This window comes from Oenanthe melanoleuca, chromosome Z, assembly GCF_029582105.1.
Source record: "Oenanthe melanoleuca isolate GR-GAL-2019-014 chromosome Z, OMel1.0, whole genome shotgun sequence".
NCBI classification, from domain to species: Eukaryota; Metazoa; Chordata; class Aves; order Passeriformes; family Muscicapidae; genus Oenanthe; species Oenanthe melanoleuca.
The window spans coordinates 10,995,809-11,056,756 of NC_079362.1; the positions used below are offsets into that span (position 1 = coordinate 10,995,809).

Genomic DNA, 60,948 nt, shown 5'->3' on the forward strand with positions numbered 1-60,948 from the left:
TGGCATTATGCACAGATCAGACTTCAAGGTTGCATGGCTGCACATTAAATAGTAGTAGATATTTAACTTTGCCTTTTAAGTACAGATTGTTTGAAATCTCTGGCAATGTCTTCAAAAAGCCTGTGTTGCAGGAGTCTTGGTTTTTATTGACTTCTATGTATCTCATTATCTTAGTTTCTTATTTACTTTGCTCTGCCACAGAACTCATCTAAGGTTTCTGATTCTCTACAGTGTTACACCATTTTTTTTAGTGAACCAACCATTATACTCAGTAAAATGGGTAACATAATGTTGCCATTCATTTATAATGAATTTTTAATTTTAAATTATTAAATAATAATATTATAAAGGCATTTAACACAAATAATCACACTTTAAAGCTTTATACTGAGTTTGAGTCTGGAAATGTAACACCTTGTGAGCTGAATTTAATACAAAACATTATGGCTGCTATCTGTATAACATAAAGCAGATATAGAACATGGTCCAGAAAGGCAACTAAATCATTAACAGTCTGTAAACAGGAAATTGCTTTATGAGAGGAATAAGAAACTTCTAGACATTGATGAAATAAAACACTAGTACAATTTTGCTCTTAGCAGATAGTGAACAAAGTTCACTCTTATTTGTATTTCACCTGAGCTTAAATTGCAGTTAAATCCATCACACAACCACTACATTAGTATCACTTCACTGATCTACTATTTATGTAAAGGTCTGTCTGAGAGCATGATTCCCAGATATCACTGCTAAATACAGGCAGTGTTTAAGATACACACAGAAGTAGCTTTGTAGTTTGTGACATGGTTGTATAGGCTTGAATAGGACTCTAGATATTTCTCATACAGATCTGATAAAGACAAGCCCTGTAAGCAGCTGTGAATAAACAAAGAAAACTCTTCAGATAACATCTCAAGGCAAAACTGACAGTAAAACTGTTTTATAGAAGAAATAGAAAGTGTTTTCAGAAGCTTCCACCTAGTTAATTTCCACTTTGAACTTCTAGGGAAGAGTGTTCCAACAGCTCAGAAGTACATTAATGTTACTAAAAGGGTTGAACAAATTGAAGCTTATGAAAATTCCACAGTCAAGCTTCTTTTTCTGGAGCATGCTTGATCTGGTGCCCATGAATTCAGAATCTAGACTGAACTTTTTCTTGGTTCTCTTTTCATTGCTTCTTTCATGGTTTCTCCTGCAATGGCTCTTTGCAAAGGTACAGATCTCATAATAATGAAAGCCTAGCAGTTTTAAACAGAATTAAAATAATTTCTCAGAAGAAAAACTGTTGCTACTATGGAGCAATAAAATAAATAATGGCTATTTTGGATCAAAAAGTCACTTCAGATACCTTCTGAAAAATGCTATTGATAACTATTAAACAGAAAACTGAACTGGAAGATGTTTCTCAGATAACAGTAGAAAACTCCCAAATAACTGATTATTAACTCTTGAGAGTCTGACTGTAACAGTTTTGATAAAACATAATAACATAACATTGTTGTAACATAAAAGATACAACCACAACTGCTTTCCTTACTACAAAGCCTAACAACTTCATATTGATTATACACACTATAAATTTAAATTATTTCACTGTTGGTCAGGACTTGCTAAGTAGGGATGTAAATTAAATGAGCTCTAAATTGCTATATTTTCCATTATTCCAAAAGAGATTGTATGCAAACAATGCCTTAACAAATCCTAACCATCCATATGCACAGCATTTAAAATGCTGTAAGTACATTATGAACTTATGAAATGGCAGCACAAGACTATTTGCCACTGCAGCATTTTAAACAATTTGAGTTTCCTCAGGTTTAAGTGATTTCAGCTGTGAAAGTCAGGTTTTGAAGTCAACAAATTCTTGTCAATGGAAATAGTGAACAGGTTAAGAAGGAAAGGTCTTGTACTTTTACTAAACATTTAGTAATAATCTGAAGATAATTTTTATAATATTAATTGTATTAATTTATCAGGTTGTCAGGAATAAAAGTATTTCTATAAAATATAGACTGCAAGGCAACACACTTTAACAATTCTTTACTCTATATTGCAGTTTATTACTGCCACTTGAAAGAAAACGTGCTGCAAGTGATGAAGATTAAGCATGTATACGCCAAAATTCTTCTGTTGATACATTAACAAATTAATATAATGGAATCTCTATAGTATTTTTGGGAGTATTTAATTCTGAAGAAAAACACGTTAAAATTCTAATCATAAAGCACTCATATCAGCTGACTGCATAGCGTTAAATATCTTTGGGATTCAGCCAATATTAAATCAGTACACCAGTACACCATTCAAAACTTCTTTGAATACAAAAGTTCCATTAACATAGAAAAATATCTGACTTAGGTAGATACACTCAGGTAACATTTAACTGAGAAAGCAGCTGTCTTCGAAAAAATGCAACATCCAAGAAAACATGAGCTCATAAAGGTAATAAAACTGCACCTAAAAGAATGACTAAAGAATCAACTAAATTAAATCCTTTTGATCAGTAAAATCTCTTCTTCAAATTTATTGCAGGTGGTCATCCACAGAAGGAAAGAGCAACCCAAGAGATTCTATTGTTCAGACACACTGCTGACTTCAAAGAAAAATAAAAATTAAAAGGAAGCCCTAGGGAAAAAAAAAAAAAGAAAAAAAAAAAAAGAAAAAAAAAAAAAGAGGGGGGTTAGTTTGTATGAAGAAATGGCACATAAAGCTTCATGCAACAGGCTCTTCACACATCTTGGTCAGCTCGGCTCAACTAAACTTACCATGACAAGGTGCAAATCGACCTCTTCACATGTAGACATTCATGCCTTACAGTAACAATAGGAGAAACAACAAACTCCAAGATTAGATGGTTACTTTAAAACTGTAATTAACACAAACACTTCCAGGCTGAACGACACACAGATTGCTCTCCTGAGAGATTCTGATTGTCCCATTCTGGAAATCCTAGTGCATCACTTGTGGCAGAGCCAACCTGTTGGGTTTCACACTACCACTCTGAAAAGTGCTGGGCTCTGGGGACTTAGTCCTCTCTTCCCTCAATACATGGCACTTCATAAAGCTCCAGCATTTTTCTGACAATTCTGGTCCTGTCCTTTATGAGTACAAGGCCACATATTTTAAAAAGTAACACAATGACTGAATCATTTCCCATAAAATTGCTTGCTGTAATAGTTCTCCAACAGCATCAAAGAGTCATCCATTGCATTTATTTTGGGGGAAAGGCCTCTAACTGAATTTTTTATAGAAACATGACCATGAGTTTTGGAGCTAGAGGTTTGTTACTTGGCAACAAATTTAGCAGTGTTGTGTCCTAGACATCTGCTCCTCAGAGCCAGATATTCAATGTTCCTATAGTAAATTGAACATGTAAGAATTTTTGTCTTACTGTGAAAATCTGAATTGCAGTTAATGTGGAGCATGTGCTAAATATCTGTACTATTTCTCAGTATGCTAAATACAGTCTTTAAGGTAGCAGACATTTGCTGCTTACCTTAATTTCCAAGAGATATCAAGTTAAACGAAACTGTAATTTGTATGCTGCATGAATGTGACACACTTTGGTGTATCAAACTTGTAGTTGACTTCAAGAGGCTGTTTTGTCCTGAAAAAATTCAGTAAAAATAATACTGTAAAATACTGTACTACACAATTTCTGCATTTCCTCCAAACTAACATATGTTGTTTGTCTCTGGTGAACATACCAGTGCCTGAAATTAACCCATGATAAGTCATGCAGTTGAAGATTCAGTCTTGCCAGACATTATTTAGGGGATGGACTTGTCTGAATTCCCTAAGCTCCTGCTAGCTTGACTTGGCGACTGTTAGTACATTCTACAGCAGAACAAAGATAAAATCTGATGGACAAGAGCCAAAACCCCCTTATCCTCCCCTGATGTGCAAGTGATTGAATGAAAAAAATGATGAGTAATATGGCAATTTCTCCATATGTTAACATATGGGCTCCCCTCCGAAGAGCGCATTGCTATCCATAATAGGATATTCAGCTTTTGTGAGGACAATGCTACACCAAATTTAAATTTATGTTTCTCAGGAAACTATACTTGAACTAATAGAGAGACAGTAGGTGTTGTAATATTTGACAAGTGTAGAAACACACTCAAATAGTAAAAAAATGCAACTGAATTGAAAGTAACCTCTGGTTATATGGATCTGACAGTTTCACTGCTGGAGTAGTTTAACAGAAGTGTAACTAAACTCAGTGAGGTGTGCTGATGTAAATTATGTGTGACACTAGCTTCAGGCATAAGTCTGCATTGAGTGCTGATAATTATTTTAGAGCTTTCAGTTCTCCACAGCTAGAAAAAGAAAGATGCAGAAAGAGTTTACATGAAATGAACAGATTTAAAACTCAGGTATGAGCTAACAAGTGCTGCATCACTCAGGTAATTGCTGCATGTAGGATAGTCACAGTCCAGTCAGGTCCTGACATGATTTAACCAAGATGTACAAAATTGCTGAGAGTGCATGCTAAGACTACTGACTGTTCTCTGTGTTCATATCTGTCTGAGCACTAACATCTGTGCTTGACAACCTCACGTCACAAATGAATTGTTAGGTTGCTTAAAGAGTTGTCATCAAAGCTCTTGGTAAAAGAGCAGATTTTTATATAAATTTGAGAAAGTGCAATTTTTACAGAACTCAGTGGCAAGGTTCACTCTATCACTTACAGACGAATCATACATAAGGAAGTCAGACTAGAATCAATGTAGAAACTGTAAGAGGGTAAAAGTACAAACGGTGTGGACACAAGAAATTAAAGGTTCAAAAGGGTATAGTAGCACTTAATCATTGACTAATTTAACATCTATACACTTATTCAAAAAGATATGCTACAATTATAACAGTGACTTAATTTTGAGCTCAGGATAAGAGCATTCATGCCATATCCAACTCTCACAAAGGCACACAGGCAAAGAGTTTTATGCATCTACATCTCTATGTTTAAAGGAACCCATCAAAAACTCCACTTGAGTCCAGTCAAATGCTCACATTAAGTCCCCTAGCATCTCTCAGTGGGCCCTGTTGCACCTCAAGGAGTTATGTGTGTGTTGGGGCAGTACCAGCTGAGGCCTCATAATCAGTGACAGCCTTTCAAGTATTGCTCACTGGAGAGCTGGCAGGTTCCAAGAGCCATCCCACTGGGATGGAGGTGCAGGCATGGGTGTGTGCCTCAGCAGAGCTCAGAGGGCTGCTCCCGAAGGACAGCTTGGACTGCTGGTCATGGGGTTGAGAAATTTGCTTTAGTTATCTGTCATTTTTCATGCTGGCCAAAACACAAAAGCTGGCAGCTACTGGACATTTTCCCCACAAATTCCAGTAATGATGGTATCATTCCACCTGGGCTACAATACCTATTTTCAAAAGATCTCATAGCATCGGTAGCATTTCACTTTGGTTACAATTAATGGAGTAGGAGTATGGGGAAACTAACTTTGTTAAGGCAACTGCTTTAGGAAAGTCCTGCTAGCACAGCATGGTAGAGCACAAAATAGCAGCAGAATAGAAATAGAATGCCTCGTGATCCAATAATTATTACAAAATTGAAGGTTTCATGCCATATTTATTTTAAAAAGAAAGCTTAGATTTTTTTGCATTTGTAAAACACCACATGGGAGAGGGTATACTTCAGATACTGATTCTTTTTCACACTCTCTATAGTCTCAGAGAGGTGCATACTCATGCAGATTCACTGAGCTCCAGCCTGCAGAATTTGCAGAACACTTTTTCTAGTAAAATGTAAAATTCAATGTGCATGTGATTGCTGATGAATTAACATGTCAATGGGATAGTAAGGAACATGTTAAAGGCACTTTCCCATTATGATGGGGAGGTTTATAATAGATTTCCAGATAAACTTTTAATATAGTTAGAGTATTTATTGTCTTTGGAAAGCAAAATGTATCTCTGAAGTTATTCGCCCAAGAAGTCTATGATAATTATCATGCAGAAAACATTATTGGCTTGACTTTGCACATGTCTTCTCAAAAAAATGTTGATATAATTACAAATATAATGTTGATATTATTGAAGAAATTAAAAAATAATACTTTGATATGAATGAGAGGAATGAAAAAATCCATATTATTCAGTGGAACTCAGTCTTTAATGAAGGACTTCTACAGGTGTTTAGTACAGGTATGTTGTAGATTAAAGTGTTAATCTGTTGTAACTTCATTGATTCCAACACATATCAGTAACCCAAACGTAGCTTTTCATTATAAGAATTTCCCTTTTTTTTTTACATTAAGATTATAGCATTTTAACTTTTTTTTTTTTTTTTTTTTTTTCATCCTCTTTGGGTGTTACTTTGTGTAAGCTGATATTTGGGGATTGCATCTACATATATTTTGGAAACCCTTTAGTTCTCCAGGTAGTTGATTTTAATTTTTCTTCTTTCATTCCTATTAGTGTGTCAGCAGGAAAAGGAAAGACTAATCTAATACTCCTTTAGCAAGCAGACTCCTTTTGCAAAATATGCAAGTGGGGGCTGTATCCTTTTCTTAAATCCACAATCCATTTTCCTAAGAGCAAGAGAAGTCAAATACCTGATGCCCAATCTTATGGCAATCTAGTTTCCAAAGTCTCATGGCAGTTGCAAAGCTTCATTTTTGGTAGCATTTTGTGCAAGGTTTTCCATGGTTAAAAGACAAAGAATTATACACTGGTGTGGTCTAGTGAGACAGGACTGTCTGCATTAGCTTTGTGTAAATATGTTGTGTAATTCGTGTATGTAACAGGTTTAATATCAGTTCTCTAGTAAGCTTTGCCTATTTGTTCTGGGACCTCAGCCGAATTGTCATCACTTTTTTTCCTCCTGTTTTTTCATGAATGCAATTTTTCAGCTGGCATAAAACATTCATCTGGATTTATGAATGAGTGCAAAAATCTCTTTGATTAAGGGAAAAAAAGTGATTGTATGTTGCATGTAAGTAAAACCTCACAAAGGAAAGGCCTTGTAAAATCATTGCTCCTTCAGCTACTTCAGCTGAGGAGAAAAGGACTGGGGGAAAATGACTCAGCTGAATTAGAGGTAGAAAAACAAGTTATATAACCATTACCTGTTCACATCGTGGTGTATGGTGGTTGGTTGAATTATGTTTGCTATGATTGCTACTGATAAAGGCCTGACTGCTTCCAAAGGCCTGGTTTTTACAGTCAAGCAGCTGTCCTTGCACCTGCCTGGGGACTCTGCGTTGCTACGGACCCTCCCCTCACAACAGTACACTGTACAAAACCCATTTCAGAAAGATAAGTTCATTTACAGCTTTATAAATTTGATCTTTCTCATTTACTTATATCTGCATGCAGGTGCAATACAGAAGGATCTGCCAGTTAAAACTGGCAAAAATACAGCCCAACTGTTTTGTTATTTGATATTCAGAACCAGAGATTTCTAACCTGTGTGTTTTAGAGTAAAAAGAGACAGGATGGTGTCATGTGTGCAGAAATGTTACGTTCAAAACAATCATGTCTAAAAATGATAAAACAGTTGCATTTTTGGCATCCTGCACCCAACTGTCTTTGTGCTTTGTGCTGACTACAATCAGCACTGCATGTAAACTGTAATACAAATTCAGTAAAATAACACTCCCACGTGTGAGATGATTAAATGCAGCAGCCTAAACCTACCCACTGTCACAATTTATTCTCGTACTTTAGAAATGTCATTGCGAGATGAAAGTCACAGGAGCATAGAAGGGATTCCACTGAGTAGGAAGGGACCCACAAGGACCATGGAGTCCAGCTCGTGGCCCTACAAGGACACCCCAAGAGCAGCACCATGTGCCTGAAAGCATGCTCCAAATAACTCTGGAACTCTATCAGGCTCGGTACTGTGATCACTTCCCTGGGGAACCTGTCCCAGTGCCCAGCCACCCTCTGGATGAAGAACCTTTATTTTAATAGCCAACCTAAACCTCCCCAACATAACTTCTTGCCATTCCCTCAGGTCCTGTCACGGGTCACCAAACAGGGACATTCAGCTTCCTGCTGACCAGTACCTCCAGGTCCCTTTCTGCAGCACTGCTCTACAATATCTCATTCCCCAGTTTAATGAATATAACCCATTGTGTTGCCCCATCCCAGGTGCAGAATTTGGCACTTTCTCTTGTTGAACTTCACATGGTTGGTGATGGTCCAGCTCTCTAATTGTTAAGGTCTCTCTGCAGGACCTCCTTGCCTTTGAAGGAATCAACAGCTCATCCCAGTGTTGTATCATCTGTGAATTGGCTTAGTATCCCTTCCAACCCTGAGTTCAAGTCATTTATGAAGATGCTGAAGAGCACAGGGCCAAAAATGGAGCCCTGTGAAGGCCCACAGGTGACAGGTCACCTGTCTGATGTCACCTCATTCATTATCACCCCTTGTGTCTGACCCATGAGCCGTTGCTCACCCATCCTATGATGTGTTTACTCAGCTGTGTGCTGCACATTTTGTCAAGAAGGGATACTGGGACAGAGACAGTACTGAAAGCTTTACTGAAGTCCAAAAGCAGTGTGTACACTGGCTTTCTTTGATCAGCTGGGTGGGTATCTTGTCATAAAACTAAATCAAGTTTGATTCCCTCTCGTGAAGTTGTGCTGGCTATGACCAATGGTTGTGCTGTTTTTTAGGTGTCTCTCAACATCTTACAGCATAATCTTCTCTATAACTTTATTGGGCACTGTTAGTGAGACTTACAGACCTGTAGTTTCCAGGGTGATTGTTTTTGCCATTTTTGAAAGTTAGGACAAAGTTAGCCAGCTTCCAGTCCTCTAGGACCTCTCCTCCCTCTTAGGGTCAAATCTACCTTATTCAGAGCAAAGGTACAATCTCTCAGCTTTGCAATACTAAGAGAAACAAACTGTAGTATATATGATTTTTCTTTTCTCTTCAGTAATCATTCATAGAATATTCTGAGTTAGAAGGGAACCACAAGGATCATCTTAGCATTATTAGCACCGTGCTCTGAGTTCATCTGTTCTCTCATTATTTCCCTTTTTTATTTGGAAGTTATGATAGCAGACAATGCAAAACACAATTGTGCTATACCTACACATGCATTGCTCCACATCTCTGCTGGCTAGCTTTTAAGCCTACTAGAAGTAGGTCTGTAGTTCCCATGGTAGGAACTTTTCTAACAGAATTTTTCTTCCATTTCTTAAGATTTTAAAACTACAATTCACACTCTCTTTTTTTTCTTTGCTTTGTTAAACAACTAGTGTTAGATGCAGGTTAAAATAGAACATCTCTCAGTGTACTACAACAGCTTCTCCTGAAAGATTTGAAGTGAGATATATTTGTAGGTAAGTAAATTCTCTGGCCCATGTGGACCTGGAAGCATATACATATCTGTAAAAATAATATCCCCACAGCTGCACTATCCACGACTTGTTTTCTTATGATTATCATGGCCATACCTCTTCACCAATGCAGTATGTTAAATTCTATGGATGTCCAAAGGCACTTAGTGATTGCAAAGATACAGGTGCTTATATATCTGGGGCACATATATCAGGCTGCTTTATCATTTGCCTATGTTACATTTCAAAAGCAAATTTTTGAATCTCTCTTATACAGGACATATCCTGCTCCAAGGGAAAAAAAAACACAAACAGGAAAAAAACCAAACCAAAACAAAAACCCAAGCCAAAAAAGTACTCTGTTGTTAATGAGATGAAGATGTTGGAATTTTTTCCCTATGTGAAAATATTCCAAAAATTTCCTTGGGAAAAAAACCCAAAACCTTGGTGCAAAGTTCTGTCCTCCACTGGCTGAATTTGTAATTAAATTTGTGGTTGTGTTCAGCCTGAAACAAGGTGCTGCAGGGCCCCTTTCCCTAGCCAGCTCCTTCTCCCCTCAGCCCAAGCCCGGCCCGTGTCCCTGCCATGCCGCCCCTGCCCTGGCTGTCCCGAGGATGTCCAGGGTGGTTAGGATTTGTCAGGTCACACCTCAGCCTGTCAGGGCTCGGCGGCGCGTCCTTTGCCCTGCTGCAGCCCATTGCTTCATTCCATCTGCACAGAGCCTGGCCTGGCTACATGCAAATAACCATGGCCAAAAACACCTGCCTATTTACCTGCCACATCCTCCTGCCTTTGGCTAAACTGTTCTGGCTGGTGTTACCCCAGTCTGGCTGCAGTAGGGAAGCAGGCGCTACGCACACGCTTGTGCACACGTGTGTGCAGGCACAGGAGCCAGCAAGAGCTTCTGGTTCTGGGCTCACACTGGTGCCAGATAGGCTGCATCCCCAGCCCTTGCCTCTCCCACCTCTCTCCTTTCCCCCCTGCCTCTCCCCACAGCACACTGCCTGCTAAAACTTCTCCTCACTCAGCTCCACTCTGCTTTCAGCCTCTCTCACTGGTTTCCTAGTATTTCCCTAATTTTGTTAATGTGAAAGTTTGACTCATTCTGTGTCTTCCACTCCCTTGGTCTGACAACCTATTTTCTTCATGGCACTTCTTTCTTCTAACCTGATCCCAGCCTGCCCCTCCTCCCGTCATGATCTGGTCTCCCCTTCTTACCTTCTCCTTCTCTCGTTTTCTGCCCCTCTTTTCTCCAGCCTGAATCAATGGAGCTGGGACACCCATGGAAGAGGTGAGGTCTCCCTCCAGGTTGTCCTAAAACCTCATCTGCAGCCAGAGCGAGCACACTCCTGGTGTCCTCTCTGCCTCCTGCAGGCTCCCAGCCTAACCTTGGCTCCTGGAGAAAGCAGACCTCAGGCACAGAACCTTGGCAGCTTTGGCCAGGGTCTTCTTCTGGGCCTGGAGAGAAAAGGTGCCCTTCTAAACATGACATTTCACGCAGTATGTGCTCACCTGAAAATTGTTACGCTTTAACTTGAAACTGGTTTAAATAGTGGCTGTGCTGTTAAGCCAGACAATTAACTTATTGGTAATAGGAGAGTGAGAGCAGAACCAGGACAGCAGTGGGTGCTGAAGTAGTTTCTAAATGGAAGCAATAATCTAACATTAGTGCAATATTGTATCGCTTATTTTTCTTTGTCTTTTGCAAGACATCTTTGCCTCTTTTTAAAAATAAAAGTCAAATCTATTCTAAGGCAATTCTTCTCCCCTACTTTCCAGCCTGACGGGTATTTGCATCTCCTCCACCTTCTTCCTCTTCCTTTTCCTTTCTCCATCCCCTCTAAATTGTAATTCAATCTTTTCCAACACATGATCTCTTTTCTTTTTTTGGCACTCCCTCCACCCACTCTCTCATTAGTTTGAGTTAATTAGGAATAGTAGGCAGCCCTCAATCTGTTATGTGTTAAAACAGAATAATCCAAAACAGAGGCACAGACACAGCTACGTGATTTCATTGTCTAGGGGAGACAGAAAACCAGTGGGGATTCTCTTATCTAGACTAACATCTTCCCAATGGTTAACCTAACTGGCTTTAAAATGTTCCACAAACACAGATCTGGGATAACAATCTTTCACTGTTTCCTTTTCTTTTCTTTTTTTTTTTTTTTTTTTTTCATTTCATCATTGGCAAGAATGAGTGAATTGGATTGACATGGAGGTGATAGAGGAAGAGAAATAGTCTACATGTCAAAATGACAATTTATATTACATGGTTAACAGAATGAGTGGTACGTGCAAATGGCTGCGGGTATTTTCATCTGCTGTGTTGTACAATAAAGTCCTTTTTTTCCCTGAAGTGTATCATCAAGATCACTCCCAATTCAATGCAGATTGTTTGCTTGAAGGATCTCTTTCTAACATTAATATCATTTGATAAATGTCGAACTGAAACAAGAATCAAGTATTCACTTGTTTCTATTAGGGAATTGTGTTTATATAAAGGTCATGCCTGGTATTTTTTCTGTAGTGCTGATCACAGACCTTAGGGCAGAGTGTGCTGTGGAAGTGAATTATAACACATCTAAGAAATCAAGCCCTGTTTCTGAAGGTAAGGCCTTACATTTTTTGTCTGACTACACATGGTCCTCTTTGGATGAAATGAAATGCATGCTTAGGAAAGACAGGTATAGCTGTGCAAGTAACACAAAAATGCATGCCTGCATTAAACATAAATATGAGTGCTTTTGAGCATTTATGAGGCTGTTTATATATGTATAAGTAAATGAATAAATATGTAAAGCTTGAATCTTCAAAGATTGTTGTGTAAAATTAATGAATTATAGACAGCCACATTTATAATAATTGTTACATTAAATTGCCAATTCGGTATGTATGTGCCTGCATGTGTATGAAGTTGTGTGTCTGTAATTTGTGTTAATAATTTATCCATTAATTAGCAATGCTAATGCAATAAAGCTTTAAAGTTAAACAACTTTCAATGGTCTTTTATGAAATCAGATATCTGGGATATAGAATGAAAAACCTATTGGAAAAAAAGGAAACAGAGACATTAAAAGTGCTGCCATCAAAATATCATTATATGGGTTAAGAAGAAATAATTTCCTTTCTGCCAGAAACATCTCTTTTTGACAGGACGGACATCAGATTAATGAGACACAAAAGGAATGCTTAATGAATGACAAAGTATAAGCTTGATTATTAGAACATACCAGAGTGCTACAGCACTGGAGAAGATAATATCCCCTCAAAAATTAGAGATTTTACTGGGAGGTAGGAATGCAAGAAGTTTCTTGTTGGACATAGACAACATGAGACCAAAGATCTCCTTAAGGAGATGCTGTAAGAAGTTTGGGAGTCTTTTACAATTTACTTTTGATACACTGTTTATTTATTTCCCAGCTATTGGTACAGTTATGTGCAAACTGCATTAAATTCATGAAGGAGACAGATTTGGCCCTTACACTGTTCCTATGTTTGATTTTTTCTTTCTATAGTAATGCAAAAATTTAGTGATTCTTGTGGATATATTTTACACTAAAGATGAATTTTTTTTTTTTTTTCACCCATGGAATTAAAAGATCTTACATTAACATCTCTATTTCAGTATTAGGAATTAAGCCTGTTTAATTTATACAATCTTTCTCTTTCTATATGTATTTTAGATTACAATGTATGAATGGTATAAGAGAAAGATATAAATATGTACTTTAAAAAATTCAGAACTTTAAGAATCTCTATATTAGATGACATTAGTAATTTTATGCAGTGATTGGTAATTTTATTACGTTTCGACATCTGAGACTATGTCACTTTCAGTATTACACAGAAGCCATAAAACTTGTATGACCTCATATAAATCCATTTATTAGTCAGAAAGAAAAGTATTAGGGGACAGTAGTAAAACTAAGTTAATCTAAAATCTATCAAAAAGATGTTCAGAATGTAAAAACTTTTAGAAAAAGAGGAAATAATCTCCCCCTTATCACACATACAGTAAACATACTGATGATTCTCTAAGAGTGAAGATATTTATTCCTTCACATTCTCAGATTAGAACTATGGTTTCTGTCATACCTGGTAGCTTTCCTCATGTTAAACCATGGCCAGCCCCTGAAACTGCTCCGTGAAACCAGCACGATTTTCTGTGCCATGCACACAAACCCCCTGTCTTCCATCAATACTGGTATGGCAAGAGTAGAGAAAGATAGTGCTGTGGTGTAAGAAGTTTGCATTTTAGTGTGTAATGAGCCAGGGCAGGCATTTGTCACAAGCTGAGAGGAATGACTGGAAGGTTGTTATGTAACAAAGCAGAATCTGCTTTCCCGAGTGTTCTCAGCTCGCTGCTATCTCTGCAGCTCAGTTCAGACACACGCAAGCTCAGCTTGAGCCACGCTCAGTATGACACTTTGTGAAAGCTTCAGAATGCAAGGTAAGGTAATAAACTGCTGCAGAAACAAAAGAAAAGAAGCTTCTAAAATGCACTGGTAATGCAAAGGTGTCTGTGTCCTGTTGGTATTAGTGACACAATGCTTCATACATGTGGCTCTCTAACCAGAGATACTACAAAAGCAAAAAGAAAATTGTTTTATAAATTATCCTTTAAGATACACTGCTCCTAGTGGATAAACAACTTTGATACCAAAAGCTGCTCTGAATGAGTTTGGCGTGAGGACAGTTTATATTGTGCTGCTCATGCTTATGCTTGCATTGCAGTTGATTTAGACTTACTCTTGAGACATGTAGAGGTAGATGCACAGAGAGAAATATACTGGTAGCATTAAACAGGGATATTTTGACACTTGGAACAATCTTTTTGGATTTGACTAAGTGCCTAAATTCACCTCAGAATTAAAACTCAGACTAAATATTATTTAAAAATTCATCGCTTATATGTTTAGACAAAAGTAAGACTAAAAAAGCACATGGAAAGTAAACTAAACATAAAAATAGACAAAAACTATATAAAAGCAGATATTGCTATCTAAACAAAAAAAAATCCAGAAAAACAGAAAAGAGATAATGAAAGAATAAAGGCAATAAAGCTTATAATGTTGAGCTGTAGCAATAGCATTTGTGAACACAAATAATTTGTTTAGGCTATACAGAAAAAAATAAATTATGATCAACCAGAAAAACATTAATTATGATCAACCAGAATCATCTTGTGCATGGGCACATGCAGAATATAAATTGGATTGCTCGTTTCCTCAGAAGCCAGAGGTTTGGTAGGAAATTTGGATGATTAATAAACCTTAATCTGTTAATAGGAATGCTGGAAAAGATTTAGTGATAGTAAGTACAGCCTGCTATATACAGAAATTTTTTCATCTTCGTATAGCAGCATAAAAACCTATACAAAAAACTTTTTCATCTTCTATCTAGAGATATTTGAATGTTTTATATTTTAATCATGGGGACAAATAATTGAAATTGTTAGGACAAAGTGGGCATATTCTCACTGTAATGGAGTTACCTACCCAAATATCCTTTCAGTTTTTGAACCCTGACCATCCCTTTTCACAAAGGCTTCCTTTTTAAACTACTGCATGGCATTACACAGACTGCAGGCTACTGCAAATGCCCAACATCAAGCAAAGTATTTTCTATCATTAATATTCATTCTGAATTTTCCATATTGGCTGTACAGCTATGGGCACAAACTTATTTGAAAAGGTAATACTCAGGTTAGTATCTTTTCTTGGTTGCTAGTGTATTTCTTAAGCCTTAATTTGAGTCAACGAATTTAATTTGCCTTCTTTTAAACTTCTACTAGCATCAATATTTGTTCAAAAATTAAAGAAATTTAAAGTCCTGAGAAGCAATATCTTTTTAGATCAAAGGAAGCAGGTTTTCTTATTTTGTGGTCAGGTCTGGGGAAAAGTAAAAGAGAACTCTGAGAACTGTAATTTGGAGGCATTTGTGAAGTTATCACATTTCTGTGTGTTTGACATTTTAAAATCTTTTCTAAAACAAATTGCCATGGTTAATTTTAAGAAATATTTTTTGTGGTATTTGTATAAACTGAACAATGAAATATTGTATAAAAGTACATAACCTTCAGAATTATTTAACTACTTCAGTTAATGATGGAATTAGGGATTGGATAGGAAAAAGGGTGATGGATTTGAAATGTCTTATTGAAACTTTACCCTTATTCACCCTTACAGTTGTCACAGAGCTAGGATGGCAAGATAGCTATTTCTCTACCCTCATAAAAAACATTTTGTGTATTCGATGTTGTCTTGTTTTTAAATACTTTATTTGTACAACTGTTGCTACATTAAAGCAAGATAAGATTTTATAATCCACAGAATAAAATGTGAACATTATTTTGCTTTACATGTTACCATGAAGAGAAGAAATGGGGAAAAAAAATCATGAGAAAAATATTGTCAAAGCAACTTTTACACTTTGTCTTTCAGAACTTCTTAAACTGATTGTCCTTCCATCCAAAAACTTCTGTCTATGATTAGATAGTTGTGATTGTATTAAGCGAACTGAAAATGCAATTCCTCAAGCTCTGAACATTTCTGAACTGTGAGTACCAAAAGTATTGATAGATTTACTCCCATCCAGTGACAATTTAACAGTACCCTTTGAATTCATATGAACTTACATGACTTTATAGCTAGATGAATATGCTCTCATTTTAAAATTTTTCTTCCTCTTCATTGCAAATTGCAGCACTTGAATCTCATTTCTCCTCAGTGAGCAGCTACTCTGTAGTTTTTCTCAGAACACTCCTGAGCAGTGTTTTGAGAAAAACTACTGAGTAGAAATTTTCTTTTCCTTTCACAGAGATATGACAGTATCATCTTCTATCATTTAGTGTCCTTGGCAATGAAGGACACTTTGAAAAGGAAAGTGTAGAGATGTTTATAAGAACTTGCGATGTTGGAAAATATTAGACAGGTATTACACAGGTACTGCAAAATTATTGCAATTTTTAATTTTTTTTTAATAATTTGATTTCTCACAAAAAATCAGCTATGCTGATTTTGCTGAAAGAGTTGCTACTGATGGTAGAATAAAAAAGGAAAGTTAATCTTGTGAAAAACAGACAAGAAAGTGTAAGAATTCATAGACAGTAGACTCCAAACCAATACTGCTGTTTCATGAGTGGAACAGTTACCTGTGAGAGAACAAAATAGAATATATTCTAGTGTACCTAGCGTGTAGCTGCCAGCTTTTTACCACTTACACTTCTAGTGTACTCCAGTGATTTAAAACAAGACATAGGGAAAGAAGATTTATCAAGGAATGGTGAATAAAAAAAGTTTCAGAGTTAGAAGAGATTGAGAGCCCTTGTTTGCCCCTAACTACTGTGATTATCTGACCAGAGTACAGTGGAAGAAAAGTTGTTCTGCCCAGAAAAAACCCTGGTTTCTGCACAGAAAAGTGGAACTGCAGTTCAAGCTCCAGCTTCCAGCAGTTGAAAACTTGGACAATTGCTTTGGGAACATTTCTCTTCAAAAGGCTCATCACAGAGGTATGGATGTTTATCCACTGCAAGGAAACATGAATTTTGTGCTTGTGTTCTCACTGAAGTGGCAAAAGGAGGATTTAGCCATCATTAAGTTAGACTGGGAAAATATTCAGAGTAAAAACTACAAACGAAAGTTTCCTATTGAGATCTTTCCTAATAAGTTTGCTTGCATTCGCTCAGGTTAAGTAGATCGATATATACAATTCTCTTTTATTTTAATTCATGTCTTAGACCACGGTAGCTAAATCTTCATCTCATCAAAACTTTACTTTGATTAGTGTTCTAAGCTTTAGCTTGTGTGCAGTCTGGCAATCCCTCTTTCCTCTGCTTCTTTTTCCCTTCAATATCTCCATTTTTTTACCATCTGTTTAAGTAAAAATTTTCCTACTTGCCTATGCCAAAGTAATACAAAATTTCAGGGGATGTTTTGAGAAAACACCAGAACTTTACTTAGTTTTCAGATTAAATTTTAAAACTTTCTTGACAATTATTAAAGGAGTAATAAATGAGTAGATTTATTTAAACCTTATCCTGAGCAAAACAACAGTGAATTTATGTTGGTTAGGAAAGATTAAATACTGTCTTCCACTGCCTGCAAAAATTCTGTGTCAGTGGAGTCTGGCAAGCTAAACCAAGAAAGACAAGCAAAAGTTTAATTTTTCAAGCCAGATTCATAACAGTATGCTACTTGTTTTCATTGAAAATTTATGAGGAATAAATAGTAACTCTGCCTTTGACCACTGTCTTCTTCCTTTTATTTATTTTTGCCTCTTCTGTCTCCAGCATGATGTGCTGATCATCCAAGTAAATTTCAGTTCACTGCTATCATTATCATCTCAGAATACAACTATCAATCCAGAAAATGTATAACTCAAAAAAATTTTTCAATACTTATTATAATTATTGTGCATAAAACCTCACTCTAACTATCAAAGCAATATGCCAGAGAATATGTATTTGACAGGCTTCAACAAGATGTTGAAAAAGGCAGTAAAATGTTATCAACATACTCATTTATCTCAGGAATAAAAACCTTGACGTTCTCAGTTCTCATAGCTTTTCTTACACAAATTAAAAGAAACAAGGAGGTTTTTGAATATTCTACTACCTTGTAAATTATACAGTTAAATTAAAATAGATATAATGTTAACTTAATTTTTATAAAATGTATAAAACTCCTCAGAGATTTGCTTCAAAGGTCTGAACTTGAGTCTTTTCTGGGACACTTTGGCAGCAGATGATGTTACACAAAAATCATCTAAAAAAGAGGTTTACTTACACTCTTAATTACATAGATTATCAGGGCTGCATCCACAGATGATAAGACCATTAGCCTAATGTTATGAAATATCAAACAGGAAAAGCACTTTAAGACTAGGATTTCATGTGTTTATGGAAAGAGAAGCAGAACACATGCCATATTTCTTGGACAAAAAAAATCCAACAAATGTTACTCTTGTGTTCTTATAAATTCTGTAACCATCAGAAAATATTTGCAGGCTCTTTTTTCCTCAGAATTACAATAAGTTAGTTAAGTACTGTAACATTTTATTTGACTACAACGCTCCCATTTCAAACATTCTTACTCCTTTGATAAATAATTTTACCTATTTTTCTAATTTTCTTCTTAGAAGTGAAATATATTTATTGAATCAATCCCAAAAAATGAATCTTGTTCTATCTATCTGCAAAAAAAATTAAATGCACGCACACATCCACAAATCTTACTTTTAATTTTAGATAAAAAGTGAGTAATGTCACACACCACATACTGGGGTATGGTTTTCACTGTAAGCTTGGTTCCTTCCCAAGACTTACTGTTGTTGGGTTTGCATTTGTAGTTCTGTTGGCTAGCACATTTCTGTAGCAAAGCTAAAAGATTAGTTCCTAAAGTGCATGTTATTAACCTGATTTCCTGTACTACATTGTTATCCTCTATTTTCCATCCTGAAATGCATTCAAGGCATCTTACAGAAACTACTAATACACTTCAGATTTCTCACAACTCATATTCCCTTTTACATGCAATTATTTAATTAGATGATTACCAGGAAACAGGTGAAAAAAAAACCACCTGCTCCTTCAGAAGATTTTCCAGACAATGGCAAAGCTCTTGGGAGGACTCAGTGGATGCTAGACTGATCAATCCTAGTCAAGTGCTTTAGCTGTTAATTCTCTTTCTCCAGTGGTTGCTAATGAGTAGCACACACACAGTAGTACAATATTTCTACCAACACACATGGGAATTGGATCATTTGTACGTTAGGAAGTTCTTCACAGAAAGGGCAATTGGGCATTGGAATGGGCTGCCCAGGGAGGTGGTGGAGTCACCATTCCTGGAGATGTTTAAGAAAAGCCTGGATGTGGTACTCAGTGCCATGGTCTACTTGGGACAAGGTGGTGTAGGCTCACAGGCTGGGCTTGATTACCTCAAAGGTCTTTTCCAAAATAGCTGAATCTGTGATTCTGTCATCATGACAAAGTAGAGAAAAATGGGAATAACAATTAACAAGGCAATGTGGCCAACTGACTACATCTAAACTTGAAATTAGGACTTTAACTACAGGACAGGGGATAATGTAAATCTTACTAATTACCTTAAAAACAGAGTAGACTCTATCAGCTGGAAAACTCTGGAAGACTCTTCTTAAAGTGCTGCAAAAGTTTTATTCTATATTGGAATTTGAATTCTGAGTCCTAGTCCCCCAGACCAGAGATGCATAGATTTACAACTTGGTTAAAGTTCATTTTTCATTAGAAAGAGCAATCTCTGACAGCAGCCACAGAATCCTCCCTGAAATTTGCAAACAAAGGCAAGTCTTGCTTCATACTATTTGTTTATTTGTTTAAGTTAAACCAAAAAGTTGGGAAACAGAGGAGTTGGAAATCCATCAAAATCCTCCATTGACATTACAATACAAGGAAAGTACTTGAGTGTCACAGTCAATTTGGAAATGCTGTGTGATTAGTTACTGTGCCAAGTTTTTTATTCCTAATAAGTCACTTTCCTACTGCAAATATGGTTCTTTCTCAGCAGTTCTAATTACATTTCAAGTGTTAGAAAGAACAATTTTGACCTCAAGATTATTTATCTGATGCATGGTTTCTAGCCAGCTCTGTAGGAACTTCCTGAAAATGATAGTATAAGTAATAGCACATTAGAGTGGTGAGTGGGGAGACAGGATCACAAAAATGAATAATCATGGACTTTGTATTAGTTTTGCATCAGTTCAGTTGTAACTTCAGTAGACATTCTCTTGAAGTCTTCTATTAATTGCAAGTTCCAAATTCTGTTCTAGCAGTTAACTACCACGATGTATGGAAAAGGTACTCATCTTGAGTAAAAAGATTTGATTTTTGCTCTGCAGAGAACGCAGGACCTAATACATCTTATATCAAAACACACAAAAATAAGCCCTTCAAAACTACTATAGCTATGATGATGTTGATAATTAATATTAGATAGTAACATGAGTATAATAAAAACTGATGTAAAGAAATTAAGGAATATCCATTCAGAGAATTTTGTTTCTAAATATCAAAGAAAAAAGTAGGTGTTAAATATACCTCTGACTAGTTTTAATTTTAGCTGTACAGACACTTCTTTTAGGCCCTCTTCAAAACTAAAATTAGAAAGAAAGAGGGTTGTTTTCACTTATGAGTGAGTCTTTCATAGCTGAAGAACACAATTACTACACAGAGGCTTAAAAAGCACACATAGCAATTATGTAAAATCAGTTGAGGCTGTCTAAAACTTGGCTTTGAAACAAAGGTTTATGGAGGAAGTGCTGAAAATTACTTGGCAGTAATTGTTGCTAATGTAGGTTAATAACTAGTGTTGGGTCTGATTCTGATCTAACCCTGACAAGATTTTTTCAATTGATTTGAATCAAATTATTCATGAAGTTCACTGATAAGAGCTTTTATTGTGACCTGTGTCATAAAATCTCTCTCTTTAATTGTAATCAATTATTTGAGAAATCTTCAAACTATTGTATTACTTATTACTTGCCCCCTTATTTGAACTATGTACCAAAATTTTTTTAAATTAGTTTAATTTTTAACAGGAAAAACAGGAATAAATTTATTCTGGTTCACAAAAAGATACTCTAAACATAATTCATTCTATGCTGCCAAGACTGGACTTATAGTCTATAATAAAACTATGCTGATTTACTAACTAATGCATTGTTCTGGTAATACTGTGCTATTAAGAGTTCTCATTTTCTCAGACAATATATTCTGTCCAGTTTTGCTAAAAAAATATAAATGTTGACTTCTGTTATAAAGTTTGAAAAGCTATTGACATTTATTAATTAAAATTGTCCTCCTGACATGAAAACTAATTTATCCTAATTGAAAAATCCGGTTTTTTGTTTGTCATATGATAACTTATTGATTCTTTCTATAACCTTAATGGCAAATATTTGATGTCAGGATTGAATAATAAGTAGGAATTATGGGAGTATGGAAAATTGTAATGTTATGAATAAAATAGAGGTGTTTATATTCTATATTTTAGGGCAAATGCAGAGACAGACCTTTGCAAGCCGGTTATGGGTTTTTTACTGGTCTTATCCCAGTTTTGTGAGAATTTTCTTCTTTCTCTAGAAATAGATACACTTTCATTGCATCACACTATACTGAGTTCTTTTTATTTTTTTCTGTTTGATTTCCTTCTCCACAGAAACTCTTACATATTTTATTTTTGTATGATTTTTTAATGATAAACTGAAAAAAAGGAAAAAAATTGTAAATAATTTCATTTTAAGGATGCAAAATATACTACATACTACCAAATATTCGTGCAATTTTTAAGAAATACTGTAATGATGAAATAGATGGTCTTCTAATTTATATTATGAAAAATATTACTTCCTGTAACTAAAATGGGTTCTATAGATAAATGTTTTTCAAAATGGTGTAATAACTCCTGCATCACAACTCACTCTCTCCCTGACCCATAATATATCCAGTTCCTTTTATTTTAGTTTGATGTTTTTATGGTCACATTTTAGTGATTATTTTATGTGCAAATTGTCCTATATACAAAATCTGTTTCCAAAAATCATTGTACATTATGATTCATGTTACCAAAAAAAAAAAAAATTGACTACAAGAATAGATGTCCAACTAGCAGAAAGAGAAATAAATAATTCTTAAAATGTATTTAGCATCATAGAATGATAGAATGATTTGCATTGGAAGGGACCTTAAGTTCCCATTTAGTTCCAACCCTCCTTCTGTGGGCAGGGACACTTTCCACTAGACCAGATTTCTGAGAGCCTCATCCAGCCTGGCCTTGGACACTTCCAGAGATGAGGCATCCACAGTTTACCTGGCCAACCTGTGCCAGGGTCTCACCACCTCACAGAAAATAATTTCTTCCTGATACTTAATCTAAACCTACCCTTTTTCTGTTAGAGCCATTACCTCTTGTCACTACCTGTCCTCATGAAACTTCACTTTTCCAGCTTTCTTGTGCCAGGCCCCCTTTACTGATGGCTGCCATGAGATCTCCTCAGACCCTTCTTTTCTCCAAGCTGAACAGCCCCAGATCCCAGCCTGTTTCCCTGCAGGAGGTGCTCCAGACCTCTGAGCATCTCCATGGACTTATTCCAACAGGTCCCCATTCTTCTTATTCTGAGAACACCAGAGCTGGAAGCAGCACTGCAAGTGGGGTGTCGTTAGTGCTGAGTAGAGGGCAGAAATGCCTCCCTCAACCTGTTCTCCTCATTTCTATTTGTGCAGCCCAGGATGCAGTTAACCTTCAGGGCTGCCAGTGCAAATTGTCAAATTGTTGATATTCCCATCCACTGACACCCTCAAGTCCTTCTCCTTAGGGTTGCTCTCAATCTATTCTTTGCCAACACAGTTTTTGTGCTTTGGATTGCCCAACCCAGATGCAAGACTCTTGGAGCTTATGAGGCTCTCACAGATCCACCTCTCAAGCCTGTTCAAGTCCCTCTGGACTGCATCCCTTCCCTCCAACTCGCATGATGAAATGCAGCAGCCTAAACATACCCACTGTCACAATTTATTCTCGTACTTTAGAAATGTCATTGTGAGATGAAAGTCACAGGAGCATAGAAGGGATTCCACTGAGTAGAAAGGGACCCACAAGGACCATGGAGTCCAACTCGTGGCCCTACACAGGACACCCCAAGAGCAGCACCATGTGCCTGAAAGCATACTCTAAATGGTTCTTGAATTTAGACAGGCTTGATGCCATGAGCATGTCCCTGGAGAGCCTGTTCCTGTGCCCAGTCACCCTCTGGGGGAAAAACCTGTTCCTGATATCTTGCCTGAACCTTCCCAGTCTACTTCATGTCATTTCCTTGAATCCCATCACCTGCTACGAGAGTGAAGAGAATGGAGAAATGTAATCCAAGGCATTTCTTTGTACACTGTTGCTGTCCATGTTGAAAAGGGGAAGATTTCTTATTAACAGAGTTCAAATTTCAAACTCAAACAGATAGATATGCATCTGTCTACTGCCTCATTCCATGTATATATATCACAGAAATTTTATAATGACTGAAGAACTGCTAATTGTGCTCAGAGATACTGGTAATTACATTAAAGGAACACTTGGCTTTTCAGAAAAGCAGGATAGTCAGTATCCTGCAAAAGGCAAAGGAATTTGCTCTTTAGCCTTGAAAATCTTGTCATTTTTTCCTTCAATGCTTTGCAATTAGAGTTATGAGAAGTTGCACATTCTACCCAGATTTGGTCTCTCAATTTGGATGGGCAAAAAAAGTTCTGCCTCATTTCTGATGTGTCTGCCTTTCCATATCACACTAAACAGTGGCCAACACCATGTCATAGGGAAGATTACCAAAGAGCATAGAGAATTTCAGAACGAGAATCCAGTGATTTTGCGAATCCTTGAGATTTCCATTTTCAAAACATGTGTTGGTTCTTTTGATCCTTAGATCTTCTGCTTCTAACTTAATGCTCATTTCTGTCAGTATCAATGGGGGATCTGCTCAAACCCCTGAATATTCCCTTTCTAAACTCCCTGTATATTTTGAATTTGGAAGAAATGTTTCAGATCATCAAGATTTTTAGTAGCAATGATATTGTCTCAACAGAGATTTTCCTTTTTTTTTTTTTTTTTTTTTAATTGTCTTTAATTGTGAGGTTTTATAAAGCCTAGGTGTGTACTTCAGCATTCAGGACTTGGTCTGAATTCAGCACAGGTGATGCAATACAACTACTGAGTGCAGCAGCATATCCTGTGCAACTTCTACTCCAGAGAACTTTGGACAGTACTGTACAAGTCACCATGGAAGATTATTTACCTCCAGTGTTTTAAATTACAACAACTTAGTAGAGATTACTTAGGTTATTTTGTTCCCTTTTAGAAGGTATTGTGGAATTCAGGTTGTAATTCTGATTGATCATTGGATGAGAGAGTTACTCAGTTTGAAAAGTTTCCAGAGCTGTAAGTGACAAAACCCAAAGGTAGAGAATATCTTCTCTCTGCTTACTTGAAATAAAGTCCTTGCATTCTGATGTCCTCTGATTTTAGAGGTGGTTAAAGCTAAATATATTAAATCTTGTCTGATCTATGCAACTTTGAGCATGTCTAAAACAAAATAAGAATTAGATTTCTTTAATGATCAAATATATGGAGGTTTGCTTTCTATAGAAACCTATGGACCAGATTTTCTTACTACTATGATTACAATTTCAGCTTTATACAAAGATTAAGCCAATTGTGCCCCATTGCTGGAGAATGTAGGCACCTGGATTTTGGGAACTTCAAAGACAATAAGCCAGTAATAAAAAACAAACAAACTAACTAACTAACAAACAACACAGAAAACAAAAGAGAGAAAAAAAAGACCTTTTAGAAAAAATACAAGCTTGTGTCTACTTATGTAGTGCAAAATACCATGAGTTTATGGACTTTAGAAAAATCAGTGTAATTTCTTGATAAACAAAATTCCCAGAATAATATTCTTCTGTAATACAAAGTAAATATTTCTCTATGAAATGTTACAAGGGCATAGAAGAAAATCATGGCTTTCAGACAGTATGAGCTCAGCATACACTGACATAAAAATGCCAAATAAAATCAAAAATTGCTCCTGGACTGATATCTCAGGGCTGCTAGGAAAGGCCAGGGCATTACAGATTGAACTAGCACTGTGTTTAGGGACAAGAATCCAGTCACGGGTCACATCTGGCTTATTCTTGTGACACGCTGGTTTCATTAGTTGGAGTTCCAGTTAGCCCAACTAGAAGATCTGCCTTCATCTATTCACTTTTGGTTCTTAAATTAAAATCTTAAATCTTGTATAATGGATATGGGGCTGCAGTGAGCCTCAATATAGGCCAAATAGTTTGCACACCTAGACTACAATGAACTCAGTGAAAATCTTACAACATTTTTGATGTCTCACTGCATGGCCATGTATGAGAAGAACTTTTAGTTTGGTAGGCTGTGTTTGGTTATTAATTTTTTTTTAATCTTTGAGAAGAGACACATAGAAAAACTATTTGCAAGTTGTTTCTAGCATAAAACTTTTGCTTAACTTCCTGACACAAAGTAACATAAGTCCAACCTATAGTTCATGGTCTTGTATTTTAACACAGCCAATGTAGTTCAGCAAGGCATTGCACAGCTTAATCACAACTTGCATGGTGAACTTCTACTCTTGTTCCTCTCTGAACTTGTATTAAACAGGGGAACTGTTTTGAACTGGAATAAATATTATGCTTTGGAATATAGAAAACACTATTACAGAGTCAGAAAACGCATCACATAGTTTGCTAGGGTATGGAGTCTCTAGGGCTCCTTCCTTCAGCAGCGAAAAGGCAACAAAAAACAACCAAATTATTGACCAAAGGAAAGGAAAGAATTACATAGAATATAATATTTCCAAGAAAACATTAACAACAAAACTATGTAAGCTTCAATAGCTGTAATATCCGATTGTTGCATAATTCACTACTTGAAATAATAGTACAGCACTACAAATAGTTGTAGGTCTAGAAATACATATCATTATTTAGGTGAAATGTGAAAGAATTGTGACTCAGGATGGGGAAAAAAACCCTAGAATGAAAATAGTAGAAAGCTACAATAAACAGGAAGATGGCATATGAGGAAAATAAAATACTTCCTGCACTAGGCTAAAAGCATTCCTAGGCTGAAAATAAATAGGAAAGTGAAGGTGATTCATGAAATCCAAGGGTGAAAGAGCAAAACAGAAAAAGTATGTCTTAAATGAATAAATGGTGTGGAAAACAAAGCAGTGATTACCAGCATGTTTGGAAAAGTTGAAATTTTTCATCCAGCATCTTTAAAGCTTGCCAAGAAATTTCAGGCTGCCCTTTATAGACATGGAAAGTAGATATATGTTATCATTTTCATAAGAAGATATAATAATTTTAGATAAAATCCAGGTTGTTTGTTGTTTGGTTTTTTTTTTTAATTTGGAATACAATGTTACTTAAATGAGAATGAATTTAAAACACACCTATCTGTGAGAAAGACCTTTGCTTTACCAGAAACTAGGGAAATCCAGTGATCTGTTTTGCATGTCCAGCTAGGCAAATCTGGGCAATTTTCAGGAAAATTAACTAGAAACAAACTGTTTGTGGTTAATAGAAGATTGGCAGGAAGTGGCAGGAAGATTGCTAGAGTAGAATTTATTGTCTAAATATGGAAGGGGGAAAAAAAAAAAAAAAGGAAAGTTTATATTTCAGATGAAAATGAACAAGCCCTATTTAGACATTCTGTTTTCTGCATGAGACATGAGACTCAAAGACATTCTCTAAGGCAGGCAAACACTGTAACCCAATATGTTAAACTTTGAAAATGCTGCTCAAAAAACTTTCAAATGTACTGTTTTATGTTCAGATGTCTTCAGCCAGACAACTAAGGCAGAAAAGCTGACAGATGCATGCAAAAGTACATAAGTGAGCAGGTAACCCTCAATATCACAGTGCTTTTAGCAGTGGGAATGGGTGCCTTTCATTCACAGGATAAGGTGAATTGCTGAAACTTCTTTCAGTCCACACAGCTCTTTACATCTCACTGAGAGACAGCAATTGTGACAGTAGAATTCTCTGTTTACCAGGAATAACTTGAACTTATCTAAATTTCAGAAACTCTTGCTCAAACCATACGTCCACACACAAAAATCAACAATAATAATGATGGCATGCACTTTAGCTGAGAAAGCACGTGAAATATAATTAATGCATGGTAAAGTTAAGCTCATGATATGTCCTGGCTCATCTGTCAGTTGCAGGTCCTCCATTGACAGATGGTTTAGATGATGCCTGATACATGAAATAACTGTGAACAGTGAATTCTCCAAGCATTCATGCAGTCTCAATGAAAGCATAAGATCATTTCATTTTATTTGTATGGCATGGATCTACTGTGCATTTATCAGAAGCCTAGCATATAAAAACAGTTTCTGTGAGACAGCTAATCAGAAAAGACCACTGATGAAAAAAGGAGTTTCTTATATCTCATAATATTATTTGCCTGTTCAAGATATATGTTTTTCTTTGAATAATAAGAAAAGAAAAATAGATTCCATCCAGGGTAGAAAAGTCTAGTCTATCGAACAACTTGTTTTGGACTTAGATATTCCAAAGGGCACTGGGTTAAAAACTTTGTCCTTAAATTTGTGTTGCTGTCTAGAAGAAAAAAACAAGTTTTTGCTTAGTTCTACCCAGAGAGAATTTTTTTCTGGATTGATCATTTTTTCCACCTTCACATTTCTTGAAAAACACATGAAGGATTTTTTATCACCACAGTCTTCCCTTATCTCTCTTTTGATCTACAAAACAAACATTAATTACAATACTTCTAATATACTCTGAACACATTAAAACGTAACCTAAAGTGGCTGGTTTTTTAATGAATGCTTTCTAGCTCTGGTAATTATTCTCATCAACTTTCTAGTAAGAAGGACTTGGTTTATTTTCAGGGCTAACAAGTCTGTCTTTACCTTCAGACTTGCCTTCAAGTACGTGAATGAGTTCCCTTAGAATCTGGATACCTGCCTGCTTAGAGAAAGCAATTTTGCAGATGAGGAGGCCTTAAACTGCTCCCCAGTAAGGAATTCATAGTGTCTGCTGAGGCAGATTGTTTCAGCAGCATGTGCTTCATCGAGGTCTCAGCTCACTGAAAAGGCTGTTGCTTTTGGTCATAAAAATAAGTAGTGTCATTTTCTCTTTGCAATGAATTCTTTCATCCAATCATATTCCTGTATGCAAATATACCATGGCTGCTTCAGATAAAAAAGCACAAATAAAGCCAAGAGCTCAGTCAGGGCAAAAATCACTGTATTCCCTTTATACCTCTTTTCACCTGTGTTTCAGGAACATCCTCAAGCTTCTCAACTGAAAGCATGAAGAAGCAAGGTGCAGACAGCAATCCTGCTCCAGCTATGCCAGCACTGCCAGAGCCATTAAAAGACCTGAAAATTAAGTACACCAAGGTTAGTAGCACTTGCTTTTCCTAATCTTGCTTATGCATGCACTTCAGACAGTAGGATGTGCTCATTTTAACCTTATATGAACTACGGAAGCCATAGTTAATCAACGCTTAAAATATCTATTCTAGCTGAATTCTGATTTTACACATATTAGCAAGTATGTTCAGCAATCCTTTTAACCTGATTTAAAGTACCTTTATGTGCATGCATGATAGAATAGTTCCATATTTCACTTAGTGTGGGTGCTGTTTTTTCTTCTGAAACAAATTTTCATCAGTGATAAGTTTACCAGAAAGTATAAATGGAGCAATATTATTCCTCTATATTATTCTACTATATTATTTTTCAGAACAGTGAATTAAAACACAAAATTAAAATGTTAGCATATTGCATTTTGTTATAATCAGATTCAAATAATTAAACCAGATAAACTTACACAAAAAAGGATGTGTTAAAATGAAACTAAAATTAAATTAATTCTGGTCACATATTTACATTCGTGAAAATGAATCTGGTTTTGAATTTGTTTTTCAGGTAAATAGTTAAAAAACTAGATATAGTCTACCAATTTAACTATGCAATATTACTATAAGCTCCTTGAAATAGAAAATTCTTTCCATATAGAGTTAGAAATGTACAGATAAGGAAGGTCTGAATCCAACCTTGTGTTTCCAGCTTTAAAAGACTCTCTGCTCATTTTATATCATAATATTGTATCATAATGCACAGATATCTGCCAGAATTTTGAAAAAAAAATGGTGTTGCCAGAAACTTTGTGTTCTGAAACACTCAGAAAGGACCTCCTAGCTTTGGTGATTCTTGGTTACTGTTCTTTTTATTTTTCTTAATATCATTGCAAGGGACATAATTTTATTTTCCAGAACCATTGTTTAGTTTCTTTTCCTAAAGCAGGTATTAATCTAAATTACTTCTTCTAAATTCCATACGATCCTTTCTATCTAATGGAAAAAACTTAACTATGTTCCACTCCATGTCTTTCTTGAATAAATCACGCAGGGTCTTACTTTGTAAATATTTAACAGGAAAGATATGTAGTTCTGCCATGTGATAGCCTGCTACTGCTCTTCCTGTCTCAAAAAAAAAAAAAAAATTACTTTTGGATTCTTTAGTTTTTCAAGGGAAAACTACTAATACGAGAAAAACACCAACTGATGTATGAATATGCAAGACACCAATTCCTGGAAATATTTCCATCCTTCTAAAGTATTTAATTATTAAAGAACTATTCTGTTAGTACAAAAAAAGCAACCACAAGACAGCCAGCATTGTTGAAAAGTCTGGTTTGTAGTGTGCAATCAAGGAGAGTATCACATAATAAATGTTTCTTTTGTCTTGACAATAGGTATCATTTCCTTAAAAGTTGCATATAAATTCTAATTGTGCAGAAATGCAATGCACTTGTTTACAAGATCTAGCACATCTGTGGAGGCTTGATTTTTGCAATGCAGTCTTTCTCTCTTCAGATAGCACACAGGATTGTCTGAAAGACCCAGGAGCATATTGAGGGATAGGGAGCTGGGAAAATAGAAATGTCACTCCATATGCAACACTCATCCCACAATTAATAAGGCCTTTGCACTCTTGTGTTCTTACTCATCCCATTCCTCTCCTGTCCCATACGAGTCAGGGCATGGGATGTGGGTGAATAGCACCACTGGAATGATCAAGGTGAGAGAAACACTAATTACTGCTGATGTATTAACCTTTCTGTCTAAATAACCTAGGACCAGGTCCTTCATCTAGTAACCTCAAATTTCTCTTTTTCTACAACTGCATAATACCAACAGTCATCACAAAAGGATCTGACGAGAAATCTACAGGAGATGTTCAAAGGACTCTCTTTACTTAACACTCCCTCTATTTTATTTTCTATGATTGGGATCATTTGTGGCTTCCCACAGGGTTCACTTAACTAAATGATCTACAGATTGGTATAGCTCTATTTCAGAGTAAGCCTTTTACATATAGTATAATACTTAACACTCTTCATGAAATTTGACTTTCAGACATCAAATCAAATGTATTTTAAACACTGAAATTGGCTTGAACCAGAAAGTAATCTTGAATTGGCTTTATATATGAACCTCCTTTAAAGATATTTCCGTGAACCCAGTGAGTTTTGGTAGCTAGCTAAAAATGTGTTAGTAAATATTTTACTTAGTCAACTCTGAGGAATTAGACAATGATTGCTTGACAAATGCTTTCTGTCCTGATGCTTTCACATACACTAAACCCTGCAATACTCCTTTAATCAGAGAAACTCAGATTAGTTAATTATTAGGTTGTCAAATTACACAAGGGGGAGAAAAGAGCTGAACATTCTCTTGTTAAGCTACACGTGGAATATCAGGAAGTGTGGAAGGCTAAGGCACTATGAGTAAAGAAAAAGTATACTGAACATTAAAATGCTGCAGCCAGTGGTTTCAAAAACAAAAGTGAGACATAAAAGCCCAAAAATGTAATTGGACTATCTGGGGAAAGGTAATGAGCTAGAAAGGTACTATAGAAAGTCACTCTTTCTAAGATCAGGTCACTTTCTGGACACAGAGCCACTAAGTGGAAAATTTAAAAAATGACATAATATTTAATAAAAAGAATTTTTATGTTCTCTGATTATTAGTCCATTGCAGCAGTAAAATGTTCCTGCATCAATAATAGCACATTGCAAGGTAGGGGGGGAAAAGTTACACAAAATATTAGCCAAATATAAACTTCTTGTAAGGAAAAACCAGAGGGGGAGAAAAGGAAGAGATTTCACAGCAGCATCTATATTGGCATATTTGTTTAAAACTTAAATTTTCATTCTTTGGGAGCACCTTAAGAAAGGCCACATATTTTGATTGCTCCAAGAACACAGTGAGACTCCATGCCATATTTTGAGACTTGTAAATTAGAATTTATAGCACTTGAAATGAGCCTCCTCTTGGGCCACAGTACTTTAAGGTTTAGATATATCTGTAAAATTTACTGCCAAGTCATTTTTTCGTGAGTTATTGTACTCAAGAGTACCTGAAAAGCTGTCACAATTTATACAAGTAGGAGTGAACAGGTACAACATTGATTCAGCACTGTGCATCACCTCACACGAGTGATGTTAAATTGCCTCAGCCCTGGTGTCTCCTCACTGTTCCTGGACTGTGAAAACATGCTGTTTGTGTAACTCCCTGCTTCATAGTCCACATAAGAAAGCTTAAGAGCAGTCAGATGAGGAAAGGTTCAAATCTGGTGCTCACTTTTAGCTCTGTGAAACAGGAAACTGGGCTCATTTGAAGAGTGTTGTCAAGAAAAATTTAGCTATAGCCAGGGGCAGAATTAAGGTGGGAAGAGGCTTTGCTTTTTCTTATACTGTAAGATTGCAAGAGTTTCTGATATCTACACAGAAGATAATTTAGACCTTTATTTTCATGTTTAAAAAGCTATCCTTAATAGCTAAATTAGGGAAGGTCCATATTTTAATTAGTTCCATTACTTTTCTTGACTACATTTCTGCATAAATTATAACATTAATCATCATTAGTGAATTGCATAAAAATTCCTCTCTAACAAACAGTGAGTTTATAGAAAGATGCTGAATATGGGATCAATCCAACAGCAGAAATTTTCTTTTTAAGCTGTATTTTTAAGTTACTTTGCAGAGACACTGAAGCCTGAAACCTGGTACAGACTGCACAATATTGAGCCCACAAAATAGGCAATCCTTATTCTAAGGAAGATAAGCAAAAATTTGTGTTTCATAAGATGATGACACTTAATGTAAAGACCCTAATTTTTTTTCAGCAGAGCTATTGTATTCTTTCCTCATGCAGCACAGACACATATATGGTACTTCCCATCTAGCAATACTTCAAAATGAATTCACAATTCTTTCAAAATACTCCAGAAGCAAAGGAAAAGAAACCACCCTGTTGGCATAGGCAAAGTTCAGGTCTTGCATCTCCATTCCCTGCTCAGGTCATCTGAGTGGCAAAATCAACTGTGTGAACAAGAAATACTGTAGTCCTGCAGGTAACTTCAATACCAAATGGAACACACAGGTCATTTCAACTGAAATCAATCATTCCAGAAATGCAAGATTTTATTTCCTTACAACATTGAGGAATAAAGGCATTAGAGAGTTTTTGACTGATGTTCTCTGTGCTTTATTTAAAACACTAAGCTCTTGCAGTGTGCAGTCTCATCTACTGGAAATCTGTATTTCCAGTTCTACTGCAAAGATATCTGAATATTCATAAAATTTGGGTTGTTGAAATAAAATTAAAAAAAAACCCAAAAAACTTCTTTCCTGAAATTCCAGTGAAGTAACAGTTACAAAACATCTGTAACAATATTTCTAAATCTTTGCAAAATAAATCTGTAGCCCTAAACTTCATGGGCAGTAGTCAGCCCCCGCAGAAAGCCCATTGCTTGGCACTTGCCACAGAGGGGTAAGTCCTGTGCATTTATGTCAGCGGAGCTCTAACTCGCTGAAAAAACACTGTAACCATTGCAGGATCATCCCAGACATTGCTTTCCTCAGCAGGTCAAGGCTGTTGCTAGAGGCTGCTGTTAGCTGGTACTTCAGTGTTGCCTGGGCTTAGAGATCCACATCCTGTTTGTAGCAAATACTCCACAGCATTTTATGAGCATGGCTGCCTGAAATGTGTTAATACAGCTTACATGAGAGTTTTGACTTTTTTTGTTTCTCGTCTTTCTTACCCCCATTTTGCAAGGCTGCTATCTAGCTTATGGAAGACATCTGGATAGCTTGATTTATACAGCTCTGATGCAATATTGTATATATATTTAATATAATGAAGTTATGTTTTAAACAGGAATAGTATTAGAAAACATTAATAAGAAATATATTCCAAACTAATATTATGGGTGATATTGATTGGTACAATAAATGTAGTATTTAAACAAGCACTTTAACTATCTCCAAAAATGGTATGTTTTTCTATTATTCTTTTCACAGACAGATATGAATTTGGCATACTGTAACATCATAGCAGTGTTATATTAATATTTACCTTTTACTTTGTCTCTTTCCTTGGCAATGGCATTTTTAATATTAACCATTTAACTGCTGTCTTTGCCTTTTCACCACAATTGGAATTTTGTGTGGATATTTTTGTAACTTGCTTCATAACCTATCAGAAATTTCCATGACTTAGATATTTATTTCACCTTTTGTTAAATCAGGAGTTTGCTGGTCAGTCCTGATGGTCAGAGGTGACAATGACACTGTATAAGTTGCCCACATAAAAAAAAAAAAAGAAACATACAGAAGCGTACTAGCATAATACAGGAATATATTAACAGATGGTTGTCATATGCATTTAGAGATATAAGTTTCATCAGTTTTGATGGTTATATAATAAACTATTCACCAATTATTAAAAACACCAATTATTAACTACTCAACCAGTTATAATACTCTGCAGAAAATTTATTCCCTAAAATCTGTCACATTCTAGTAACATATGTGGTTGTGGTAGAAGGATTTATTCCTCAAGTTTCTGTGACAAAAAGCAGTTAGCCTGCAGTTCTGGTGTCTTGACATTGTCTTGCCCTGAGTCAACCACCACCTACCTTGTCTACACCAAAGCATTTTCTGGTTTTCTACTTCAAAGTTGCTGCTACTCTAACAGCAGCAGTAGGGTGCTAGCTGGTCTCACTGCTACACTCCAGTGACTAACTCAGGGTCAAGATGCCTTGACTCTAGAGAGAAGCACAATTTGAGCTCAAAATACCTGGTACAGTGAGTCAGAGCCTGACATGTCCTTACAGGTGAGCCCAATCGAGATCCCACACACATTCCTAGAATGCAATGACACTGGAAGGCAGTGAGAAGGGAAGGCAGCAGCCCACCAGCATCAGGAGGGTGGGCTCAAGGTAGGACAGCTTAGCATGGCACAGCTGTTTCAGCACTGACCTGGACCCAGAGATGAGCCAGGTAGAGAAGGACAGGTGCTGTTAACTTTGGACTGTAGACCTTACCATGCCCACTTCAAGAAGCAACGTACAAAGCACTTATTAGCAACTTATCCTCCTCTTTTCAACAGCTGTGCATTTATCAGGTCTTTTCAATGAGCATTTCCTTTTTGTTACAAGGTTAACCCACCGTTTAAAAAGAAATTAAACCACTTTGACCATTGTACAAACAGTGTCCCAGAGATGGCAGGCTCTAGAGTAGCACAGATCTTGTGCGCCCACAGGTAAGACCCAGGCTCTGTTTTGCATTTGTGAACAGACATAAGTACCTCAAATTTCACCCAGAGGTCCTTATGCCTGTTCTAAGCACACAGAGTCATCTGGGTGCAATTCTGTGCAATGTGCTCTAATATAATCCTGCTTGAGCAGGGATATTGGGCAATATGACCCCACTGTGGTCCCTTCCAGGCTGTATCCATTCCATGATTCTTTAACTCATTGAATTGACTATGACAATAGCAGGGTTTTTTCCGTCTCAGTTTCAATTTCAAAGAATCCTGATATTGGTTTTGTATATTTGGGGGGGTTTGGTTTGGTTTGGTTTGGTTTGGTTTGGTTTGGTTTGGTTTGGTTTGGTTTTGGTTGGGATTTCCTCTTTTTGGCAGGAGAGAATGAAGAGAATTCAAAGCAAAGATAAATACAACAGTGATCTCTTAATCCAAAATACTTATTTAATCCAAGGGCTGGGTTTGCTTCTGTCAGGCTATGTAACAGAAAGGCCCTTCATTGTTACCAGCCCTATGACCATGGGAAACTCAGGCAATTTTCCATAGGTCATTTAGGGCTCTACCTCCCTCGTACTTCACAGAGAGGAAGGACCCCTTTACTGCAGCATATTTTTATGACATGAAACAAAGTAAAAATGCAATGCAGAGAAAAGTTTGTCTTTCCAAAGGAAATCAGTTTTAATAAACTAATCCTGGTTAAGTGTGTATGTGATTATTCATCTCTTCAGAATAATGTAATAACAGCTATCTAGTTTTATTTCAGACATCTATGAACCTGGCAGCTCTCAGCTATGAAAGACTAAAACATATAACAGACAACAGCTACATATGTGTTCCTAATATATTTGCACTCTTTCTTCCCCTGCAGATCTTTATAAACAATGAATGGCATGATTCAATCAGTGGTAAAAAATTTGCAGTCTTTAACCCAGCTACTGAAGAGAAAATCTGTGAGGTTGAAGAAGGTGACAAGGTAGGGTTTTCTTTTTCGCCCTTAACTGCAACTTTTATTTCAGTGCACCTTAAAAGCAGGAACGCAAGAAGTCATTTGTAAATGTAGTGTAATGTAATGTAAAACATCACCTCAGATGGACCTACTTCATCCTGTATACCTTCTTTCCCAAAACCTTTTTTAATAAGCCGTGATATTTTTTGGTAAAGAGATGTTGAAACACTGCTTTACCATAGGTTTATATGAGAAAATTTCTGAAGAAATATTTTTTGCTGATTTGTTTGACTATTATTGATTCTTTTTCTTATCTGTGTACATTGACATCTAAAAATTTAGTTGGGATTTCATTTTTTTTCTGTTATGTTTTCTGCATTACAAAGTAACATAATCTTGTACATTACACATTTATACAAGGCTTTTCCTTATAGAAAATATAAAAAGGACAAATAGTTATCATTTTCCACAAATTTTGTGAAAATGGTCACTACCATGATTATCTTTAGCTATATGTAATCTCAGTACTGCCCCCTTCAAATATTTTGTTTTGTGAAAAACATTCTGGAACATAGTCCTAAAAATTACTTTGAAGATGAAGGTAGCCTATCAAATAGTCGCTAATTCCTCCAAAACTGACCTCCTTAAAGTGTGTTGAATCAATGAAGCAGATGACTAAAAAAATTGTTGAAAACTGTAATGAAATATTTTTTTTATATTTATGTGATTCTGTTGTAGAAAGTTTCAGATAGATGCCATGCAATCAAAGATATAATGAAAACCTAAGCCCTAATCTCTGTATTTTTGTTATGTGTTTTTCTTTCAAACAGGACTTGCTTAGTGTTGCTATACAGTTTGAATGTAAGGAAGGTGGTAGTTTTAAAAAATAGGATAAGCAATGTGTCTAACAGCATTGAAAGTGCTGACTAAAGAAAGCGTTTTTTTAACACACTCTTGGAAAATAAATACAAGAAGGGAAGGTTGTATTTCCAGTTCACAAGATGACTGTAATTGGAAATAAAGATGGTTTTGTAATTACTGGTTTGGTTCTTGCACATATGTATTTAATTTTCTACATTTCTACTTTAAAGCATCCCAAAGTAAAAAAAAAAAAAAAATTTACACTTCTCACAAAATTATATATTCATTTTAGTCAAGAAATACACATCTCTAGAATGTATAAGAAGCATTTTTTAAGCTTAGCATCAAAATGTTATCTAGTAGAACTAATGTAAAACTTTTAAGTTTGCCTGTGGTATTAGTTCACAAAAACTATTATGGCCAATATAATAAGCCTGTGCTTTTTCAGAATTTTTAAATTTATTGCACAATAATTCACACTGAAATAAAATGCTCTTTTAAGAAATGCACTCAGAATCATCTTCTCATTAAATCTTTCTTACTCTGGTCTGTAATCTCATCATAACTCTCCCAATAATCTTTGCCTCTAATGTTGTCTAGTACTTGAGCAATAGTGACCAATAATTACTAAGAAGGTCATCATGAAGACAGATTTTTAACCTTTTCTTAGAAAAACATGGCTGTGAAAGTCTGATTTTCAATTACTTCATCTGAAGTGAAATAATGTTTTAAAATTTAAAAACCTGAAGTTTTTCAAAGGTTTTTCTTTTCTTTACTACCAGCTATCTATAAATGGTGCTGAGACACTGATAATTTATTATCCCCAAATTAAATTACTCATAACTTGCTACTGTTCAGTTTCCATTCAAAATTTTTGCAGCTTTCTATCCTTACAAGCTCTCTAACAACTCATTAAATAAAGAGATAATACTATTCAAAACACAGGTTTGCTTTCTCTTCAATAATTTTGCAAACTAATATGTAATGACAACTGCCATTAACTAAATAGCCTAGTAAATTGTGCAGATCTAGTAAATTACACAGCCATTATGAACCTAATATGCAAGAGGCTAGACTTCAGACAATGAGCCAAGAGATTTTAGGAATTTAATTTGTCCATACAATAGAGTTGACAAAGGGTTGTCCACTCCCTTGCAGTGGTATTTTACAAAACAAGAGGAGTTTACAAAGAACAGACATATATGTGGGTGGGAACTGTTTTTTCCAGTTTGATGGCTCTTTCAAGCTACATTCCTAATCCTAAAGGCCTCTAGTAATAATAAAGCCGCTCACCAAATGGTCAGTGTATGTAAACTAAATATACCTCTGTAATAAATCTAACTGGCTCAGAAAGGAGTCTTTATATTCATAGTGTAAATTGATGTAACGAAATTAAATTTCATACAGTTTAAGAAAAAAAAATTTTTTTAACTTTTTGTTCACAGCACTATATTGCTCAGTATTATTTTTCTTGGTTTTAATTACTTCTGCACTTCCAGTAGAAACACCAGACAATGTAGCTTTAATTTATACTGTTCATATTCATATGACAATTTTATCCCTTCTCCTTTTCCTGTTAAGGCCAAGCTGATAGTCAGCTGATAGTCTGATAGTCACTGATAGTGATGAGATGTTTGACAATATGCTGACAGATTCTGAAGAAAAGCAATTCTTAATTTGGTAGATTTCAGCTACTTGGAGTAGGTGACTGACCACTATTACTCTATAGTAATGTCTATGAAATTCATATTCTTGCTTCCTAACTTTTCCCAAATTTCCTGGAAAAATTTTGGAAGTTCTGTGGCCTTCTGCCTCACCAGTCTGTGCTGGGCTTTCCAAGCCACTAACAAGCCTCTCTCACAGCTTCTTAAAATTAATTCATGGCTGCCAATATCAGTTAAAGATTCAAGATCAGATTCATGTTTTAAACAATTGACTGTAGTGTTGACTTAGTTGAATTTGCTGACTTAGTCAACCTTGATAATGATTTCCCTGGAGAAGGTATTAGTAAACAGCAGCACAAATAATGTTTGAAAGATATCCTTCAAACATTGCATGCAATTTTCTCTGGAAAATGGCATATATTTTTTCTTTTTTTCACAAAATTTCTTCATTTCTGATAAAAAAACTACAATAAACCTCTTTCTTATTCACTGCTTTTGTTGGTAAATTTTACAAGAATTTTGAAATACAGAAGAATTCCTAGTACCAAAAGCCTTTTTTCAAGAAATTCTAATTTCTTTTTCTTAAATCCTGGAACACCCTTTTCTCGGAATAGTTTCATTATAGGTTTTCCTTCTATAGTGAAAACCAAATGATAAATAGAAAAGTATGAAATAAAAAACATTAATGGACTGACAAATTAGCTGGTGTATGCAAAGACAGTGCTTAGACTTCAAAATATTTAGGTTTAGATTTTAAACCTGGCTTCTTTTAAAAGTAATTTTATACATAAATATTTCAATTTATTGATTTGTCTTACTTAATAATAAATTTGGTTTCATTTTATGAAGCATCCTAAGGAACAGGCTATTCTAGCCTGGTTTCATTGTACTGTGAGATACTTTCAGATGATGGGTAATTAACCATTTACCTTGCAGACTCAGGTATCTCTTTGTAAATGAAAGACATAAAGTATCATCGATGTAAGCGCTTGGTTTATAGAAAGGGCTTAAAAATGTGAATCTTAAATACAGAGTTCTTTAATAAATTTTTGTTTTGGAAACTTTGAGAACTCGCCTGTTTCTCATAGAATTTTGCATTGCTGAAATAGCAGCAGAAGCATTTGAAAGAAAATAACCCATGTGTTTAACATTACTGATACTAATTTTTATTAGATCGGGGTTGTTTCTCTTATTTAAAATTTATGTTAAACTTACTCTAAACTTTACACATTTAACAGCGAAAAAGGGCTTGTGACAGAGCCAGCTGCTGATCCTGTAAGTGTTTTTGCTTTCCCCGCAGGCGGATGTGGACGAGGCAGTCAAAGCAGCTAGAAAGGCTTTTGAGCTGGGCTCAACCTGGCGCACGATGGACGCCTCAGAGCGAGGAAGGCTCTTGAATAAACTGGCTGACTTAGTCGAAAGAGACCGTCTGCTTCTAGCTGTGAGTACGACATGTGAGCAAAAGGACAAGGAGAAAAGCCCTGATTTTACAGAAATATGCCAGCAAGTTTAACATGCCTACTCTTTGGAAAGCTAGGCTGTCTCAACATTCGGTTTTCTTCTCTGTAGCAAATGGACTTCACTAAGCTGGCTTGCACTCTGGTCTATTGACACCCTAAATCCACCAAGTACTTGAGTATTTGATTAGCTTTAAAGTGATACTTAAACTACCTGCAGCCACAGTAATGTGAATCACTGATTCTTAAACGCACGCTAACACTGATCACATGGTTAGTGCTTGTCTAAACCAAAGTCTGAATCAAGGCCTAAAATCAAATCAAAGCCTGAATCAGGGCCTAAACTCAAAGCCTGGCTCCAGGTTTATAGATGATACAAGTCAGAACTGGAAAAGATTTCTGAATTTCATAACTCTATATTTTCCTACCACTGGTCCTTCATTAACTCCAGCTTGCAACCAGTAATGAATGATAAATCTTAACCAGAACTGAAGGCAGCAATCAATTATTTAAAAAAAAAGCAAACTATAACATGAGCACTGGGGAATGATGTCCTCTCTTTTCAAACCACTTAACAGAACACTTAATAGAAGACACATAATTTGTAATGCTTTCTCTTACAAGTTGTGAGACAAGAAATGGCATGTAAAATAAAAATATACTACCAATTTGATAAAGGCTACTATCCTCTCCTCCTTGTTTTAAACTCCACATATGATGTTATTATTAAGGTGATTTCTCTGCTATTTCAGGCACATTCTGGAACTAAAATTTAGGTGGGATAATTGCTTGTGCTGAAGATGAATCCTGGTTTACTGCAAATAGCAAAAAAATTTAGAGAAGGAGGAGTATCCAACACTCAGGATCATCACTCAGACTGATCTAGTTATAGTTTGAAGTATTTAGCCATTAGCCACAAAGACACTGTAAATAAACTCATAAAATTTAATCCTTCAGATATCTAAAATCTGCAAAGCATCTGTTGCCCATTATATGTCCTTATGACTGTAGTAGAGTTTCTCAGGAGAAACCTTGTGTGGGTGGAACTTATGTCCTTTAAAATGCTAGATTTGAGTTGAGAGAGACAAAATTTTAAGAGAGTTGGACCTCTTGTCCATTAAATAATTGCATTAGCTGGCATTTGTTTCTATATTGTACAGTCTAAGTCATTAAAAATGCAAAGAGGATTAAGATACCATCTTTTTTTTTCACAGGGAAGATGAAACATTGAATTCGTTTTTTTTTCATATTTTTTGTTTTCATAATATGAAAGAATTGCTTTTCTAGGGCCCTTCCCAAGTCTCTGTTTTACTGACTTTATTTATGTTTCCTACAACTTAGTTACCTTACTAACTACTTCCATTTTCAGAAAAGGTATGTATGAGTAAAGTGGTTTCCAGACTTTGATGAAGAGAGATTTTCTCCACTCACAGTTTATCCTACCTGCAAAACTTGTAATATAGACTGACACATCCTCCTGAGCACTAGAGATCAAAATAGATGTCCAAAGCTCATTGCAAAGTTATTTTACTGTGTTCATGCATTTGAGAAGGATGAAAATTATTCCATTTCAGTGCTTTATTTGTTGATAAGATATTCCAGAGACTCAGCAGACCTACAGACAGGCAATTGAAAGAGTAAGTCAAACCAAGGTACTGAAAGAGCCACTGAAAAGTCTGTTGCTTAGGATTCAATCTTTTGTGATGCTGAAAGCTAGCTTGAGGTCAGGGAAAAAACTCTCCCATGTACAAAAAGAACAAAAACAGTGCCACATATATTGCCTGGAATGCCAAGGGCGTGTCTCATTTAATCTGTTCCTTGTTGCTAAGAGCCATCAAGCATTGCTGTCTTCACTGTTTGTTCTGTTCTCTTCTCAAGTATGGTATCTAAAATGTGTCCAGTTCACTAAAAATGTGGGCTCCACAGGGGAGTTGGTGATGAAAAACTGTTCTTGGAGGATCAGTCTGTTTATCCAACCTGAAATGCTAAAAAATGCCAATCTGATTGCATCTTAAAATTATAGTTTAGATATTAAAATTGTAGTTTGGGCTCTTCCTGCTGAATATTGTAACAGGATTGTTCATAAAATTGAAGATCTGCAATCTCTCTGTTTTGGACAGCTTGAGAAAAATATTCTTGAGCATCAAAAATATGTTGACATTATTAAGAACTCCTCATGATCTTTATTTCCCAATAGCAAGGGCACAGAAATTAATCCAAACCACATTCTTTAGACTTGGCTGAAAAGCAACCCTATTTAGAGACTCTCTACTGCATAAGTATTCATTTTTCACAATGAATTTCTTTCACTTAAGAATTCTAGATGGTTCAGGTCTTTCCTTTGCTCATCAAACACTCAAGGTGTATTTAGGGTATTTTTCATAAGACTTGAGTCTTGCTGGTTTGAGGAAATCCACTCATTTCATTCGCATCAGCTATTTACATTGTCTCCTGCCTGATCTCCTGATCTGTGCTTGCAGAATATTTAATATAAAGCAGAACTGTGTAACTGATTCATATGGGGAGATGTTTTTTGAGCAAATCTTACCATTACAAATGCATTGTGATCATGCTATCTGCATAGTGCAATACAAATAAACCATCATGAAAATTTCTCACTTATAGATTGCTAAATTCAGTTTTTCAAAATGTGTTTTTCAGAGGGGAGTTAATCTAAATGTTTTTAGATGAAATCCTCAAAATGAACTACCAAAAGCTAAATTACAAACCACAAGCAAAATAACCGTTATCAATATTTGATATTAACTTTTTAATTGGCGTTGTCTGCAGACAATGGAAACCATTGATGGTGGGAAGCTCTTTTCCACAGCCTATCTAATGGATTTGGGTGCCTGTATCAAAACTTTGCGCTACTGTGCAGGCTGGGCTGATAAAATCCACGGACGTACTGTTCCAATGGGTGAGTAGTTCCAAGATAGCAAAACTACAGAACTGAGGCCAGCACAAGCTGTAAATAGCTGACTTTTATCTAAAAGTTGTGCAACACAGAAAATACCTCAAATGGAAACTATTTTAGAAAGTTTTGAAGATACGTTATAAAAGATTTGTCATAGTTCTCAGTTTAAACATTTAGTGTAGGTCTTCACATTTATTTCTTGTTCTATACACTACTAACAAATATTGTTTATGGACCAAAAAAATTTGACCTGTATGTACATCTAAGAAATGTGGTAGGCTACTTTTGCACAGCAATGTACAGTTTATACAAAACTACAGCAGTGAGACCTGGGTGTCTACATATTTAAGCAAAGATTAGTACAAAGCAGTAATATTTACTTCAGTGACTGGATAATGTAATAGGAAAAGTACTAAGAGATAGGAATGAGGAAACAGCATTTGCTAAAATTTCATTCCATTCCCTTTCCCATTAAACAACTCTATGAAAACATTGTCTCTCTAGCTACCTTCTCTCAGAAAGACAAAGAAAAGAATGGTAATAAAGAAGGAATTAGGAAAAGGTAATAAAGAAGGAATTAAGGGAAAGGTAATAAAGAAGGAATTAAGGAAAACTAGAGTGATAAATACTTCCAACTCTCTTGCCTCATGTAGACTTCTATACTAGGTTTAATGGAACACATATTTATTTGAATCAAAGAGAATTTTATATTTAATGGATTTGATTTAAGCTAAGATTTAATATTAAAAAATGTCTGATACGTACCTAGGATTTAAAAGAGAAGTTTTTGAAAGAAAAAAAAAAAAGGTGATAAAAGAAAAAATAAATGAGGAATGCTTATTGGTGTGCTGTGCATACCATATTGAGAAGCAGGGTTGTCACTGCAAAAAGACAGTCAGACTGGAAAAATCAAACCTTGGAGCTATGAAGAAAGTAGACATTGAATCCAGATGTACTTTATGGATTTTTGCATAGTTAAGATTTTGAAAATATCATTTTTAAGTAAAATTGTATCCAGATAAGTTTGGTACCCTACCTTATCATCTCTGATTTAACTGTTTCTCACAAATGCTTTGTCTAAATGCCTAACTTATTTCTTTTTCCCACAGATGGAAACTTTTTTACATTTACAAGACACGAGCCTATTGGGGTGTGTGGCCAAATTATTCCTGTGAGTTGGAAACATTTATGTAAACGCAATTGTTCCTTGTTACAAATGGGAATGCTTTTGAAATTTTGCTTATGCAAGTGCATTTGTGAAACGTTACTAACCAGAAATTTTGAGGTCCTAAAAGATGGAGACTATTCTGAGTGCTGTAATTCTGATTCATCAGTTTGTGATATGTCACCTTGGTCCAACTTTTCCCTCTCCTCCCTGTATATGGAAAGAAAATAAATCTCAAAAGTTTGACTTACAAAATAATTTGGAAAATGGAATTTTGTTTTGTTGAAACTGAAAGAAATAGAAACAAGCATGTAGGAGAATGTAATATTTGCAATCTGTAATGTTTACACTTATACATGTATAAAAAATAACCTCTTCAAGATCTAGAATATCTGTTCTGATCTGTTCAGCATTCAGATCTGTACAGCTGGATCTTTGTTTACTTGTACCACCATCTCATTCACCACGATGGTGGTACAAGTTACAACACAAGGAATGTGTCCAATAAATCTCCTGTTTAGCACACCTAAACTCCCAGTTTTGATCTTGCTCTTTTTAACTGAAGTTTCAAAATGCTTAGCTGAGTCTGATCATTCAAAACACTTGCTCAAGTTCTAGATTTATTTGTGAAGTCTATGTAGTTTTGGTGGGTGTCTGTGAAAACAGTTATATGCTCTAGGCTCTCCTAATCCACCCACTCCTTTGCACGTGGTAGTTATGAGCAACCTCACCTGACCTGCTTGGCAGCTCAATAGATTCTGAAAAAGTCGTCTATAAGGTCTGCTCAGACATGTGGGTCCTGCTCATGTTACATCCTTAAGCTGATCTTGAAAATTTGCTATACCTTTAGAACACTACACTGATTTGGAGAACATTGCTTGAATATGTTTGCATCCAGTCTCTAGGAGAGCTTGGGAAACTGATGGTTTAGATCCTCTTGAAGGTCAGACACAAGGCATTTCAAATAAAACACTCAGTCAAGCTATGCCAAAGAGCTAGAAACACTAGATGTGGCCATTTAAAATAAAATTATCTCCAGGAAGTACAAGCAGCAGTTAGTACAAACAATGGATTCTCTTATAAAATGTTAAATATTTCTGAGTATATCTTCATTTTCCCTCCATTGAAATAAGAACCAGCAGACTGCAGGTTTCTACATAAACCAAAGCTGTGAGGACTATGTGTATGTTGCAAACCACTTTTGACAGCTCAGCATTTCCACTTCCTTTCACTTATGCAGTTCCACTTTAACAATGGATCTGCAGAAAACTTTGTAATCCCTTACTTTACATTATTTATGTTCCCATTATTTTCGAGACTGAGGTGACTCCAAAGGGAGACAAGAAGAGAAAAAAAGAAGTGTTGTGTGTATATTCCTCCTAGCCTTTCTGACATAATAGGTAACTCTTAACTGTTCTTTTCCCCATTTCAAAAAGGTGTTGAACTGATGCTCATGGTCTCAATCCTACCCAAACTATTGTAAATATTCTCAAAGGGGCAAAGCCATTTTCCCCACTATGTTGTCTCTCACAGGGCAGAACATGGGATACAAAGCATTCAGCTGCTTTTCAGTCTGTCTGAACTGCCCACAACAGCTGCCAGTGAAACCTCCAGGGGAAAGGGCAGCATTATGTGTTATTACCTTGTCTCCCTTAGAAAACCAAATTGATGATGGACGTGACCATTTAAGAAAGCAAAACTCCCAACTGCACCACTAATCCACCAACTGCCTGTAACACCTTGTTGAAGGAGTACACTCATTGTCTCTTGAGCTTGTAATTAAAACCTTGAATCCCCTAGACTTATATATACACAAAAATCCCCAGTCTTTGTATTGCCTGAATTGCCAATTCTTTTTTCAAAACATCTTCATTCTGAAAGGAGTTTGACAAAAAGTTCAACCACCCAGTTGAAAATTTAAGCCATTGTAATAGAAAAAGCTGTGGTATTTTGGTGATGTATTAGAAATAGGATACACTTTCTCATCTGTCTTTCAGTGGAACTTCCCATTGGTTATGTTCATCTGGAAGATTGCCCCTGCCCTTTGTTGTGGAAACACAGTGGTTGTCAAACCAGCAGAACAAACTCCTCTCAGTGCCCTTTACATGGGATCCTTAATTAAAGAGGTAAGTCACCAACAACAGAGTTATTTGCCCCTCTCAGGAATGTAAGAGTATACTGCAGCTGAAATGCCACAGAGGTAATATAAGACAGGCTCATTGCATGCCTAGCCTTGCACTGTGGAACTTACTTTGCTGTAAACTAGTGAAGCCAGACCAGGGCAAAAGCATGCATATCTTTCATCCTAGTACACCCACACACAAAAACCCCAAACAACAGTTTAGTAAACTCCATTCTTTAGCAAATATATTTGTATTACAAAAGTACAGTACCTTTCAAAGTCAAAGGCAAACAGGGAGTCAAGTGCAGAGTACTTGGAGTGGGTGGCAATGACTTTATTGGCATAGTTATCACAGAAAATAACCTGCTTGTACAGCTTTTTTTTTTTTTTTAACTGAACAAAGTTTTCATCCACCTAAGTTTATTATTAACAGGGAGCTGTAAAATCAAGCTGGTGACTGCTGCCAAACCTGTGAATTCTCTCCCCTTAGCAACTGTGAGAAGACACTTTGTGCTCCTGAGTGTGCCAGTTTCTTCAGAAAGTTAGTGTCTCCAAAGCTTACTGTTGTTCCCAGTCCAGCAAACAAAAGAGAACAGTAAAAACAGTTTAGCTTTCTTCCCAGTAAAATCAACAAATACAATTTAAGATGTTTCAAAGGTTGGCAGAGATGTCAATAATCAGCAGTGCAGTAACCTTTCAGAGTTTGAATGGAAATGACTTGGCACATTTTATAATTCTGCTTTAAAAAAGTGATTCAGCAGAACATACTGACTGGTTGTGTGTTAATATTACACAGAAACTAAATTATTATCAGAATGGAGCTAAGTCCTGCTGTTATTGCAACACATAGTAAATGCTATTAGATAATAATGTGGAGAAGGAATAACTTTAAAAAATATCAGATAAACCTTCCCCATTAATTTTTAACAATAAGTGTCTGAAAGTGTATTTCTCTGAAAAAAGTGACTTTACAGGGAAAGTAACTCAATTCTGTTATGATCTAATTAAATATCTATCCTAATATTCTGATTTCTTCAAAGCTCAGAAGTGGGAATGTGGTAAGCATCCAAAATATCAAAAAAACATTGGAGCTCAAATTCCTGCCAGTGATCATTTAATATCTGCTTTAGATTTGTGAAAATATCTGAAGGCCTAATTTAACTTTCTAGTTCCCAAATGTCCACTTTAAAAAAAGAAAAAAGAATGTAGTCACTTTTTGGTAACTTTCACCATCTTGCTTAATAGCACTCACAATGCTCCCTTACTAGTATATAGGGAAGAGCTCCTAAAACAAACATGGAAATTAAATGCTCAAGGTAAGACTTCTCTGCTTCTCTACACAAATTAAGTAAGAAATACAATGCTAAGCTAATGGAAAGAACCTCATTGTCTCATCAATTTCAGGATAAAGATTTATCTGGAAAATTAAATAAGCATAGCAAGCATTGACAGGCTGTATCTGGTAATGAAACTGTAAGGAATAAAAGTTGCTTGAACAAAAGTAACAGCCTGGGATGCAAAATGCTGGACATGAACTTTAGGTGCTCCAACTCACCACCTCAAATTCACAGTTTTTCAAAAAATATGGAACTTCTGCATGCAATTCCATCATACTGTTTAGTGCTATAAAGAGACTAATTGAAGTGATAATTGATCTATCTGATATTTTAATTCTATTCCTGCTCCACAAGTGTCATTGAGATTGTGCAGCTGCTCCATAAACCAACAAAATTTCATCTACTCTTCTCACATCCTTGGAGTTTGACAAGCTGCTGGAAGAAAATAGCTTATTTGGCTGTGAATGGACCATATCTAATATAGGATTTATGGGAAACAATGCATTTGTTTTCAACCATAGGAAAACCTTATTTGCATAAAAATGTGCAAGATATTGAAACTGTGCATATCTCAGCTTGCTTTTTCATGCTTGGTAGTTGATTTGCAGCTTTTTTGCTGCAAACTCTCAAGTTGCCCACTGTACTTTCAACCTATATCCAGATTTCCATCATTTTTCTTAACAGAATTTCAGTAACAGATCATGAAATTTCATCTAATTCATCTAATCACTAAATTTCATCTAGCATGGATATTATTGTGCAGAAGCCAGCAAGAACATATGTTGATTCATACAATTTTAAGCAGATATGAAAGTAAGCAATATTTCTTTATACGTCTGAATGAGAAAATTTAAAAAAAAAAAACGGCACTAACAAAGAACTAAAATAACATCTTTTTTGAAGGGAAAAAAAAAAAATAAGGTAGTTCAATAACCTAAAAGACAGGTAAAAGAAAGAGTGTAAATCATGTGAGAATGGAATCTTTGGGGACTCTAGGGCTGAGAATAAATATATGACTAAAAAAAGGTGCTGGAGAACTGGAAAGGGAAATAAGACCATGTGACACATATTCTTCTAGTTATTATCCTTCCTCAAATTTACAGGATTCTTTCTTTCTTTTCAGGCAGGATTTCCACCTGGAGTAGTGAATATCGTGCCAGGCTTTGGACCCACTGCTGGAGCAGCAATTTCTCACCACATGGATATAGATAAAGTAGCTTTCACAGGCTCTACAGAGGTACTGTAATGAATGCAAGAAAATATAAGCAGGAAATGTGCCCCTCTGATTCCCAGCAATGATTTAATGTCTAACTTATTCTGTGTAATTGTTTTAACTTTCTTCTTTCTTATGGCTGCTGGTTTGTTAAACAAAGTCTTTTTAATGATTTGTTGGTTATTATTAACTTTAAACATATTTAAACAATGTTTGTATTGCTGGAAAGCCCTTCAAACAAAGGCAGTCCATGAGATACAGTGAGCTCTAGAATATCAAATGTATTTTGAGTCTTACTTATTTAAACCAAAACTTTTTCGTAATTTTTTTTTTTTTTTTTTTTGGTAAGAAGTTCTGTTATCTTTAAGTTTAATAAAAATGGTATAACAGGAAGGTACCGAGGAAATCTCGTCCTTTGGTCTGCGTGCTTTTAGGTGAGGTGACAGATTTTTGGTATTTCAGTGATACTTAGTACCATCTGGGTGGTTTTAGAAGAGTGTTTGAATATGCATCTCTTTAAAAGAAAGGTCACTGTTAATTTTCCCTAACCTTTACTCTAAAGAACTGTGAGTGCTATAATTGAAGATTTCTCATTTCAAGATATATGTAGGATTAGGGGTTAGCTATATCCTTGATATTCATTATATTGCCTGTCTACATGCATGCTAAATGGAAAAGCTGCCATATGGTCTCTTAACTTCTTGGATGTAGACTCCAAAGATAAATATCATTGCCTCATGTCAGGGATCAGTACACACTGAGTGCAAGAGCTATGTTTACTCTCAGAAACCTCCAGCTCTACAGTAATGGGAAAGGAAAACAATACAAAACCCTGACATCTGAGAAATATTCCACAGATGTTCCCAATAGACAGTGACAACTACAGCTCCCAGTGCCCAGTAACCCTCCAAAGGCAGATGGACCAGAGGGTGTATTCTAGAGTTTGGTGACTGTTCTCTTCCAGCAGTGCAATTTAACAGTGAGAAGTGATGGCAGGAAGGTTGACAGAGGGAGGAAGCTGCAGACTGATGGTTGCTAGACACAGGCAGTTGGAGACCAAAGCCACAAGAGCTACAAGCAGATTTTTCCTTACAGCTTTTCCAGGGCAAATCATAGTAATTAGTTCCTTTAATCATGTCATCAGTAGAAAAGAAGCAGGGTAGGGGTTCTAGCTTAGCCTCCATTTCCTCCTTTTCATTCATCTAAGAGAGAAACTGAAACAAGGATCAGTATCCATGCAACCAGTGTGGATTTTCTCATATTTTTTGTGCATTAAAGAGCTTTCCTGCTTTATATTAGAGATGGAAGTGGAGTGGTCGTAACCAAAAAACCATCATGTGTCTTTGGCAGTTAACACTACAGGGGGAGGCTCTTCTAGAAGACATTTCCAGTTCATAGGGTAAAAGGCCCCTGCACCCTGACTCTTTTCAGTTCTTTTTTTAACTTATTTTTCAATTTATTACTAGGATAGGAGAAATCTCTTAACAGATTTTCACTTTTGAGGAAATCAGAAAAGTATTATAGAGATCATGACGAACCTTTTGACATGAAGCTGTCCTCTTCCTATCTTTTAGGTTGGCAAACTGATTAAAGAAGCAGCAGGGAAGAGCAATCTGAAGAGAGTTACCTTGGAACTTGGAGGAAAAAGTCCAAACATTATATTTGCAGATGCAGATTGTTAGTAGCAATTTTATTATATTAACTACTACTATTGCAACTCCAATGTGCTTTTTCCTTTCTTTGTCAGTAAATTACTTGAACCTTCTCAAAAATGAAGTAATTTTTAAGGTATTCTGATCATGCCATAATTTTAAGTTAGAATGCCACCAAAATTGATGGCTCCTGAATAGATATGGACCTCTGACAATCTGTTCACTCTTAATCTAATTAATGATCATCCTAATGAAATATGAATGCAGGATAAAAAGCAGATAGAAGGATCTTAGGTTCATTAACTTTCTGTCTGAATACTCTTCTTGGTACTCCTGACAGGCTAAAAAATTTTATATCTATATTTTCCATAGAATATCTGAATGCATGTTCAGCTGGGTGTACCATGATCCTCTTGAGGAGGGTAGTTTGGACATAAGTAAATGGTTTTATATATTTGTTTTAAGGGACCATAAAAATAAAAAGTGCTAGAAAGGGAAATTAGATGGACGATAAGGGTAAGTAAAGAATTTATGATGTGACAATTCAGGTTTATGTTCTGACAAATTCTGCATTTTGTTGCAGTGGACGCTGCTGTGGAATTTGCCCATATTGGTCTGTTCTATCACCAGGGACAATGTTGTATAGCAGGATCTAGGATTTTTGTGGAAGAGCCTATTTATGATGAGTTTGTTCGCCGGAGCATTGAAAGAGCAAAGAAGAATACTCTTGGGGATCCTTTGAAGCCTGGTGTACAGCAAGGCCCTCAAGTGAGTAAAATTGCATATTTCCAGCTTGATTCTGTAATGACATCACAATTTAATGTCTTTCTAAACCTACTGTTGCAGTAGTTTCAAGGCTAAGTACAGTTTTGTGGAGGTTAATCTGCAGTACAAGGAGGATGAAATCAGAGTGATTGTTGTTTGTGCCAGTATCATAGGCCCAAGGTCTCTATCTTTTCTAGTTCTTTTTATTATTGAAGGGGAACACTTACAAAAAATTGAAATGCTTTGAAAAACTCCAATGCAAGATCTATAAAAGAGCATGAACAATCACCCATGTCACATTGGAGCTTGCTAATTTTTCATTCAGATAGTGCCACTATAAGAGACTAGCTTGAAGAAATAAGAGTTTCAATATCTTTTCCCCTTTTTCAAGGCACTAGACTTTTATTATGCTGCTCTCAGTTTTAGAATACTACAGAATTAAAATGCAAGAAGTCTCTTTTTCCCTCCTATTGTTAACAGATTATACCAACAGATTTCCCATCAAATGAATGCTAAAATGCAGTATTAAAAAGTATTACTATGACAATGCTGTGAACTCAATAGATCTCTTCAGAGCACTGTTACTATAGTTCTCATCTAGTCTTATTCCCACATCAGTTTATACTGCAGGATATGGAATAAGATCATGGAATAAAAGTGCTGTAGTAGAGACAAAATAAAAATAGGAGACAAAACTACTCCCATGCACTTGATAGAGTAACATATTCTTTGCTGGTTATCACAATAATTTTGAATAATAAAAGACACCCAGTATATTGGAAAAAAAGGCACTCCAAGCCACACAAGACTTGGGAAATTTAAAAATATTATTTTGATATCCTGGAATACATTTTGATACAAGATAATAAATTCAGCTGAATAAATTTAAAAGTCCAAGGGCAGGAAGATTCAAAAAATTAAACTAAGAAAAAAATTGTCTGGTGTACAGCTAATGTAAAATTAACAGAAATCCTCTCTCATATTATTGTGGCTTTACTAAGTTTGAATTTCATGCTAACACTTTACATGAGAGATGTAAATACACTCCTACTGAAAAATTAAGGAAGTCAAACATGTGGAAAAAGCAATAATGAAAATATTTAAATGAGCATTAAGACTCTTTTCTCCTCCAGTCTCATAATTTTTGTTTTTTGACTTATTTTTCTCCCTAGCAACCTTTAGCCGAAGCTTAATGATTTTACAGATTACAGAATTTACTCTTTTTAGGACTGGTATGATCCCATCTAATGGAAAATTGTAATCATGGGGTGTAGCACCATTTTTTATGGTAATTATGTTAAATATCCCTCTTTGTCTTCAGATTCATTTTATGCTATGAGTAATTCTTTCTAGGGGAAAAAAAGAAAAAAGAAGATGGCCTGTAGCAGGTCTATTCACTGTGGTCAACTGCCACAGAGAAAAAAACATATTTTTCTCCAGCTCACAGGGACCTAGAAGACCAACTGTTACCAGTGTGTGTTGTTTTCATTCCTGAAATATATTTTCATTTAGATTGATAAGGAGCAGTTTAAAAAAATCCTGGAGCTAATTGAGAGTGGGAAAAATGAAGGAGCCAAACTGGAATGTGGAGGAGGTCCATGGGGAGACAAGGGTTACTTCATCCAGCCCACAGTTTTTTCTAATGTTACGGATGACATGCGCATCGCCAAAGAAGAGGTAAATAAACTTTCAGGAGTCTCTGCTCTCACTGGAAGTTGACTGTCTAAATGTCTGTATAAAATATCCACTTGGAAAGTCCAGTGACTATATGAAAATTCTCTCATTAAACCTGTTGTTCCATCCTAGTAGTGTTTAAAGTGCTTCTGCTGTCTTCTGGTGTTTTCATTTCACCAGATTGCTCAAGGAGGGGAGAGGAGTATGAGGCTGCTCTGCCAACAAAAGCTCCCACAGTAGATAAATGCTGAGGTTTGGATGGTTTGCCTTGCTCCATACTGCTCATATCTCACATGTCAAAGTCACAGTGACCTGTAACAGAGATGCAAACCTTGGAGATGCAACTTGTGAATGTTTTCCACTGCCTTAGGAGCCACTTGGTGCTTGTATGCTCCAGGCAGCTACTTTGCAATATGAGAAACTAGTTGGACTGTGCTTCCAGAGACAATTTGTTGGTGGCATTTTGTTTTGCCTCTATGGGGTTATTTAATTCTGATCAGTTTGCAGATGTGTCTACACATCATTGAAGAATCTGCTACTGTTCAACCAAAGTGACAATGCTAGGGCATCAGTGATTGTCTGAAGGAACCAGAGACATTTGGGAGTGCTGAGCTGCCATCTCATGTAGTTCTCTTCATAAAGATTCAAAGTCAAGTCATGACCTCTTCACTGTGTTTTTTTTTTTGTTTATCTTAATTAATAACTGCTGCAATTGGGCTGCAATTGGTGTCCACTACTTCATACTAGAAAGAGGATGCAGTCTGCTAAACATACTACATCCAACAAGACTCAACAGTCTGAGTTAAAACAAACACCACAGCATTTAGAATTAATTGTGACAGGCAGAGGGCTGTAAAACATGATAGAGCTGTATGAGACAGAATTCAGATTGCTCCCACCATACTATAGAAACAAGTAAGAAACAACACAGAGTTATGATTTTTTCACAGTACTATTAGTTACACTTTGGCCAGCAGTATGAGAACTGCCCCTCAATATTTTAAGTATAATGAACAAAGAAGCCATGGATAACCAAGACTGTTTAAAAAATGTCTGAGTTTTGAAGCTCACAACTTGAACACTGGGGGAATGTTCAGTGGTTTTCTGATCTATGGAAATCAATCCTTACAACTCTAGGTAGAAGCCAGCATTAAAGTCAAGTAGAAGACTCACAGTCTATGGAAATAGAATTAGTTAGATATTGTAATGTTCCCCCAGTCAACACAGTCTTGGTGTTCTGTGATAGTATGGGCACCTCTGGCTGAGAACTCTGAAAAATGGCAGCAGGAAAGCCAAAGCTGAGGGACTATTCTCTCACCTGACACCAATATGGAAAGCAGAATTAGTTGTTTCACTTGGAATACATTCTCAGTTGCTCAAATACCCACAGGGATAAAAGTCCGATAGTAAATTTAGGTGAGGGAAAAATCGAATCTTTCTTGATTTTAAAAATGGAGCCTGTCCAGAAAACACTTGTTGGTAACCAGTACAGATAGATAGCACACTGTTACACCATTTATGATGAGTGCCTTTTAATCATTGCTTTTTTACATTGTTAATTTATTGTTTTATGAAGTATTTGCAATAGGTAACCTTGACTTCCTTCATATTGAAAAAATCTTTATGAAAATTTATTTAGGACTTTATTCACTCTTGACTGAATGAACTCAGGAATAAGGCCATCTGAGAGAAGTAAACTTAAAATTATTAAATTACTTCAAATAGGAAGTCATTCTAGTTCATTTCATATGTTTACTTGTGTTTGATACAGATATTTGGACCTGTTCAACAAATCATGAAGTTTAAAACTGTAGATGAGGTTATCAAGAGGGCAAATAATACCACCTATGGCTTAGCAGCAGCAGTTTTTACCAAAGACATTGATAAAGCACTGACATTTGCAGCTGCCCTTCAGGCTGGAACAGTATGGTAAGTTATTTTTTTTAAATTCTTACTTTAGATCTGCAAGTGTCAATGGCATTAACTGTAAGACGTATTCACGGTGTTTTGGGTGGTCTTTTTTTATATTTATTCCTTGTCATCTTTATAGAGGTAGATCATTGTGTCTTCTGTTTATTTTTCCTGCACATTTCCCTATTTAGTGCATTACTAAATAATTACTTCTTGTTAGTGTTCATACAATTTTTCCATAAACTTAGTCAAGAAAAGAAAATTTACTTGCTAAAAAGAAAAGGAAACAAGAGATAATGCTGTGAGAGTGTCCTTTACTTCAGGATCTAGGGATAGCCCAAAAGAAAATTTCTGAGATCGGTTTTGGTATTGTGCAAAGAAATTAATTATCTGAAGTTCAGTGGCCATTAGCCTGGGCATAACACCCATCTGTAAAGGGAAGGATTGGTAAAATGTGATCGAGCAAAGAAAGGACACACCAGCAGGGAGAACTACTAAAAGGCCAACTATTTCCAGCAATGGAAAAGAGACAACCTATATAGAGCTGGAAAAGAAAAAGCTAAGGAACAAAAGTGTGCAAACTAGGCATAGCAGGGTCTAATGACAATCACAAATAAGGACCTGCATTCCCCTACAGTTATTTCAGTGCATCAGAGGGAGAACAACCGATTTTGCTTGAATGCAAAACCTGTGTTCAATTTATATTTTATCTGAAAGCACTTGCAACCAGCACAAATTCCTGCCCAGGTCCTGTGATCCAAGAATATATGCTTTCCAAAAATAAGTTAACAGTCTTGACTTCAGAGCTGGTATTCTTTATATGGAAGAAAGTTTAGAATAGAAGTGGAATATCTGGGATTTGCTCTTACATGATTGGTGGTTCAGGAATCCTTAACTATCAATAGAATCTCTTTTGTTGAAACCAGTAGACTGGCAGGAGGATAGAACATAAGATATGAAAATAGAGAATATTTGATTTGACAAGGTTGTGAGACAAAAAGAGCTTCTCAGTTAGGAAATAGGTTGCACATTCTGCCAAAATTCTTCATACCTAAAAAATTGCCTGTGACATTCCTTTCGTACTCATTATTGCATCTTTGTTCTCAACCACAATACAGAATAAAAAGTGAAGCTATCCTGAGTTTGTTAGAAGGATAAATAAACACTTTTGCAGAACACTTATCTATGGATAATCTTTTCTGAGAGAGCTTATATGCAAATTATGAATTTTATGACAATGATCAGAGAAAGATATGATTGTCTCTCTGCTTGAAGACCCTTACTGAGTTTTGGTACTCTGATAATAACTATAGTTGTTTTTGATGCTTCATTTATCTGAACTTCAAACCACATCTATTTTTGCAAATATATACTTAGATATTGTTTGTGACTATCACCGTAGTCTTTTTAGAGGTGACAGAAAAACACTGATTTTTTTCAGAAGTGAAAAAGAATTGTTTCACACTGTCAAAAATAATTTTCCTATTCTTCCAGGGTTAATTGCTACAGTGCAATGTCTGCTCAGTGTCCCTTCGGAGGTTTTAAAATGTCAGGAAATGGACGAGAAATGTAAGTAAATACTTTTAAAACTGTAGATTCACAGAAAATTCAAAATTAATTTCCAAACCCCTACTTTAAATATGCAGAACTAGAATGTCCAGAATTTCTTAAATGCACACATTATCACTATGACCAGTTTGCAGTCTACTGTGGTTGCAGTATACTGGTAATCAAAACTGGCCATTGTGTTTATGGTTTACAGTTTCTGTGTGTATGGAGAAACTGTGATTTTCATGAAGATAAATCTGTGGGTAGTTTGTGAAATCTTGTTTAAGCAAGATTTTTCAGCTAAAAGTTTGTGAAACTAATGTTTTTACAGTATGCCAGCCAGATCAAAAGTTATGATGAAATAAATCCTCTGTAGTTTTCCAACCTTTGTTTTAGAATAGAAGTAACATATAAATAATATAAATTAATCAAGTTTTTTTCAAACTTGCAACTTTTAATCCAGTTTCAACTTGAATCATATCCTGTCTTATTTGTATTCATTCTTTATTAAAAATGCCATATGTAGGGGGAAAAACTATTTTTAAAGTAATGACTGAAAATCAGCACATGTAAACCTTCTTTTTTTTTTATTAAACTTCTAATGAACTATGGAAGTGATTTAAAAATATATGTATAGATGGGGCACTTCAGATCTTCTTTTTATGTATTTTCTTCAGAGATAAAGGCTAGTGTTTTCATGCTTGCTCATCACTGGACACAATCTGCTTCTGATGGCAAAACTCCCACTGTCTTCAAAGGACACAGTCAAGCCAATGTTGAGAGCTTTAGAAAATTGGAATTTGAAGCCCTTCAATAATTTAGGCCATGTTTATCAAAGACAGCTTTGCCTTTATAGGGTGCCAATAATTGGCAAATAATCAATTCTGAATTGCAGCCTTTTTCAGAAATATGGGGTTTTTTTTATTTGCTGGAAATAACAGACTATCAAAAATGCTCTCTATAACAATACATTTTGAAGGAATTAATCTTTCACTCTAACAAAGTTTTCGGGTTCAAAGTCGCAATTATCACACCAATAAAAATATTTCCACTAAAGGACAAGGAAAGAATCATCACCAGCTAGATATCTGTCATGAGAAAATTTGAAAATATGTGACAAACATTTTTATAAGAAGTGGAAATATATGTGCAAAATCTACACTGAAAAATTAGGATGTGGTTGTGGTAAACCACTGACTTCCTTGATCCCCAGAACAAAATTCTCTTTATAATTTTTACAGTGATAATACCATTACAAAGTTAATTAGCAAAAGGCATATACTAACAAAATTCCTCTCCACAAACCAAGGGAATCAGCAAACATTTTAATCCAGCACATGTGTCCTGAGCACAGATTTCTGTTTTGCTTATATATCTATCTAATAAGACAGCAGTGAAAACTGTGTAACATTACACTGTAGTAAATGTTGTTCAATAAAGCAATCTGTTATGTGTAAACAGTTTGACTACATCAAACTGTGTATTTGACATCAGATGTCAAATATGTAGAAACACAAACAAGCTTCATCTCACTACTGAAAACATAAAGGTGAAACATGCTTATAAAATGTCAAAGATTTTAACTCATTTTCATTGTGTGTGATTTTTCATCATGGAATAATTTTGTCCCCCATTTACTTGTAATTAAGTTTCTATTCTTTGGCTCTGGAGAAAGCTCTTGATATCAGAAGAAGAGCTTTACAAACAACTTGCTGAAAATGCTTGTGAAGACCTAACGTGTTCTTGACCTGCTGCACAGAAACACAGTTTAGAAATGCTCTAAATTAAACACCACTCACAGAAATAAAGCTACTCTCTCTCCCATTTTTCTCAGGACACCATTGATGTAGCATTCCAAAAGGTTTCCAGCAGCAGTCTAGCTGCACAGCTGTCTTCCAAATATGTCCAGTGTACTTGTTATGCTCCCAGCCAATTGCACACTACTGCTGAAAAGCCCAGCCAGAAAAAAAACTCATGTAAAAATCATTAGCATAAATGTTGCTCTTGGTTCTCTTTTATCTAGGGGAGAATATGGACTTCATGAATACACAGAAGTTAAGACTGTCACAATCAAAATCCCTCAAAAGAACTCGTAATGCAGTTTGAGGTGCAGAAATTAACATCTTCAAATGAATCTGAAAAGGCTATCTGAATTCTTAAGTGTTGTGTTGTCTGGGTGATTCATTAACTTTTCTTCTTTCTGACTGCATAACAGGTACCTTCTTACATTGACAATATAAGGAGTAGCGTAGAAAAAAATTAATGTGATTAATTATGAAAAGAAATCTTTAATGTCTGGTTCACAGCTAACTAATTTTAAAATTAATATCCAGTAATGTCTATTCTTGTTTGCATTTGTAGTTCTCTGTAGTGTTATGAAAATTTTTCTTTTTCAGTATATTCTACAAGTACAGTTTGAATTTATGTGTTCTTGTAAGCGTTAGATGGCAAGTTCTCCTTGCATTTTTTTGTGGCCTAAACAAAAGCACTTAAGAGTAGTTCACAGAGGTTTCTATATTTCTCTAGATATATTTCTTAGACCATTAAAATTGTTCATCATGCTGCATGAATGTATCTGTATAATGTTAAAAAATATTAAAATTCGTGTAAAAAAACTTAGTACGTCTCCCATTAGTCTTTTCTATTAGACCAGTTTACCACTGGGCCATATGTACCACAGAGGCACCAGTGGAGTGTTCAGGTCATCAGAAATAAACTACATCTGCTATAGAGTGGCTAAAGATCCCAATATCTTGCCAGTATTATAACTGGAAAAACATGAACACACAGAACAGTAGAAAAATTGCAAAGAGCCAGCACTTGGCTTTGCAGTGGTAGGTGCAAAACAAATCTGAACAGACATGAGCAAGAAACAATGAAGAGAAAGAAGAGGAGGGGAGGGAAGGCAGTCTCCTATATGATTTATACCTACTACATTCTTCCTGTACTCACATACTTTTATGTGAGTAACCTTGCTTGTGCTCTTCCCTCTTCTTTCCTCCTCTAATCCATTGCGTCTTTTCACCCTTTTTCCTCATCTTTTCCTTTTAGCTGCTTCCAGTCATAAAGGCCTGCTTTAAGCCCCAAGCTAGCCATAAGCTCAGCTCTGGCATTCCACAGTCCTCTAGCAGCTCAGCTGCCAGTCCCCTCTGATGGCCTCTCAGCACCAGCCACCAAAAACCTCTGGGGCAGTGGCAGAGACAGCCAGGGCACAGCCTGCTACTGACAGGCTCATTTTTTCTCAGCACTGAATCCAGAGCCACAAGTCAACTCTTGATAGACAGGCCTTTACAAAAAACCTTATACATAGTACTAGCCCTGCCCATTAGTAAGAACATGGCATAACAAAAATTTTTAAGCAGTAAGTATGGAGGATTCACACAGTATTAAAAGGAAAGAGGGTCCTGGTCATTTGGATTCACTGTTCACTTTTTAATTATTTTTCTTTTTAATAAAATAGTTAAAACAAAATATAGATGAGACTTTCACACTGTGACTCTTCTTAGAATGCCTTTTCCCATTAAGAACTGGACATAAAATTTGTGGGTATTTCTCTCCACAGCCTCTACACTATCTATTTTTGAAAGGTATCCATTACAAATCCCATATTCAAGCCTCTAAAGTAACTTCATTGAATTCTGGTCCCATATAAGAAACAGGTGAAAGACTAATAAAGAGAAAGAATGAAGAGTGAATCAAAAGTAATAATGTACTGTATAATAATTAGCAGAGATTTTTCTGCAGAGTATAATAGACAGAAGAAAGCATAGAAATAAAAAAAATGCCAAAGTCAAAACAACAACAACAAAAAAAATCTTGAAAAATAAGCTGCAGATAAGAAAAGATTGGTAAAATTATCTGAAAGTCTTTAAAAGTCATAATGAACATAGTGAAAACATAGATACAGTGATAAATTTCATATTTTAAAAGAAATTAAAAGCCATCTGTAGAGTTGGTGTGGGTCTTCAAAAATCTCTACCTTCCCAATTCTGCTTTTGCATTGAAGAGTAGAAGTCTCAAAGAATGATAAATAAGCCAAATTAAGCCTACATGTGCATTTTGTCTTGGATCAGGAAGGCAAATCTAAAATTATACTTCTGATTTTCCCGACTTACCTTTTTTACCTGGAAGAAGGATAAAAGGGAGCAAAATGGGGCTCCTTTTTGGTGTCATTAAGCCAGCAGGTGCATAGATGGTTTCTGGTATGGTCCAACCACTGTAACCATTCAGGTCTTAGAAGCATACCAGGGCTGGTCTGAAGTAACTCCCCTCTGAATGTGCACTATGTGGGCAGCTGGTTCCCCTCTTCTCAGAGTCCTTTGGCAGCACAGGACAGCAAATCCTGTCCTACTCACAGTGCCTGTGACTGCAAGTCCAAGAAAAGAATGACTTTGAAGTATAATGCAAGGAAACAGAAAACATAGCACAATTTCGAGGTATAGGAGAAGGACTAAATGGACCCTTGTAAGAATACACATATTTTCTCCTTAGAATGCCTAAAATATTTTAATAGTGTACCCATCACTTTAGTAAATATGTATTTTAGCTGTTGTTTGATGGTAAAAGACAGGTAAAAGAAAGATGGCAATGATCAATTGTTCTGTCAATTTTATTTTTTCAGTGTGATCAAAATGTGTCATCTAGTAGCTACTTGAAGTTGCTTTATTTCAAGTGCCTTGAGTCAGAGAAGTGCTTTCATGTGCATAATAAGAATGGCAGGGCCAAGGGAGGAGAAAGAGACAGGGAGAAGGGGAGAGAGGCAAAGGCTCTCATTCAGCCAAGGTTTAACACCCAAAGTTTTCATCAGTCAAGTCTAGATTTGGATCAATCTGATGACGCAGTGAAGTTATTTTCAGGACACGCCAATGTAAAGAGATCCACTCTTTGGCATCTGGTAAGCTTAAGGAAGTCAATCTCTGTGTCGTTCCCTTAAACAGTTGAAATACCATTGAAGGAGGAAAACAAGGGCTCTATAAATTTCATAGTCCAGTTTCACCTACATTAGCATGTTTGTTCTCAGTGTGTGATGATGCCCAAGCCAGAAAAAAAGAAGAATACAGTCCCATTTGTTCCTCAATTGCCAGTTTACTGATTCAAAGGTCAGGGGTGGATTTCCCTCAAAAATGTACACACTGTTAGGGATAAACACATTGTTAATAAAAGAAATAGCCTTTCAAAATTAGGTGTGTTTGTAACTATGTTCATAGTATTA

General features: G+C 35.9%; 1 protein-coding gene and 1 long non-coding RNA gene across 2 annotated transcripts; both read left to right on the top strand.

Moving 5' to 3' along the window:
- Window positions 1-13,654: 13,654 nt before the first annotated feature.
- LOC130265607 (uncharacterized) lies at window positions 13,655-16,813 on the top strand. Its single transcript, XR_008842635.1, has 3 exons — window positions 13,655-13,758; window positions 15,752-15,866; window positions 16,670-16,813. It is a non-coding gene; the product is annotated as an uncharacterized LOC130265607 (long non-coding RNA).
- An 11,140-nt stretch (window positions 16,814-27,953) lies between these two features.
- ALDH1A1 (aldehyde dehydrogenase 1 family member A1) lies at window positions 27,954-58,355 on the top strand. Its single transcript, XM_056514789.1, has 13 exons — window positions 27,954-28,286; window positions 35,373-35,477; window positions 39,276-39,416; window positions 42,223-42,352; window positions 43,459-43,520; window positions 45,512-45,640; window positions 48,097-48,210; window positions 49,761-49,863; window positions 50,422-50,606; window positions 52,116-52,280; window positions 54,049-54,206; window positions 55,683-55,757; window positions 57,760-58,355. Exons 1-13 carry the CDS (start codon window positions 28,197-28,199, stop codon window positions 57,830-57,832), a joined length of 1,530 nt encoding a protein of 509 aa, XP_056370764.1. The 5' UTR covers window positions 27,954-28,196; the 3' UTR covers window positions 57,833-58,355.
- The last annotated feature ends 2,593 nt before the right edge of the window (window positions 58,356-60,948 follow it).

Excerpts from the sequence above, each read along its gene's own strand:
- ALDH1A1 (XM_056514789.1), top strand. The coding sequence starts at position 28,197 with ATGAAGAAGCAAGGTGCAGACAGCAATCCTGCTCCAGCTATGCCAGCA. Across the intron at positions 35,478-39,275 it reads AGGTTGAAGAAGGTGACAAG|GCGGATGTGGACGAGGCAGT; the intron begins GTAGGGTTTTCT and ends CTTTCCCCGCAG. Across the intron at positions 49,864-50,421 it reads TATATTTGCAGATGCAGATT|TGGACGCTGCTGTGGAATTT; the intron begins GTTAGTAGCAAT and ends ATTTTGTTGCAG.